This window comes from Lactuca sativa, chromosome 9 (assembly GCF_002870075.4).
Source record: "Lactuca sativa cultivar Salinas chromosome 9, Lsat_Salinas_v11, whole genome shotgun sequence".
NCBI lineage: Eukaryota > Viridiplantae > Streptophyta > Magnoliopsida > Asterales > Asteraceae > Lactuca > Lactuca sativa.
Genome location: NC_056631.2, coordinates 143,613,611 through 143,685,699, shown reverse-complemented (window position 1 = coordinate 143,685,699; position 72,089 = coordinate 143,613,611). Strand labels below are relative to the sequence as shown.

General features: G+C 38.5%; 1 protein-coding gene across 22 annotated transcripts; it reads right to left on the bottom strand.

Moving 5' to 3' along the window:
- Positions 1–37,157: 37,157 nt before the first annotated feature.
- Positions 37,158–53,256, bottom strand: LOC111891649 (22.0 kDa heat shock protein). Of its 22 annotated transcripts, none has more exons than XM_042897954.2 (12): positions 52,067–53,256; positions 51,823–51,928; positions 51,668–51,720; positions 50,763–50,870; positions 49,494–49,676; positions 49,369–49,414; positions 49,155–49,240; positions 48,936–49,019; positions 47,955–48,833; positions 45,727–45,836; positions 42,027–42,196; positions 37,158–39,819 (listed from the first exon to the last, which is right to left on the bottom strand). In XM_042897954.2, exon 12 carries the CDS (start codon positions 38,033–38,035, stop codon positions 37,457–37,459), a length of 579 nt encoding a protein of 192 aa, XP_042753888.1. In that variant the 5' UTR covers positions 38,036–39,819; positions 42,027–42,196; positions 45,727–45,836; positions 47,955–48,833; positions 48,936–49,019; positions 49,155–49,240; positions 49,369–49,414; positions 49,494–49,676; positions 50,763–50,870; positions 51,668–51,720; positions 51,823–51,928; positions 52,067–53,256; the 3' UTR covers positions 37,158–37,456. The 22 variants fall into 22 exon arrangements, with proteins under 22 accessions (XP_042753888.1, XP_042753897.1, XP_042753907.1 ...); XM_042897963.2 differs by having other exon boundaries at positions 48,936–48,988; XM_042897973.2 differs by having other exon boundaries at positions 49,369–49,408.
- Between the last annotated feature and the right edge of the window lie 18,833 nt (positions 53,257–72,089).

Sequence of the window (72,089 nt, the reverse complement as noted above, 5' to 3'; positions counted from 1 at the left end):
GAGTCAGTTCATACATGAGTCAATACATACTATGATGAGAAACAAACATAACATACTATAATGAGAAACAAACAGAGCATACTATGAAGAGAAACAAATAATAACATACAGAGAGAACATACATACATACTAGACAACGAGAAAACATACAATACATATAGAAGAACGTTACAACAGTTATTTGAGCCATGTAATGGGGCATGGCATCACCTGTCATGGCTCGTTTTGTATCCAGAATCTCCTTAAGTGGAGAGCGTTGATTTTGTGTATAGATCTATACTGGATTGACTATCCTACACCTTGCTGCTCGCTACAGTGGGACTTGCAAGTCTACGGGTGCCAAATGTCATTTCTTCCGACGTATTTCATTGTCGTTTTTTTAGTCAGTAGTATGGTACAGGCATATCACATGGTACTTTAAATAACAATTGGATTAAGGTAGTTAGTACAACAGTAGTTACCTAATACAACACTACAATACTATTTTATTTCCCCATTGCATTCACTTGTAAAAACTATATTTTTGGTTAATAATAGTTAGATGTAACGACCCAATTTTCACGACCAAAATTTTGTTTTAAAAACATTACTTTAGCAAATATTAATAACTACAAACATTGTCTGATCAAATCGTAACCCAAAATGAACCATGTCTAAAAGCCAATTCATACATTCAATCAAATTATCAGAGTACAAATCCCAGTGAAGCTCGTAAATGCGGAAACCGGAGAGTGTGTGTGTGACATGCTGCTACCGCGCCGGCTCCTTTCCCCTAGCTGAGGAGGTACCTGAAACCAAAACTGAAAACTGTAAGCACAAAGCTTAGTGAGTTCCCCCATTGTACCACATACCATACAAACACGTAACATACATACTGCCAGGCTATTCTGGGGTGCCTGACTACCCGGTACGGCCGTTCTGGGGTGCCGTCCTACCCGTGTCAAGCCATTATGCGGTGCTGACTACCCATGTCAAGCCATTCTGGGGTGCTGACTGCCCATGTCAAGCCATTCTGGGGTGCTGACTACCCGTCGGTCCTAACAACCGACCACAGGGACTGGTCCCCTCATACTACCTCTATCGCATTTAACATAACAAGCCAGCATGCAAACATATCATCATATACTGTCAGACGTATCTGGGGTGTCTGACTACCCTTCGGTCCTAACAACCGAACTCGGCTACTATCACATACAACATATCATGCTAGCATATAACATATCAGGTAGTAGTAAACCTAGATGATATCACAAAGACAATCATCTATCATACGTCTCCTACTGGTGGGTCGGCATTGTGGCCTTAGACCCACCGCTACTGGAAGGTAACTCACCTCGAAGTAGCTGCTGATTTGATCGGGAACTGACTGCCTACTGCTGCTGTTGCTGCTCCGGAAATCCTCCGGCTGCAATTCCCACAACACACTCAATCAAACACTGCTCACTGACCTTTGGGTAAAATGACCATTTTACCCCTGACCATGCCCTAAGTCAAAGTCAGAGTCAACTTTCAGTTGACCCGACTCGCCGAGTTGGCTTTCCAACTCGCCGAGTCCCTACCCAAACGACTGCCCTAAATCCCGATCCTACCCGTCGAGTTAGGCAACGACTCGACGGGTTCACCTTCTTAACCAATATTCAAGTCCTTCATCCTACTCGCCGAGTTGTATGAACAACTCGTCGAGTTCATCTTCATCCGATGAACACTTATGCTAAGACTCGCCGAGTTGTATGAACAACTCGTCGAGTCCATCTCCATCCGAAGAACACTTATGCTGCAACTCGCCGAGTTGTATGAACAACTCGCCGAGTCTGTTCTTGATCTAAGGAGATTGCCTTGAACTCGCCGAGTCAGGGAATTGACTCGCCGAGTACCTCCATAGATGAGTTAAGCTTCCGACTCACTGAGTCACACCCTGTGACTCACTGCTCACTCGACACTACGAAAAGGGGACAAACTCAGAGACTTGCGAACAGACTCGCCGAGTCATATGAACGACTCGCCGAGTCGTTGCCATGCACCCACTAAATACACAGATTTGCTCGATTCCAGTCCATGCCATTCACAGATCTGGACTTCTAGGACACGAATCACACGTAAAGTTTCCAACTTTACGTGTGGATATTCACCAATATGGATTTTAGGGCTCAAAATGCCTCAAAAGGGTAGATCTAGGGTGAACAAGCAACATGGGGCCATAAAGCTAACAGATCTGAGCTCCTGGAGCTCAATCTTGCCTAGATCTAAGGGCCAATCAGCCTATTACGACGTAATTTGCACATACAAACTTGGGGTTTGGCTCAAGAATGACTCACATGAAGTAATAAGCATAGAAATAGGGGAAAACGGATTATACCTCAAAGGAACTGCTGAAAGAGTGCAAAGATGCCTGGATTCCTTTCCTTCCTCTTGATCTACTTCCCCTTTTTCCTCAAAACCTTCAAGAACACACACAATAGCCTCAAACTCTCAAGGAACAAGCTTAGAATGAGGGTTAAGAGCTTCTGGGGAGAGAATGGGGGCTGGCCTGGGCAGATAAGTCCTTTAAATAGGGTGCAAACCCCTGAAACTTAGGGTTTCATCCAACAGCTGTGACTCGCCAAGTCCAGGATATGGACTCGCCAAGTCGCCAACTTAAACGTGTCCCGGGTCCCGCATCCACTCGGCGAGTCGGACCTATGACTCGCCGAGTCCAAGGCTAAAAGAAAGGAAATACTCAAATAACATTTACGTACCAGGAACCGGGCGCTACAAATCTCCCCCACTTATTTTAGACTTCGTCCTCGAACTCTGCTGCTCGATCCTGAAACAGCTCGGGATAATGCTCCATCATCTCGTCCACCGGCTCCCAAGTCCATTCCGAACCCTTGCGGTGCTGCCATTGCACCTTCACTAGCTCCACCTTCTTGTTCCTCAAATCCTTCGACTTCCTGTCGAGGATTGCGACTGGGCGCTCAATGTAATTCAGGCTGTCATCAACCTGAATATCCTCCAAAGGTACTACTGAAGAATCGTCCACTAGGCACTTTCGCAACTGAGAAACATGGAAAGTGTTGTGGATCTGGCTGAGCTCGGCAGGCAGATCCAACCTATATGCTACCTTGCCCACCCGGGCTACGACCCTGAACGGTCCGATGAATCGCGGGCCCAACTTGCCCCGCTTCCTGAATCGAATGACGCCTTTCCAGGGCGACACCTTCAGGAGAACCATATCCCCGACTTGGAACTCCAAATCGGATCGACGCTTGTCGGCATAACTTTTCTGCCGACTCTGAGCAGTCTAAAGCCTGCTCTGGACCTGCTGGATCCTCTCAGTCATCTCGAGCACCACTTCGGTGCTCCCCATGACCCTCTGGCCAACTTCACCCCAGCATATCGGGGTCCTACACCTCCGTCCGTACAACATCTCGAAGGGAGGGCGGTCGATACTCGCATGATAGCTGTTGTTGTAGGAGAACTCGGCCAGGGGAAGATAGGTATCCCAGCTACGACCGAAGTCTAGCACGCACGCCCGCAGCATATCCTCCAGAGTCTGGATGGTTCGCTCGCTCTGCCCATCCGTCTACGGGTGAAAGGCAGTGCTAAAATGCAGACGAGTGCCCAACTCGTCATGGAATCTCTTCCAAAATCTGGAAGTAAAACGCACATCCCTGTCCGAGATCACTGATACTGGCACCCCATGCCGTGCCACAATCTCCCTGATGTAGATGTCGGCCAATTTCTCAGCCGATATACTCTCCTGAATCGGGATAAAGTGAGCACTCTTGGTCAATCTATCCACGATGACCCAAATCGAATCCACTCCACGTGCGGTCCTGGGAAGCTTCGTGATAAAATCCATCGTGATATCTTCCCATTTCCACAGTGAAATATCCAACGGCTGCATCTTGCCATGCGGTCTCTGATGTTTGGCCTTGACCTTCCTGCAGGTCAAACATCGCTCGACATACCATGCCACATCCCGCTTCATGCAGGGCCACCAATAGTCTAGACGAAGATCCCTATACATCTTCGTCACCCCGGGATGAATAGAGAATCGGGACTTGTGCGCCTCCTCCATCAAAATCTGGCGCACGCCTCCGTGATACGGCACCCACACCCTACGGTGTAGTGTCAATAGTCCTTGACTATCATAATCAAAGGAGGAAACCTGACCCACCACACGCTCGCTCTTCCGATGCTCCTCCTTGATAGCCTCCTGTTGAGCCTCCCGAATCTGCTCCAACAGGGGAGCCACCACGGTCATCCTCATACAAATGTCTCTGATCGGCGCCGCCTTGCGGCTAAGCGCATCGGCCACCACATTGGCCTTCCCCGGGTGGTAAAGGATCTCACAATCATAATCCTTCACCACGTCCAACCATCGACGCTGCCTCATGTTCAGATTCGGTTGATCCATGAGGTACCTCAAACTCTTGTGGTCCGTGTAGATGGTACATCGAACCCCGTAGAGGTAATGCCGCCAAATCTTGAGGGCAAAGACCACCACCCCTAACTCCAAATCGTGCGTCGGGTAGTTCGCCTCGTGAGGCTTGAGCTGCCTCGAAGCGTAGGCAATGACATGCCCCCTCTGCATCAGTACCGCGCCCAACCCAGAAATGGACGCATCACAAAAAACCACAAAATCCTCTACGCCCTCTGGCAGGGCTAAGATCGGTGCCTCACACAATCTCCTTCTCAGCGTCTCAAATGCAGCCTGCTGCTCGGGTCCCCACCGAAAGACCACGACCTTCTTCGTCAGCCGCGTTAGGGGCACGGCTATTTTGGAGAAATCCTGGATAAATCTCCGATAGTAGCCTGCCAATCCCAGGAAACTCCGAATCTCAGATGGAAACTTCGGAACCTCCCATCTCATCACGGCCTCGACCTTGGCCGGATCGACCAGAATCCCGTTCTGGTTGACGAGGTGTCCAAGAAATTGCACCTCGCGCAACCAAAACTCACACTTGGAGAACTTGGCATACAAGCTCTCCCTCCTCAGGGTCTCCAACACCTCTCTCAGATGCTCCTCATGTTCCTCCCGAGTCTTGGAATAAACCAAGATATCATCGATAAAGACTATCACAGACCGGTCCAACATCAGTCTGCATACGCGGTTCATGAGGTCCATGAACGCGGCAGGAGCATTGGTGAGCCCAAACGGCATCACCACGAACTCATAATGGCCATAGCGCGTTCGAAACGCGGTCTTCTGCATATCCTCCTCCCTGACTCTCATCTGATGATAACCCGAACGCAAATCAATCTTAGAGAACCAAGATGCTCCCTGAAGCTGGTCAAAGAGGTCATCAATCCTCGGAAGCGGGTAACGGTTCTTCACCGTTATCTTGTTCAGCTCCCGATAATCTATACACATCCGATGCGAACCGTCCTTCTTCTTCACAAACAGAATCGGGGCTCCCCAGGGTGAACTGCTCGGACAAATAAATCCCTTGTCTAGCAGCTCCTACAGCTGCGTAGACAACTCCTGCATCTCGGGAGGAGCCAACCGATACGGTGCCTTGGCTATCGGAGCCGCACCAAGAACAAGGTCAATCCGGAACTCCACCTGTCGCTCCGGAGGTATCCCAGGAAGCTCCTCTGGGAAAACATCTGCAAAGTCTCGGACCACCGGAACCTCGCTCACTATCGCCTTACCCGCCTCCCGGGTATCCATCACATACGCGACATATCCTGCGTATCCCTGCTGAAGGTAGCGCCTAGCCCTCACTGCTGAACATACAGCGGGTCCATACTGGGGCCTCTCACCATGAATCACTAACTCTCCCCCGCTTGGGGTCCTGACCCGCACTAGCTGCTGCGCGCAATCTATCACCGCCCCATTAGGGCTCAGCCAATCCATGCCTATAATCACCTTGTTCCCACGCAACGGAATGGGAACCAAATCTACCAAATAGCGCTCCTCGAACAAACGCAACACGCAATCTCGAAATACCATCGATGCTCGCACCGATCGATCATCAGCAATCTCCACCTCCAAAGGGCAATCTAACTCGCCTGATGGCTCATGAAACTTCTTACTAAGCGCAAGGGAAACGAATGATCGAGATGCACCCGAATCAAATAACACCTGAACTGGGAGGCCGTTCACATGGAATGATCCTAATGCATACATATACATACAGAGCACATATCAATAACATAACATCATAAAATAAGATAGAGGGAAAGAATCATACCCGTTACCACATCGGGTGTGGCGCGTGCCTCCTCGGTAGTCAGCTGAAATGCTCAACTCCTCACCATTGGAGCCTATGACCTACCCTGCCGGCCATCCGTGATCCGCAGGGTCGCTGGAGCTGGCGCCTTCACCGGCGCTGAAACTATCAACTGGGGGAAATTGGCCTTCTTGTGGCCCCTCTGGTTGCAGTGAAAACACAGCAACTCTGATGTCTGAATAACTACTACCGAAGCAAGGCAATCCCTGCTAATGTGCCCAGACTTGCCGCACTTGTAGCAGCCTGATGATCCCATCCTACACGCCCCCTTGTGCGGCCTGCCGCATTTCCTGCAGCGGCTCGGTCCTGACTAGCCTTTCGGCCTACCATCTGATCCCTTGGGCTTCTTCCCCGAAGCCCCTCCTGCCTGACCCTCCTCTAATTTCCGTTTCCGGACGTGCTCCAAATCTATCTCCCTCTCCCTTGCTCTGGCAATCATAGAATCCAAGGTAGGGCAAGCCGAAAAACTAACATGCTTCCGGATGTCAGCTCGTAGCATATCATGATAACGAGTCCTCTTCATGTCCTCGTCACCAGCATACTAGGGCACCAATAAAGCCCTCTCCCGGAACTTGGCTGTGATCTCCGCCACAGTCTCCGTCGTCTGCCTCATGTCTAGAAACTCCCTGGCCAGCTGCTGAAGCTCGACAGCCGGCGCGAACTCTGCCCTGAACCTGGTCACAAAGTCCGACCAGGTCATCGCCTCGATAGCTGAGGCTCCCAATGAGTCACCCACTGACTCCCACCAATCCCAGGCTCGATCCTGTAAACATCCTGCTGCATACCTCACCTTCGACCCCTCGGGGCAGAAGCTAGTCAAGCGGGCAGACTCGATGTCTGCAATCCATCGCCTAGCAGCAATGGGGTCTTTCACCCCATGGAAATCCGGCGCACCACTGCCCCTGAAGTCCTTGAAGGACAGTGTGCAAGATCCTGACTGGCTAGATGCCATATCACTCCTGAATTCCCGAAGGCGATCCTCCATCAACTCGATGATCCCTTCCTTGATTGACCCGAAGATAATGGGAGTCGACTCAAGGATACCCCTGGTGATCTCTGACGCGATGAACTCGCGTAGTCCCTCATCCACCGGCTCGGAACCTGATCCCGAACCTGACCCCTCTCTTGAACCGCCATCTATCGGCCTCGATCGTAGTACCACCATTCTGCAATACATAAATGACAATAATTAGTGATACTGACACTCCTTGAGGGATCATATCTACCACAAGTTCCCTGGTCTCATCTTGGCCTCCCTTGGTTCGGGTATGGATCCTCTGCTTTCAGTAGTACGGGCCCATACTACCTTCCACATCTATCCGTACCTTCTTCAAGGAATGCCTCAACTCCACCAGATCCCTTTCACTACTGCTGATCACTATTATACTCATCCCAGGCTTGCCCTAGGGAAATCTCTAATTCCACTCTAACCAGTCCTCAGCTGCTGCAGGCCTCCTTATAATGCCAATCAGCCATTACCCGAATACCATCACATGTGATAGGGCTCAGATAATCCTTCGAGTACCCGACTCGTCCCTACAACAGTTGGACTCAAACAAGAGCTGCACAGTAGGATCAAATCCGGCACTCTAAGATTATTCAACCCTGATCACATGTGACGTGACGCATTCGCCTAATGGCTAACTCCCATTAATCAGAGTCCTACGTATCATGAAGCAAGCAGCATTCAGATAAGGGTAACAATCTCAATTAACTCTATCTACTTTCAGGACCTGAGCTAGCATTAAGTGCTAAGCTCATACTACCAGGCATAACCTAATCAGGTTATCCTACTCACTGTCTACTCAATAACTAGCATGCAATTTTTCATACAACTGAAACACATAAAGCAGGCACATAAGGCATCACTCCTAGATCCTTAGTCCTATTCTAGCATGCTGTTCTACAAGAGCTGATAAACATATCATAAACTTGTATGGGTGCTTTGGGGAATACTTACTTGAGCTCGGCCGGTTGCGCACATCACACACTTCGTTCTTTCTCAAAACTCTTTTCTTAATTTTAGAAAACATTTTCTTTTAGAAAATCATTTAATCCGTCGATTTGAGTTCAGACACTCCCGAGGGTGTGTCCGAATCCCTCAAACCTGGGCTCTGATACCAACTTGTAACGACCCAATTTTCATGACCAAAATTTTGTTTTAAAAACATTACTTTAGCAAATATTAATAACTAAAAACATTGTCTGATCAAATCGTAACCCAAAATGAACCATGTCTAAAAGCCAATTCATACATTCAATCAAATTATCAGAGTACAAATCCCAGTGAAGCTCGTAAATACGGAAACCAGAGAGTGTGTGTGTGACATGCTGCTACCGCGTCGGCTCCTTTCCCCTAGCTGAGGAGGTACCTGAAACCAAAACTGAAAACTGTAAGCACAAAGCTTAGTGAGTTCCCCCATCGTACCACATACCATACAAACACGTAACATACATACTACCAGGCTATTCTGGGGTGCCTGACTACCCGGTACGGCCGTTCTGGGGTGCCGTCCAACTCGTGTCAAGCCATTCTGGGGTGCTGACTACCCATGTCAAGCCATTCTGGGGTGTTGACTACCCATTTCAAGCCATTCTGGGGTGCTGACTACCCATGTCAAGCCATTCTAGGGTGCTGACTACCCGTCGGTCCTAACAACCGACCACAGGGACTGGTCCCCTCATACTACCTCTATCGCATATAACATAACAAGCCAGCATGCAAACATATCATCATATACTGTTAGACGTATCTGGGGTGTCTGACTACCCTTCGGTCCTAACAACCGAACTCGACTACTATCACATACAACATATCATGCTAGCATATAACATATCAGGTAGTAGTAAACCTAGATGATATCACAAAGACAATCATCTATCATACGTCTCCTATTGGTGGGTCGGCGTTGTGGCCTTAGACCCACCGCTACTGGAAGTTAACTCACCTCGAAGTAGTTGCTGATCTGATCGGGAACTGACTGCCTACTGCTGCTGCTGCTGCTCCGGAAATCCTCCGGCTGCAATTCCCACGACACTCAATCAAACACTGCTCACTGACCTTTGGGTAAAATGACCATTTTACCCCTGACCATGCCCTAAGTCAAAGTCAGAGTCAACTTTCAGTTGACCCGACTCGCCGAGTTGGCTTTCCAACTCGCCGAGTCCCTACCCAAACAACTGCCCTGAATACCGATCCTACCCGTCGAGTTAGGCGACGACTCGACGGGTTCACCTTCTTAACCAATATTCAAGTCCTTCATCCTACTCGCCGAGTTGTATGAACAACTCGTCGAGTTCATCTTCATCCGATGAACACTTATGCTAAGACTCGCCGAGTTGTATGAACAACTCATCGAGTCCATCTTCATCCGAAGAACACTTATGCTGCGACTCGCCGAGTTGTATGAACAACGCGCCGAGTCTGTTCTTGATCTAAGGAGATCGCCTTGAACTCGCCGAGTCAGGGCATTGACTCGCCGAGTACCTCCATAGATGAGTTAAGATTCCGACTCACTGAGTCACACCCCGTGACTCACTGCTCACTCGACACTACGAAAAGGGGACAAACTCGGAGACTCGCGAACAGATTCGCCGAGTCATATGAACGACTCACCGAGTCGTTGCCATGCACCCACTAAATACACAGATTTGCTCGATTCCAGTCCATGCCATTCACAGATCTGGACTTCTAGGACACGAATCACACGTAAAGTTTCCAACTTTACGTGTGGATATTCACCAATATGGATTTTAGGGCTCAAAATGCCTCAAAAGGGTAGATCTAGGGTGAACAAGCAACATGGGGCCATAAAGCTAACAGATCTGAGCTCCTGGAGCTTAATCTTGCCTAGATCTAAGGGCCAATCAGCCTATTACGACGTAATTTGCACATACAAACTTGGGGTTTGGCTCAAGAATGACTCACATGAAGTAATAAGCATAGAAACAGGGGAAAAACGGATTATACCTCAAAGGAACTGCTGAAAGAGTGCAAAGATGCCTGGATTCCTTTCCTTCCTCTTGATCTACTTCCCCTTTTTCCTCAAAACCTTCAAGAACACATTCACAATAGCCTCAAACTCTCAAGGAACAAGCTTAGAACGAGGGTTAAGAGCTTCTGGGGAGAGAATGGGGGCTGGCCTGGGCGGATAAGTCCTTTAAATAGGGTGCAAACCCCTGAAACTTAGGGTTTCATCCAACAGCTGTGACTCGCCGAGTCCAGGATATGGACTCGCCGAGTCGCCAACTTAAACGTGTCCCGGGTCCCGCATCCACTCGGCGAGTCGGACCTATGACTCGCCGAGTCCAAGGCTAAAAGAAAGGAAATACTCAAATAACATTTACGTACCAGGAATCGGGTGCTACATTAGAATTGGGAAAATGCATACTCTTACAATAGATATACATACAAACATTTGATGCCTTGGTAGAAGGCTACTTTTAGTAGAAAATATAGGATTTTCTAGGAGATACAAACCTTTACAAACATTTACAAACTTATACATCAAGTAGATACAAATACTTTCATACAAACAATGACACTAAAATACTTATGAACTCACCAGCTTTACAGCTGGTCAACTCTTTCAAAATAACTTGTATTCTCAGGTCATCAGTAAAGAGGTACCGATGCTAGGCTTTTGAGAAGATGGAGCACTTTCAAGACTCATCTCATATTTAGATTTACTTTTTGGTGTCTTATAACTTTGCAGAACACACTTGTATGAAATTATATTATTAATGCAATGGATGATGTTGTTGCTTGTTTACTACTATGCATTGTTGTGATACTGAACATGACGTCCTCCACCCCTGAACATTTCCGCCGTTCCGGTTGGGGTGTGACATAGGGTTGCATGTACACCATAGGAGTGTTAGAATGCTCAAAACTCATCAGTGGTATCAGAGCCGAGGCTTGTTTTCTTGATATTGAAAGCAAACTGCTTAAAAAATTCGAAATTTCTATTCACTGTTCAGTTGACTCGCCAAGTCCATGAGGGGACTCGATGAGTCCAAGTGAAAATGCATCCTACCTGGCGAGTAGGAGCCCCTGTGTGCAGATTTTCGAGTTTTGCTGCTGGAAATGGACTAAAATCATTAACCTAAACTGTTTTGGACTTATAAAACCTATTTCTGATGGTCTAATGATTATGTTAATCCATTTTCAATGGTTATTATCAAATTTTCAAGTTTTATATATGTTTATATGATTCTGGAAATAGTTGATATGAATGTTCATGCTTATGAGTTTTAGTAAGATCATAGGAATTATTTGCAAATTGTTTGATGATGTAATTCTTGATCTAAATGTTATTGATGGAGTCCATAATTTGTCCTCAAGTTATGGATTACCAAAAGTCATTTCTTTAAAGAGTCATTAAAGAACCATAGGTTACATAAAATTAAGAGTCTTCATTTTAATAAACCATTAAACTCATAAGTTATGAAGTTGAAAAGTTTTGAAGAGTTTCAAAACTTTCCCTCAAGTTTTGGAAATTTTAAAGTCACTTTAGAAAAATTTAATTCCAAACCCTAGAGTTTTAAAATTTAAAATTCAACCCTTATCCTTTATAGTGTTATAAGTTAATAATATATATATATATATATATATATATATAAGAGCAAGTCAGTTTTACCGTTAGTAGGCCTCATTCACAAAGCCGGTCTATAGGGGGGTATAAGGTTGTTGCCTATAAAATGGCAGCTTAATGGGTGTCCACTCTCACCCACCGCTTCCTTGACTGTTGGAGGGTCGTTAGCCGAACGGTTAAGACAAGGAGTATAATTCTCATTAAAAGTATAATGATAAATATAAAGTAACTAAACCTTTTTATAAATTCCTATTTTTAGTTAAACCTTTTTATAAATTCCTATTTTTAGTTGCTATAGGAAAATGTGAAATTGGTGATAACCCATGAAATTACACTTTGTACCTTACCAAGTCGTTCGTGGAGCGTGTGTGGGTAACCGGCACACTAACAAGGACTAGTAAGAATGGAAAAGGGTGACTAAATGTTTATCATAGATCGGTGGAGCGCGTTTGGGTAACCGACATATTGATTAGGTGATAAAGATTAAGGGTACCAAGTTAATTTGGAAGGTTATTCACACCTTGTTTGTGATCCTCGTCATCTCAGTCACAAACTTGAGAGGGCACAATCAAGATTTAAACATGTCATTGAAAAGTTGAATGAATCTTAAAAGATCTAGGAGTTTCAATTCAATTAAAACGTAATAATTTATTTCGTTTTTCATGGTGGAAATTGGTGAATCGTCATTCACCTACCTTCAAATATTTTATAGTTTGGATTACGACATCCCTCTTCCAAGTTATAAAGTATTGTGTTGGGTCCTAGACTTAATATTACATTTGGGTGTCTTCTTAAGGATCATATATCTAATCTAAACTTGTCTTTCTTCTTTTCAGATGTCTTCCAACAATGTTGCTTCTGGCTCAAACCCTACCGAATCCTTCTCTCTCATGAACCTTTGTGAGAGAGTCATCTTTGATGGTTCAAACTTTAATGATTGGATCAGGAACATCAGGATGGTCACACGTTATGAGGAAAATGAATACGTCCTCGACAAGGAGCTGAAAGAAATTGATGAGTCTACTGCTACTCCAGAGGAGATCGCTGACTTTAGGGCACATGAGAGAGATGCTACCAAAGTGGCATGTATCATGTTGGCCACAATGACAGATGAACTCCAGATGTCCTATGCGGACTTTTACCCTTTTGAGATGCACATGGACTAGATGGAGCGCTACCATCAGAGTGCTCGTCAAGAGAGGTATGAAATCATCTCTTTCATGATAACAACCCAAATGAAGGATGGTGAACCCATCATGGGCCACATGCAGAAAATGGAAAGGTTTGTGGACCGTTTGCTGAAATTGAATATGAACTACTCGAAGGAGTTAGCTATTGATAACACACTATACTCCTAACCTACTTTTTATGATCAGTTCTGAATGACCTATAATATGAACGATGAGGAGGTCACACTCAACAAGCTTCAAGGACTTTTGAAGACAGTCGAAACTGGTCTCAAAGGTAAATCGGTTGTTAGTGCTCCTACTCCTAACACCGGCCCTGTTCTGGCAATCGGGAAAAGTATGTTGCTTCCGTGGCATTTATTTAGAAGTTTTCGAGAGGGACTCGGCGAGTCTATGGCCCGACTCGTCGAGTAGGGACGAGATTTCGAGCACGTGTTAGTCGGCAACTCGGCGAGTCCATATTCGGGACTCAGCGAGTCTGCCTGCCAGGTAGAAACCCTAAATCCCCGGGTTTGCACCCTATTTAAACCACCTTATGAGCCCCAAACTCGTTCCCTTCACCCTCAGAGCATCATTTAGCAAACCCTAATCATTCCCTTGAGTAATTGAGCATTTCTTGTGTGAATCTTGAAGTTTTGTAGAGAAGAAGGAGGCTAGATCCAAAGGAGAAGAAGAAGATCCAAGGTCTTGCACCCATTTCAGAGTTTATTGAGGTATCAGCCGATTCCCTTCTGTTTCTATGATTTATTTCTCTTTCACAAGCATATTTAGCCTCTTTTAGCCATTTCTTAGCTTGTTCTTAGTAAAGAGATCACATTAGATTGATTAGCCTTCGGATCTAGCCATGCTTCAGTTCCAAATCGTAGATCTATCACCTTTATAGAGCCATTTTGCATGATAGCCCTAGATCTACTCTTCTAAGTGCCTTTTTAGCCTTTATATCCCTTTTCATGCGTATGTACACGTAAAGTTGGAAACTTTACGTGGTAAATCAGCCTTAGAAACTCAGATCTATAAATTGTATGCGGTGGTTTTGATCAGAATCGAGTTTTTAGGATCTGCATGCAGGTGACTTGGCGAGTCGTTCTTCGGAATCGGCGAGTCAGGTCGCGAGTCCCCGATCTTTACCCTTTGAGTGATTCCGAGTAGAAGCCAGTGAGCAGTAGGATGGACTCAGTGAGTCGGAGGTTAGACTCAGTAATGGAGGGACTCGACGAGTTGTTCATACAACTCGGCGAGTCCAAGACAATCTTCTTAGATCGAAGAACAACTCGTCGAGTTGTTCATATGACTCGACGAGTCGGATGCAGATTGCCTGAGCTTTTGAATCAAGAGGGTACTCGTCGAGCCGATGCCATGCTCGACGAGTAGCCACAAGTAGGGTTGAGAAGTGAGACTAGGGACTCGGCGAGTTGGCGGCCCAACTCGGCGAGTCAGGTCAACTGTAGGTTGACTTTGACCGGGAGAGTTGACTTTGACCAGGGGTAAAAGAGTCATTTACCCAATGCAGTGATTAGCATCTGATTGAGTGTGTTTATGGATTTGTAGCCGGGGAGATACCGGAGCTGCAGTAGTTAGCTTCCAGAGCCATACACACAGCAGCCAGTTCACGAGGTGAGTTTCCTTCCAGTAGGAACGGGTCTAAGGCCACAACGCCGGCCCGTTCAGTCAATAGTAGTTTCTGGACTTCGTTCCAATGCAGTAGTTAGTATGTTTGACGCCTTCGTGGCTCAGACAGGATTTATGTGTTTATGCTAGTTGATATGTTATGCTATGCTGTGTTCAGTTAGTCCGGACTTCGGTCCGATGCAGGGGACGGGGTCCCAGTCAGTTTCGGACTTCGGTCCGATGTAGGGGACGGGGTCCCAGTCAGTTTCGGACTTCGGTCCGATGTAGGGGACGGGGTCCCAGTCAGTTTTCGGACTTCGGTCCGATGTAGGGGACGGGGTCCCAGATAGTTAGTCCGGACTTCGGTCCGATGCAGGGGACGGGGTCCCAGTCAGTGGGCAAAGCCCAGTATGTGCTTTATATGTATTGTATGGTATGTGGTAGTTTGGGGGAGCTCACTAAGCTTCGTGCTTACAGTTTCAGTTTTGGTTTCAGGTACTTCCGCAAGCAAAGGGAAGAGCTCGGGATGATGGCATCGCACACACCACAGCTTCAGTTTTTGTCCTGGGAGTTGATTCAGTTTCTTGATATGTTTGGATACAGTTGTGATACAGTTCTTCTCACAGTATTTTATTATGGTTTTCGAATCACGCAACGTATGGTTTTATTATGCGATATTCAGTTTCATGGTTTTTTGTTATAATAAAAATTGAAATTTTTGGGTCGTATTTTTGGTTTGTTTCAAGTTGGTATCAGAGCCTTGGTTTGAGGGATTCGGGCGCACTCCCGAGTGTGTCTGAACTCAAACTAAGGAAGTGGTAAAAAGTTTTTTTTTAAAAATAAAAGGATTTTGAAAAGCACTTAGAAAGAAAAGAATTTTTAAACAAGATAAGGGTGTGGTGCATGCGATCAGCCGAGCTCAAGTAAGTACTGCCAAATTACCCATACAAGTTTTATTATGATTAATTGTTCCAGTTTCAGTAGAATAGCATGCTAGTATAGGACTAAGGATCTAGGAGGATGCCTTATGTGCCTGCTATATTTGTTTCAGCTTTATGAGAATTGCATGCTAGTATTGAGTAGACAGCAGTAGGATAGCCTGTTTAGGTTATGCCTGGTAGCACGAGCTTAGCATTGTATGCTAGTACAGTTCCTCGTTATGAGAGTAGATTTGCTTGAGTAGTTTCCGGTGTCCGAATGCTGCTTGCTTCGTGCTTTGTAGAACTCTTGGTGATGAGAGTTAACCGTTAGGTGAATACGTCACGTCACATGTGATCAGGGTTGAATAATCTCAGAGTGTTGGATTTGGCCCTATTGCGCAGCTCTTGTTTGAGTCCAACCGTTGTAGGGACGAGCCTTTTACTCGAAGGATTATTCAAGCCTCATCACATGTGATGGTATTCAGGTGATGGCTAATTAGCATTACAAGGAGGCCTTCAGCAGCTGAGGACTGGTTTGAGTGGAGTTAGAGATTTCCCTAGGGCAAGCCTAGGATGAGAGTAGTAGAGATCAGTAGTAGTAGAAGTTACTTGGTGGAGTCAAGGAAGTTCTTGAGGAAACTACGGATAGATGTGGAAGGTAGTATGGGCCCGTACTACTGAAAGCAGAGGATCCGTACTCGAATCAAGGAAGGCCGAGACAAGACCAGGAAGCTAGTAGTAGTATCAAAGATCCCCTGAGATATTTCAGTTTTCTGATGTTGCTATGATGTGTTTCAGAATGGTGGTTTTGCGTTCGAGGCCAGCAGCCGGCAGTGGAGGTGCCGGGGAGAGATCAGGATCAGGCTCGGGGGACGAGCGCATGGATGAGCAGACCAGAGAGTTTCTTTCTTCAGAGATTACTCGTATCATACTGGAGCAGACTCCTGTGATCTTCGGTTCGATCAAGGAGGGTATCCTAGAGCTGATGGATGAAAGGTTGGGTACCTTCCGTGCCGAGGTGGCGGCCATGATGGGGTCGCGCACACTTATGTTCAGGGAGTTCAGGGCATGTGGAGCTCCAGATTATCACGAGGCGCGGGACCCCATAGCGAGTACTAGATGGTTGGCGGATGTGGCCAACGCGTTCCGCACGAGCAGGTGTCCCGAGGGGGACAAGGTTAGATTGGTGTCCTGTCTTCTGAAGGACAGGGCACGAGATTGGTGGGAAGAGGTCGGACATACCATTGGAGATTATGCAGCGTTAGATGCCATGACCTGGGCTAATTTCTCTACCAGGTTCAGGGCGGAGTTTGCACCGATTATCGAGGTGCAGCAGTTAGCCAGAGAGTTTCAGGACCTCACCCAGACTACAGAGACCGTGGCGGAGATCACCGCCAAGTTCAGGGAGAGGGCTCTTCTTGTTCCTCAGTATGCAGCCGATGAGGAGATGAAGAAGGCCCGTTATCATGAGATGTTGCGGAGCGATATCCGCCAGTTTGTGAGCCGGTCCAGCTGTAAAACGTTGGATGACATGATTGCTAGGGCTCGAGAGAGGGAGATTGATCTCGAGATGGAGAAGAAGAGGAAACCGAAGGCGGTTTCGGGTTCGGGAGGTTCGGGAAAAAAGCCCAAGGTTTCAGATCACAGATGCAGGATTCAGTCGAGCCACGGTCGATGTGGCAAGTGTGGGAGGATGCATGATGGGGTGTGCAAGGCAGGGAGTTCCGGCTGCTTCAAGTGCGGTCGGACTGGGCATTTGAGCAGGGATTGTACGACCCCTGCTACTGCCATCGCAGCATCATATCTGATTTGCTTTCAGTGCAATCAGAGGGGACATAAAAAGTCCTAGTGCCCGAGTTTAGCCGCAGTAGGGAAGGTGGCTGCACCTGCCCCTGCTACTTTGAGGATTACAGATGGCCGGCAGGGCCGAGCCGAGGCGCCAGTGGCGAAGAGTAGGGTTTTTCGGATGACAGCAGAGGAGGCGCGAGCGACTCCTGATGTGGTGACGGGTATGTATTTTCCCTTCATCTCTTTATTATTATTGATTGATTATTGCTTATGATTATATGTTTTTATATAGGGTTGTTCTCTGTGAACGGCATTTCTGCTATGGTATTATTTGATTCGGGGGCTACCCGATCGTTTGTATCGCTAGCGCCTAGCAAGAGATTTAGTAAAGCTCCAGGGGAGCTGGATTGTCCACTAGAGGTTGAGATAGCAGATGACAGGACCGCAAGGGTCGCCAGAGTGCATAGAGGGTGTTCTCTTTAGTTGTTTGACGAGCAGTTTTCGGTGGACCTGGTTCCTATTCCCCTGCGGGGGAATAAGGTTATAGTAGGCATGGATTGGCTGAGTCCCAATGGGGCGGTGATTGATTGTGAGCTGCAGCTAGTGAGGGTTCGCACTCCCAGTGGGGGAGAGTTAGTGATTCAGGGCGAGAGGCCACAGCGCGGACCAACCTTTTGTTCTGCCGCGAGAGCGAGACGCTATTTTCAGCAAGGTTGCGTTGGTTATGTAGCTTATGTCTTGGATGCCCGGGAGAAGGGCAAGACGACAGTTGATGATGTTCCGGTTGTGCGAGACTTCCCGGATGTATTTCCCGAGGATTTATCGGGAATACCTCCTGAGAGACAGGTTGAGTTTTGGATCGACTTCATTCCTGGTGCGGCTCCGATAGCCAAGGCACTGTACCATCTAGCTCCCCCTGAGATGCAGGAGTTGTCTACGCAGCTGCAGGAGCTGCTAGACAAGGGTTTCATTCGGCCGAGTAGTTCGCCTTGGGGAGCGCCGATCCTGTTTGTGAGGAAGAAGGATGGGTCGCACCGTATGTGTATAGATTACCGGGAGTTGAATAAGATAACGGTGAAGAACCGTTACCCACTTCCGAGGATAGATGATTTGTTTGACCAGCTTCAGGGAGCGTCTTGGTTCTCCAAGATCGATCTACGCTCCGGATATCATCAGATGCGGGTTAGGGATGAGGATGTGCAGAAGACTGCTTTCAGGACCAGGTATGGTCATTATGAGTTTGTGGTGATGCCATTTGGGCTCACCAATGCTCCAGCCGCGTTCATGGATCTCATGGATCGCGTGTGTAGACCGATGTTGGATCGGTCAGTGATAGTATTCATAGATGATATCTTGGTGTATTCCAAGACGCAGGAGCAGCACGAGGAGCACCTGAGGGAGGTGCTGGAAGTTTTGAGGAGGGAGAGACTTTTCGCAAAGTTCTACAAGTGTGAGTTCTGGTTGCGCGAGGTGCAGTTCCTTGGTCACCTCGTCAACCAGAAGGGTATTTTGGTGGATCCGGCCAAGATAGAGGCCGTGATGCAGTGGGAGGTCCCGAAGTCTCCATCCGAGATTCAAAGCTTCCTAGGGTTGGCAGGGTATTACCAGAGGTTCATTCAGGATTTCTCCAAGATAGCAGTGCCGCTCACCCGACTGACCAAGAAGTCGGTGATATTTCGTTGGGGGCCTGAGCAGTAGGCAGCGTTCGAGACCCTCAGGCAGAGATTGTGCGAGGCTCCGATCCTTACCTTGCCAGAGGGGGTAGAGGACTTTGTAGTCTACTGTGATGCCTCAATCACAGGTATGGGAGCAGTGTTGATGCAGCGAGGCCATGTGATAGCTTACGCCTCGAGGCAGTTGAAGCCTCATGAGGCTAACTATCCTACCCATGATTTAGAGCTAGGGGCGGTTGTGTTTGCCCTCAAGATTTGGAGACATTATCTTTATGGGGTCCGTTGTACTATCTACACGGATCACAAGAGTTTGAGGTACCATATGGATCAGCCGAGTCTGAACATGAGGCAGAGGAGGTGGTTGGATGTGCTGAAAGATTATGATTGTGAGATCCTTTACCATCCAGGGAAGGCCAACGTGGTGGCCGACGCCCTAAGCCGCAAGGTGTCGGCAGCCCCTATCAGAGATTTGTGTTTGAGGATGACAGTGATTACTCCGTTGTTGGAACAGATTAGGGAGGCTCAGGTTGAGGGCCTCAAGGAGGAGAGGCAAAAGTGTGAGAGGATAGTGGGCCGAGTAGCTTCGTTTGATTATGACAGTCGGGGATTGCTGACACTTCATGGGAGAGTGTGGGTACCGTACTGGGGTAGGGTACGGCAGGTGTTGATGGACGAGGCTCATAAGTCACGATTTTCTATCCACCCAGGGGCGACGAAGATGTATAGAGATCTTCGACCCGATTATTGGTGGCCCTGCATGAAGCGGGATGTCGCTTGGTATGTTGAGAGATGCCTGACTTGCAGGAAGGTCAAGGCGGAGCACCAGAGGCCTCATGGGAAGATGCAGACGTTAGACATTCCCGTGTGGAAATGGGAGGACATTACCATGGATTTTATCACCAAGCTTCCCAGGACCGCACGAGGGGTAGATTCGATATGGGTAGTAGTGGATCGGTTGACGAAGAGTGCTCATTTTATCCCGATCCAGTAGAGCATATCGGCAGAAAAGTTAGCCGATATCTATGTGCGTGAGGTAGTGGCACGTCATGGAGTGCCTGTATCGGTGGTGTCAGACCGAGACGTCCGTTTTACATCCAGATTCTAGAAGCGGTTTCACGACGAGATGGGTACTCGTCTCCATTTCAGCACCGCTTTCCACCCTCATACGAACGGGTAGAGCGAGAGAACGATTCAGACTCTCGAGGACATGCTCAGGGCATGTGTTCTAGACTTCGGTGGCAGTTGGGATACGTATCTTTCATTAGCGGAATTTTCGTATAACAACAGTTATCATGCGAGCATTGATCGACCTCCCTTTGAGATGCTTTATGGGAGGAAGTGTAGGACCCCGATTTGTTGGGGCGAGGTCGGTCAGCGGGTCATTGGGAGCACAGAGGTGGTGCTCAAGACGACCGAGTTGATTCAGCAGGTCCGTAGTAGACTGCAGACTGCGCAGAGTCGGCAGAAGAGCTACGCCGACAGGAGGCGTTCAGACTTGGAGTTCCAGGTGGGCGATATGGTCCTTCTGAAGGTCTCACCCTGGAAGGGTGTCATCAGGTTTCGGAAGAGGGGCAAGCTGGGCCCTAGATTCATTGGTCCTTTCAGGGTTTTGACCCGAGTGGGTCGGGTTGCTTATCGGTTGGATCTTCCAGTAGAGCTTAGCCAGATACACAACACTTTCCATGTGTCTCAGTTGAGGAAGTGTTTGGTGGATGAGTCAGCAGTGGTTCCCTTAGAAGATATTCAGGTTGATAGCAGCCTGAATTATATTGAGAGGCCGGTCGCGATTCTGGACCGGAAGACAAAGACCTTGAGAAACAAGGCAATTCAGTTAGTGAAGGTGCAGTGGCAGCACCGGAAGGGGTCTGAGTGGACGTGGGAGGCTGAGGAAGAAATGAGAGAGCACTACCCCGAGTTATTTGTAGATTCATCCGTAGCAGACTTCGAGGGCGAAGTCTAAGACAAGTGGGGGAGAATTGTAACGCCCCATTCCTGGTATGTTGCTTCCGTGGCATTTATTTAGAAGTTTTCGAGAGGGACTCGGCGAGTCTATGGCCCGACTCGTCGAGTAGGGACGAGATTTCGAGCACGTGTTAGTCGGCAACTCGGCGAGTCCATATTCGGGACTCAGCGAGTCTGCCTGCCAGGTAGAAACCCTAAATCCCCGGGTTTGCACCCTATTTAAACCACCTTATGAGCCCCAAACTCGTTCCCTTCACCCTCAGAGCATCATTTAGCAAACCCTAATCATTCCCTTGAGTAATTGAGCATTTCTTGTGTGAATCTTGAAGTTTTGTAGAGAAGAAGGAGGCTAGATCCAAAGGAGAAGAAGAAGATCCAAGGTCTTGCACCCATTTCAGAGTTTATTGAGGTATCAGCCGATTCCCTTCTGTTTCTATGATTTATTTCTCTTTCACAAGCATATTTAGCCTCTTTTAGCCATTTCTTAGCTTGTTCTTAGTAAAGAGATCACATTAGATTGATTAGCCTTCGGATCTAGCCATGCTTCAGTTCCAAATCGTAGATCTATCACCTTTATAGAGCCATTTTGCATGATAGCCCTAGATCTACTCTTCTAAGTGCCTTTTTAGCCTTTATATCCCTTTTCATGCGTATGTACACGTAAAGTTGGAAACTTTACGTGGTAAATCAGCCTTAGAAACTCAGATCTATAAATTGTATGCGGTGGTTTTGATCAGAATCGAGTTTTTAGGATCTGCATGCAGGTGACTTGGCGAGTCGTTCTTCGGAATCGGCGAGTCAGGTCACGAGTCCCCGATCTTTACCCTTTGAGTGATTCCGAGTAGAAGCCAGTGAGCAGTAGGATGGACTCAGTGAGTCGGAGGTTAGACTCAGTAATGGAGGGACTCGACGAGTTGTTCATACAACTCGGCGAGTCCAAGACAATCTTCTTAGATCGAAGAACAACTCGTCGAGTTGTTCATATGACTCGACGAGTCGGATGCAGATTGCCTGAGCTTTTGAATCAATAGGGTACTCGTCGAGCCGATGCCATGCTCGACGAGTAGCCACAAGTAGGGTTGAGAAGTGAGACTAGGGACTCGGCGAGTTGGCGGCCCAACTCGGCGAGTCAGGTCAACTGTAGGTTGACTTTGACCGGGAGAGTTGACTTTGACCAGGGGTAAAAGAGTCATTTACCCAATGCAGTGATTAGCATCTGATTGAGTGTGTTTATGGATTTGTAGCCGGGGAGATACCGGAGCTGCAGTAGTTAGCTTCCAGAGCCATACACACAGCAGCCAGTTCACGAGGTGAGTTTCCTTCCAGTAGGAACGGGTCTAAGGCCACAACGCCGGCCCGTTCAGTCAATAGTAGTTTCTGGACTTCGGTCCAATGCAGTAGTTAGTATGTTTGACGCCTTCGTGGCTCAGACAGGATTTATGTGTTTATGCTAGTTGATATGTTATGCTATGCTGTGTTCAGTTAGTCCGGACTTCGGTCTGATGCAGGGGACGGGGTCCCAGTCAGTTTCGGACTTCGGTCCGATGTAGGGGACGGGGTCCCAGTCAGTTTTTGGACTTCGGTCCGATGCAGGGGACGGGGTCCCAGATAGTTAGTCCGGACTTTGGTCCGATGCAGGAGACGGGGTCCCAGTCAGTGGGCAAGGCCCAGTATGTGCTTTATATGTATTGTATGGTATGTGGTAGTTTTGGGGAGCTCACTCAGCTTCGTGCTAACAGTTTCAGTCTTGGTTTCAGGTACTTCCGCAAGCAAAGGGAAGAGCTCGGGATGATGGCATCGCACACACCACAACTTCAGTTTTTGTCCTAGGAGTTGATTCAGTTTCTTGATATGTTTGGATACAGTTGTGATACAGTTCTTCTCACAGTATTTTATTATGGTTTTCGAAACACGCAACGTATGGTTTTATTATGCGATACTCAGTTTCATGGTTTTTTGTTATAATAAAAATTGAAATTTTTGGGTCGTATTTTTGGGTTGTTTCAAATCAACCTGAGGAGGAAACTCCTGTTGATGAGTTCGTACCTCTGTGGCGTTCCACAAGAGTTAGGAATCCACCTAAGCATTACTATGGTTTCTATATTACTGCGGAAAGTGATGCATTTATCAGTGATAGTACACTAGTAAATTTGGATGAACCTAAGAACTTTAAGGAAGCCATGGCAAATGGAAGGAGGCCAGTGACAGCGAGATTCAGTCCATGTATGACAATCAAGTTTGGAACTTGGTTGACAACGTACCGGGTCGTAAGACAATTGGGTGCAAATTGATCTTCAAGAAGAAGACTGACATGGATGGGAATGTATACACTTATAAAGCGCGACCGGTTGCGAAGGGATATACTCAAACTCTGGGAGTTCACTATGATGAGACCTTTTAACCAGTAGTGAAAATTAAGTCTATTAGGATTATGCTAGCCATAGTTGTATTTCATGATTATGAAATATGGAAAATGGATGTCAAAACTGTTTTTCTAAATGGAAAGTTGGTTGAGTATGTTTACATGAGTCAACCATAGGGTTTTGTCGATTCAAAACACCCTAATAGAGTGTGTAAGCTTAAGAAATCCATCTATGGAATGAAACAAGCATCTCGCAGATGGAATCTTTGTTTCGATAAGAAAGTCAAAGAGTTTGGTTTTTCAAGGAGCGAAGATGAGTCATGTGTATATGTTAAGGCTACTGGGAGTGTAGTTAGCTTTTTGGTATTGTATGTGGATGACATACTACTCATAGGAAATGACATCGCAACCTTGTAGGAGGTTAAATCCTAGCTTGGGAAGTGTTTCGCTATGAAGGACCATGGAGAAGCTGTATATGTCCTAGGGATAAGGATATTGAGAGACGGGAGTAAGAAACTAATTGGACTTAGTCAAAATACCTACTTGGACAAGGTGCTGTAAAGGTACAGCATGTAGGTTTCCAAGAAAGGTGACTTACCAATCCAGAGTAACGACAAAATGAGTATGACTCAGATCCCGAGTACATAGGCTGAGATAGTTAAGATAAGTCGAGTACCATATGCTTCCACTGTAGGCTCAATCATGTATGCTATGACTTGAACTCGCCCTGATGTGGCCTTTTCTTTGAGCATGGTCAACAAATATCAAGGGAATCCGAGCAAGGCTCAGTGGACAGCGGTGAAGAATATTCTCAAGTACCTACGGAGGACTAGGGACTGGGTCCTTACCCTTAGTGGGAGTGATGACTTGAGAGTTGTGGGGTATAGTGATGGTAGCTTCCAGACTAATAGGGACAATTTCTACTCTCATTCGGGTTGGGTCTTTACCTTAAACGAAGGAGCGATTACGTGGAAAAGTTCCAAGAAGGAAACTGTAGCTGATTAAACTTACGGATTAGAGTACATAGCATCAAGCAAGGTGGAAAAGGAGGCAATATGGCTATAGAACTTCATTGGAGACCTTGGAGTTGTACCAGCTATTAAGGAGCCTATGGAGATTTTATGTGATAATGAGCATGCAGTTGACTTAGCTAAGGAACCAAGGGATCACGGCAGATCCAGGCACATCGACAACAAATACCATTTCATTAGACATCGGATAGAAGGACTCCTCATGGTAAAGAGGGTATCATCGGATGAGAACCCAGCAGATCACCTCACGAAGGGACTGTGTAGGGTTAAGCATTTGCAGCATCCGAGGTGCATCGGGCTGAAGGATGATATTAGTTTTACCGATTAGATAGCTATTTCTGAAACTTGTAAAATGTAATTGACATTTGATGATTAAATAAAAGTTGTTTATTTATAAGTAAAGTGTTGCTATCCTGTGTCAATTGGTTACTATTGTTTCAATTTTGCATGTTTTAACTTCTAGAATAATTACTTTATTCAAACTCTCCACTGTCAGTCATATGTTGGAAGTAGATTTGAATCAAGACTATCATGAATTCGGCTTGTAGATGTCTAAGGTGTTAGACATAGGAAAAGTTGCTACAACATTCATGAGTGCTCATAAATTTTGAGTATTGGATTCAACCCACGCTCACTTGTATCACTTCATGGAATTTATCTTGAGTGATCGTGAGACGGTAATATCATATGACTTCAAACCTAGAGATATGAGTTGTTGACTATGATTTGGTTGTGTATTGATTGTACTAAAACGCATCAGTAACTCGATGTTATAAAACATGCTTTTGTGTATGATTCAACAAGTAGTTAGTACAAACATATGAGTCGAAGTTTATTTGTTCCTTCTAGTCCTTGGAGGATTACGTGCAATTATATGGGCCCCTCGATCATTTTGTTTTGACCGATGTAGCGGTCCTGGTCAGAACCAAATTGATGTGTTTAGTTTAGTTCTATGTCAAACAAATCGGAAATCGGGAAACAAACTGCTGGAGAATAAGTACGACATTGTTCCATGTATTTGTCCGACTGATATATAGAAAAGAGGATTATATGACCACTTATCTTAAATGGCGCATCATCATCTTAGTTCTGCAAGACCTTGAAAGAGCTACAATTGCTGGTCGATTCTTGAAATCATACCTGTAACTATAGTTATTAGACTTATCCAAGTAGGAGATTGTTGGATGAGGTGTCTAAGTCCATAGCTATATTTAGTATGTACTTGACCCGATTTGGCATGGTCCATTTAGGTTGCATGACATCATAACAATTGGATAGACAAAATGAGAAAAGGGACACTTATGGTTTGTTAATATATTATAAGTTCTAATATATTAGTCATATTATTTAATTAGTATTGATCAAGAATTAATTTGGAATTAATTTTGTGATAAAAAAGAGGCTAATTAAATATATGGGAATTGATTTGTAAATCATTCATTCTTATATAGTGGGCTTATGGTCCGTGATTCACTAGATTGGGCTAGGACCCATTGGGTGCACCATGGATGCTCCATGGAGGTTAAAACCCATGGATCATGGGGGAAATGAAAACCCATGCACATTAGAGTTTACATTGTGTAACCATACATTTAACACACTATAAAAAGAAACTCATGGTAAGCAAAATGGTGCACTAAGACAAGAACAAAGAGGGCTAGTCGATTTTGAGTGAAAATGTTCTTTTTTCAAGCTATTCCAAGAGTTGTGGTGTTGTGTGAAACATTTGAGGCATCACATTTGGGGTGCTAGGCTCACAAGGTCTTATAGAATCCAAGATACAAGAAAGGTATGTCCTTCTACTAATTTTTAGATTACAAGTATCCCATGCCATGCTAGTTAGGATGAGAACCTTGGAAAAATCAAATTTGCATGAATATTAGAGAAAACATAAATCCAAGGTTTCTAGGGTTGTATGTATCATAGGAGTGTTAGAATGCTCAAAACCCATCACATCCACCGACCAGTCAACCTATAAATACCACTCATTCGTCATTCATTAAACACTTTTGTAGCGAAATTTGTAAGCGAATGCGTAGTGACGTGCAATTATATAAGTACATATTAACGTCAGTTTACATATAGAAGTACTTCTACAAATGATTATTTCACTATTTAGTTATTTGATTCTTTATTTACGATACCATGAGTATAAAATGAGGGTCAATACCTAAATTGAATTGTCGATTTATAATATGGTGCTATTATAAACTCAACGACACCTACTTTTATTGTTGAATTCCTCGGCAGGATTCTTAATCCGGTCAACGAGGCTTATAAACTCTAATTTATGGAATAACTAAAGGATATCAATCGAACGAACGATTTACAAGGTTAATCCATTTAGTAGTTGTATTATGATACTCGATGAATCGGGTAAGAAAGAGTTACATGATTCGGTTAATGGTTGAATAAAGCACCGACATTGCGGATGTTATAATAAGTCCATATAAATTCAAAGGAACTTTCTATATTGTCTGAATAGGTTGGTACGTGTGGTAGGTTGGAGAGTATCGTGGGACGTGAACCAAATTAATAGTTAGTAATCACTAACTAACTAGGAGAGTAAATGCGAATTTTCTCGGTACAATGATGAATATAATGTTTATGCGATGTGTTTTATGTGAATCAGCAAGTCTTTGAAAGGAAAAGGTGTTGAACATGATTGGATAAGTTCCCAACATTTTACAGTTCTTTTTAAAAGGGAACACCAATAATCTAAACAATAGCTTGCCAAGTGTTAAACAATATCAAATAAATTTTTAAAGAAACGAATGGTATTGCTACTTATTTGTTTTTATTTGCTTTGAGTTAAGTGGTTACTCTTGGTGAGTTCTAGAGATTTTAGTGATAAAGGAAATTTGGATATTTTAATTAAGATTTGGTTTGGTTTTGAAAGCTCATGATGAGTTTTCATGGTTGATGATTTATGATATTTGATTTAGAACCGATTTTAGTCACTAGTGTGTTATTTGATAAGGTTTGGTTTCTCCTGATGACCTTTGATGTATTGAAATGATTGCATTCATTGCTTTCAGCATATAGGTCCGGAGACAGTTGGGAAAACACTACTAGGATGGTACCTCCCATCTTGAAGTAGTGATAGTAAGGAAGGCGTGTTATAAACAGAGCCTGAAAATGTGTTTGAAATATTTTACCAAGTCAAAACCCATGTAAGTATGTAACTCATTAGTCTTTTGATTTACGTAAATTGTGTTATCTACTAAAGTAGAGAAGAGTACGGACAATGAAGATGACGAAAGCAAAAAAGAAGGTTTTAGAATCATTTTCTCTTTTAACTGCCCCTTTTGTTTAATCACTTTATTGTTTCAAAAGTTTTTTTCTATTTAAATTTAAATGAACTTCATTGCAGTATGTTGAGCGTGTACCAATTGCAGTGGATAAAGTGATCCATATAGTTACTCCCGAGGTTGAGAAATGATTTTAAAGAAAATGGTATCATTTACATAATACGGTCACTATTGCAGTTAGAGACTTTACTATATAATACCAATGTTAGAAAGATATAAGGGTTCCCTAGTCCCTATTATAAGCGACAAACAAAAAGTCGTATTTTTTAGCAATCTCTTTCGGTTAGAACAATTTCTTTTTCTTTTTTTCTTTCTTGCATGCAGGGCGTTCTTGAATTATTTAACTCAAATTTTGTGGTAAAGGGTGAGCGAGTGATTACACGAATATACCTAAATTTCTAGTCCCATCTCACGAAAATCCTTGTGTTTTCAGTTTTGTGGAATCTGTGATTAATTAATGTGGTACGTAGAAAGTGTTCTACGGTCTCTAATACAATATATATATCTTTGTAGAACTAATGGAGTATGTTTATAGGTACATTAGAGTAGCACATAAAATTTATGTAATATAACTTTTCGATGTTATTACTGTCACAAGTCCGGATCACGTACAAGTTACTAGTAAAGTGTCGAGCTCAGGTTTATAAAGAACTATCCATATCAACTTGTAGAAGTGATGTTTAACATAGAAATGGACCATCGATTCAAAAAGATATTATGCAAGAAGGATCCTCACATTTTGGTGCATCCACATTGTTCAACCCAATAAGGCTTGTAAACTTGTTTCTAGTTGTGAAGAAAAGTGGACTCTAAGTGAATCAATGTTCATAGAGATTTTATTTCATCGTTTACATATTCATGTTGAAGGGATTCTACTTATATATATATATATATATATATATATATATATATATATATATATATATATATTAAATATTCATTCCACTTCAACATATCATTTTTCTGGTTGCTTACATTTTTTGTTAGTATTGAGTACTACCGAGTGAGTGAGCTTAAAGTTTGTGCAGACTTTCAAAAGGCAAGCGCCATTGTTGTTTATATTTTGGTTTTACTTGATAGTATACACTCTACTATGTCTTATAATCATTCCTTTTCCAATAGCTAAAGAGTATCGATGGCCTCAAAAAGGTCTACTTATAAAGCCTGTGAAACATTTCAAACTGATTTATACACTCTACTGTCAACTTTCACTAGGGTGATCTTGGGAGTTATCAATCCGAAAAATGCAACTTGATTTATACTAGAATATTGAATTATTATTGTACATGTTTTTTCTCCCAACTGAATTCTTTTGTCGCTTCGCCCAAAACTGCTATTTATAGTAATACATGTTCCTTGTAAAGAGTTTGTTTGCAAGCCCGTAATGGAATCACTGTCTTATATTCGGTTCAGCTTCCTGGTCGAATTAAAGAATAAGAAAAAGATGTGTACTCAAAACCTTTATTAAGATCTATGCCCATGTTATATATTTTTTATGATTGATATATAGATATGAGGTTTCTGTATTTTCGGTGGCAACAAACTATCATAACTTGGTAATCCTTGTGGAGAAATTAGCATAAACTTCTGTTGTCATGATCCATGTTTAGTGGTAGTACTAATGTGTGTCACTACAATTATTAATTAATATTCCTCAAACGTCAGGCTAAAGTTGATAGCCAGTGATCCAAAGGTGTTAACAAAATATATATATATATATATATATATATATATATATATATATATATATATATATATATATATATATATATATATATATATATATATAAATTGTCCACCCTTAGGAACAGGTCCTAAGGGAATAGGTCCACATATTTGTTGAATATCTAAATTGGTCACATTGTTTATTGAAATTGCAATTTGGTTCTTACTCTATTCCTATTGATTGAACTTTTTAACTTTTTGATTTTTTTTTTCAAAATCTATCACCGCTACCTGTTATGTTCTGGCCTACTCCAATTCTTTTTCTTCCACGTTCCCTTCACCGATTTCGTCACCCACTAATTTCTTTTGATTCTCTCCACCGCCTCATATACTACTCATTTATCTCTTCTGATCGATTTCATTGTTTCATCATAGAAGGTCACCATCGGTTGCTTCCCTCTCCTTGTACAACTTCGCTGCATCTCATTCTTCCATTGTTCTGCTTTCCGTATTCCATTCAACCTCCATCAGCTGATGTTTTATACATAAGTAGCCCACTTCCCTCCTTCGCTTCCTCACCATCTTCTCTATCACTCAGTCAATATTATTTTGTTGCTATTCGAGTTCGTTTCTCATTACACTGTGGTTTTTGATCCAACACAGTTTTACTCGATTGAGTTCCTCAAGCGACAAGGGGTTGATTTTCAGATGGATTACCACTGTGGGATAAACTACTTCAAGGATTGCGTATCTTACCTGTGTATTGTCTGTATCAGGACAACCAGAAGAAGCAAAAGAAACGACATGGCGACTTCTGTGACCTGTTACCCAATCAGGTATATTAGCATTTGAGTTTATTTTTTTGACATAGAACACCATCTTTTTTTCCTGTGTTCTGTCAATTTCTTTTGATATTGAATTAGGAGACAACTATTCATGTAACTGGGGTGATTTTTAGGAAACTTTCATTATGCATTCCGACTGCTCGATAGAATGCTTGAACCAGGTCTCTAAATTTTTTTGTCTAAATCTTTTTATCCAAGTTTAGATTTTTTTTAATTGACATGTAACTCTACAAGAATCAAATAGCCAATCACCAATCTATTGGCTTAAAACCATGAGCCCATGTGAAGTATAAGAATCAGATAACCAATCACCAGTCTATAATAATTTTCTTTTTTCGAAGTATAAGAATAAGGAAAATGTGGTGTTAATTTTTTTAGCCTCTCACAGATGGTTCAACTAATGGAAATGACAAAATTGGGCCAATGTTAAGGAAAAGATTGATGCCTATCTGGTTTTCATTCCACGTATTCTTGGTATTTCCGTTATTCACTTAACGATTCCAACATTTCAGATTCCATGTAGTTACCTGATATTTCTTAATTTTAAATTTTCTCTCGACTTACTTGCTTCCTTTTATAAGCATTTTGTGTTCCGTTTCTTTCAACTATACTTGGGGTTTGTTGCCTCTAAAGAATTCACTTACAACCTGTGATTGATGGGTTTTGTAAAGTGAGAGCTTTGGATGATGGTAATGTGATTTATAAAGAAATGGAGGAGAAAATGGTAATCTCGATAAGTTTACATTTACTATTTCAATAATTGGACATTGTATGAAGTATAGAAAGTTCCTTTGGGGGTACCCTTCACAAAAAAAGATGCTTTAAACAGTAAAATTGTGGCGGTGTTTTACATATAGTATCATTTATTTTTTATAGTTTGCTTCTTGAAAGTGGTTGTTATGGGTTTAAGTCAGTTAAAAATTGTATCTAGAATGCAGGGGTATAATGGGTTGTTTCAAAAATTAGGTCTTCTGTTTATCTCCTACCATTATATTCATGTAGTTTGAATTCTTGCCTTAATTTCTTTTTATTGGAACTCATATATGCATAAAGCTTAATTTATTTACTTACCAAGCAGGTAAAAACATTTAATGTTTCTAATTTTTAGTGATTAGTTTAGTGTTATCTTGCCCATGTGTTTCTTTAGCTGTTGTGCTAGAAATTAACACAAATCTAGCAAAGGTTCATGAGATTTTTACACTTTTTTTATTGGTTGATGCTTTTTAATGTATTGATGCAGGGGTTTTCAAGATCTGACTTCGATATTCTTGTAGATATGTATGATTTTTAATTCAATTAAGATTTATTTTCTACTAAGTCTATTTTTTGGGGATTTAAATTGTTTAGCTTTATACAAATAAATGTTAATTTCTAATTTGTATTTAAAAATGTAAATCAATCAATTATGTGAAATATATTACATATTCACTGGCAGTTGAATTTGGTAAACTTTCTTGGTAATTACATATTATTTATTTTAGGCATTTATAAAGAGCTTCATGGGAAAGTAAAACTGGAGGGGTAAAAGAGGGAAAAGAGTTGTATGCTAAGATGATTGAAGTTTTGAAAATAGGTGTAAATGATGTCGGCTTCAGTTTTACTGCAAGGATGCCAAAAAAATTCAGGTAATTCTACATTAACTTCATTCATGTGATTCTAATCCCTTTAGAAAATAGAATTGTACTTACATTTTCTTACCAATAATAATAATATATGACAGCTAAGTTACAATGCCCTTTAACAACACGTTGTTTTTTTTTTCTCAAGAGGACTGTAAATTCAAGGAAAATAGAATGATCATGTGATGTATAATAAAAATGATTTGCTCTTTGTTACTAAAGTTAGTAAATTACTTACAAGGTATGTCTCATTTTTCCATTTTCTGGTCACAAACTCGAACACCTCACGATTTTTTTTTCAAAGGTTGAATGTTGAGGTTGGATGTGTTTACTTGTAAAAGGTTTTATAACAGAGGGGGTAATCTCGGTTTTTTTTGTAGTGCTGTGGAAAAAAACAAATGCAGATTTCATATGGCATCATGTATGGTGATGGGGAGTCAACTAAGCCTGCTAAAAAAATACTTTGAAGCTACCACCTATAAGTATCTTCTTTTATTATATCAAGATAGTTGATGGTGTCCATCTCTAATTGCATAAAACTGCGAAGCCTAAATGTTTAAGGTCGGTAGATCCAATGGGAAGAGGAGACGGGCTTTGGAATGTGATAACTTAACCCCCAGTATCACCCCGATGATGGAATTGGATGATGATGCCCCCTACCTCATACAATTCCTCTGCCAGAATCCCCTCCTGCACCATTTGAAGAAAACCAAACTGACATTAATACCCCTCCTCTGCACCAAAACATGAATACAGAAGGGAGTCCCCAAAACCTCCAGACGTCGGAACTAGTTAAAACAGCTGAAATAGGAAAGGAATTGGGATTTGACATTAGCCCCGATGATCCTATCCTTCATGAAGCCATTGGAGAAGAAGGTGAGAGCTTTATACCTCAATGAATTGTGTCGGTCTGAATGTGAGGGGAATCGGTGAGACACACAAATTCAGTTGGGTGAAGCGACTTAAGGTGCGTAATAAAATATCATTCCTGGGACTCCAAGAAACTCAATTGACAAACACTGATGCTATCGATGTACATGGGTGCTGGGATTCAGACGATTTTGGTTTCTCTTCAATTAAATCATCTGGCAGATCAGGTGGACTGTTGAGCATATGGGACGTGAACATTTTTGAGGTAAAGGAAATAATCAAATCAAACCATTTCCTGATAACAATCGGTGATTGGGAATGGATCCCAGGGGATACGATAGTTGTCAACGTATATGGTCCTCACGACCTAGTTGAAAACAAAAAATTATGGGAAGAATTGCTACAGTCGAAGAAGGAGAGACAAGGAACATGGGTCTTATTTGGGGATTTTAACACATTTAAAAGACTTGATGAACGAATTAACTCTCAATTCTTTCACTCCTCAGCATTCTATTTCAACAGATTCATCTCTGAAGCAGGCCTTCAAGACATTAGAATGGGGGGGGGGGGGGGGGGGGGGGGAGAGCAGATATACTTTTTTTGCCATACTGACATGAAGCTTAGTAAACTCAACAGGTTCCTGGTATATAGCAACTTTTACCAATGTTTTTCCGTCTACCTCAGTCACTGCCCTTCCAAGAGAACTATCAGATCATAGCCCGATAATCCTCCAGACATCCTTTCCGGATTTTCGGAAACCCCCATTCCGGTTATTTAATTCTTGGCTCAATCGAGAAGGTTTCAATGAGGTTGTAAAAAAGACCTATGTTCGGTGCTCCAAATATGTATATGATGGTGAAATTGAAGTATCTAAAAAATGGGATAAAGAAATGGCGAGCTACAGATCATCCTAAGGAAGTGAAAGAATTGCAGGAAACAAAAAGAAGAGTTCATGAGATTGAACTAATAGCAAAAGAACGAATGCTTTCGGAAGGTGAGATAAGTGAAAGGAGGGAAGGCTTCCAAAAAATAGCGAAAATGGAGAGGTTCATGGTCTATGACATCAAACAAAGGGAAAAGATTAAGTGGGTAATTGATAGAGATGAGAATTCATCCTTCTTCCATGGTTTTGTCAATAACAAAAAGAAAAAGAATAGGATTGCAGGTTTGCTTATCGATAACCAATGAATTACAGACCCAGAAACAATAAAATCGGAGACTTTCTGTGTTTATCACGAGAAATTTCGAGAAAGGTGGCCATCCAGACCAAAGTTCTTTAGCTCCCGTTTCTCTACCTTAGACCTGCTGGCAAGCTCAAGTATTGAAGCCCCGTTCACAATTGAAGAAATAAAAGAGGCAATATGGGCATGTGGGAATGAAAAAATCCCAGGCCCTGACGGCTTCTCATTCAAACTTATAAAACGAGATTGGGAGATAATGAAGCACGACATAGTGAATGTGGTCAAGCACTTTGAAAGATACGGAGACATCAACAGGGGATGTAATGCCTCATTTATTACCCTTGTCCTGAAGATGAAGGACCCGCTCACAGTTGGGGATTACCAACCGATAAGCCTCATTGGTAGCATGTACAAGATCATTGCAAAACTGCTATCTAGTAGGCTAAAAAGCGTCATTGGTGGGTGTATTGGAGATGTACAATTGGCCTTCCTTGAAGGTCGGAATATTCTGGAAGGACTATTAATAATCAATGAAATGTGCTCATGGGCAAAAAAAATCGAAAGAAAAGATGCTACTGTTTAAGGTAGACTTTAATAAAGCCTTCGACTCGGTCAATTGGGAATTTGGAATGGGCCGTGGAAAATGGAGGGGATGGATACAAAGCTGTTTAAAAATCCCAACACTGTCGGTCTTACTTAACGGGTCCCCGACTAAGGAATTTGGAATGGGCCGTGGAATAAGGCAAGGGGATCCTCTATATCCACTCCTCTTTCTAATAGCGATAGAAGGGTTGCATATTGTAATGGAAGAGGCTTGTGCGAAAGGTATCTTCAGAGGGATGCGAATCCCTAATAGTGATCTATGCATCTCACATCTGCTATATGCAGATGATGCCCTATTCGTAGGAGAATGGAGCGATGATAATATAAAAAACCTTACAAGAATACTCCGGTGCTTCCATGTATCTTCGGGACTAAAAGTAAACTTCAATAAGTCAAGGATATTTGGAATTAGTGTGGATCGGCAGGAAGTAACAAGCTTGGTGGAACCGCTAGGATGTAAACAGTCTGATCTTCCATTCACTTACCTTGGTGTACCTATAGGGGAAAACATGAAATAGAAAAGACATTGGATGCCGGTGAAAGAAAGATTCTAATCCCGATTGAATCTATGGAAGTCTAAGACCTTATCCCTCTGGGGTCGTCTAACATTAGCGAAGGTTGTTCTTGGCATCCTTCCTACCTTTTATTTTTCGTTGTTTGTTGCTCCTACAGGTGTTATCAAGAAATTGGAAAGCATAAGACGAAGATTCCTTTGGGGAGGTACGAACGAGCATAAAAAGATCAATTGGGTGTCATGGCAATCAGTGACTGCTCCTAAGGAGATTGGCGGCTTAGGAATGGGCTCACTCAGGGCTCTCAACCTGTCACTAATTACGAAGTGGATATGGAGGCTCAAAGTGGATAATTCAGGTCTATGGAGCAAGGTTATTAAAGGAATTCATAATCTTCATAACAAACCTGCACAACTTATCTGCTAGAAGACACTACCTGGAGTATGGAACCGAGTGGCCAGAGTGCAAGAGGAATTGAAAAAGTTTGGAATTGACATTGATAATGTAATAATGAAAAAAATTGGATCCGGAGATGATACCATGTTTTGGCCACTGAAGAATTCCTTCCCAGAGGCATACAAACTAGAATGTCACAAGCACTGTAAAATCAGTGACCGTCTTCAGCATGGTGTCGTTAACTGGGAATGGAAATCAATACCAAGAATTGTGGATTAGATTAGTGAGATTAACATGCTCACTACCACAGTCCGTGATTTTCAACTTATGAATGGAAGAGATAAGTGGATGTGCACACTATCTAGTGATGGTGTTTTCTATGTCGATGCTCTTAGATTAAAAATTGATTGCTGGAACATGCCATTGGTGGAGACTCCCTTAAGATGGATTCATGAGATCACATTGAAGGTGACTTGCTTTATGTGGAGGGCAAACCTAGACAGAATACCAACCGCATGCGCTCTACTCAAACGAGGTATTCAACTAGAATCCCCCCTATGCACCTATTGCGAAAATGAAGAAGAGGATGCATCCCATGTGATTCTACGATGCCCAATGGTTGTGCAGGTTTGGGAATGGGTGTTCCGTTGGTGTGACATCTCAAATGTTCAATTTGGATCTGTGGAGGAATTATTGAAATTTTCAACGCAATGGGGGACGTGTGCAAAGAAGAGAAAAAGCTTAATTAGTATTTGTTACGGGACGGCATGGCTTATTTGGAAAGCAAGGTGTGATTGGTTCTTCAAAAAATCTAGAATATCTCCGGTTAAGGTGGCAGACTTGGTGAAATCCACAGTGTTTTCATAGATCAAATATAGGAGAGAACATTGTAATTTTCAGTGGATTGAATGGTGCATCAATCCTTTTTTGTGTTTGTAATTTCTTCTTGTACTCTTTGCCCTCCCTAGCATCTTGCTAAGGTATGGCCTTTTTTATGATATTTGCCGTTTCCAAAAAAACTAAAGAATTGATGATTACATATATTTTATTATTATTTTTTTTTCTTCTTTTAACATTGAGATGCATATAACACAACTTTACGTGTATATCTGTTGTATGTTGAAGCTTCTAAATATAATTGTTCTTTTACTTTTTTCAACCTCATTTTTTATATTTTTCGTAAATTATTGCATATTACCTTATTAACAGTTTAGTAGATAATAATGGAAATAAAAAGGTAAAGTTTATAATAGCATTTTTTTTAAACCACGTTTTTTAAAAAATACAGTGTTAAAGGTAGGTAAACAGTTTTTTTTAGATTATTGTATGACCTCTATTTAATCGTTCCATTCCCTCGTTAATATGTCATTACATTCACATTTTTCATGTCATTTTTCAATGGGTTATTAGCTCGTCTAGTTATGCATTTTTGTTTACTATGCTCAAGAGATTTGAAGTATGTCAAAATTTGGTCTATTTTTCGTTTATGACTGTGGTTAAAAATGAAAAAAAAAATAAATGAAAAATATTGGCTGCCATTGTTGACTGTTAGATTTCTCTACATACACGATTTGCTATCTATGGAAGGATAAAATTAATTTCATTCTCTTTGTTTCATGTTATAGAAAAGCTCTGTGGATTCAAAATTATGTATCAGTCTCTGTACCACAAGAGAGAGATATTTCCCCAGCTGATTTTTTTTTTTTTTTTTAATTTATTGTAATACACTTCTATGTTTAAAGTGAACAAACAATTCATCAGTTTTTTAATTTGAAAGGTGATCGGAGTTACTTTGTTATCATTGCTAAAGTGTTTTCCCAAATCTATTTGTTATTTATCTTTGTATGTTTTCCCAAATACAATGCTATAATAAAAAGAATTTGAAGGAGTGAATCATGTGAAACATTGACACATTTCAGAATGACACACGTAAAAAAACACACACACCGACCCGGGCGAAGCCCGGGATACCCTGCTAGTTTATTATTAACAATGCATGATCTTGCTAGTTTATTACTGTATTAACAATGCATTATCTGTTACCAGTTTACCAACGTCGTCCTTCAATACAACATGAAAGCCAAACCAGAATCTTGAATGCATGATAAAATTCACGCAGCAGTCTTTGTTGCCTTAATGTCCCCACCAGAGCTCTCCTGGCCCATGATATCAATAACCCTAGATTGTTTCTTCTCGTGAGCCAACTTCGGCACCTTGATCTTCAACACACCGTCTTCAAGATGTGCCATTATCTTCTCCATGTCCACATTCCCCGGCAACCGGAACTGCCTCCAGAACTTACCACTCGTCCTTTCCGCCCTATGCCACTTATCACCGTCGACTTCCTCCTCAGCCTTCCTCTCTCCGCTCACCTTCAAGACTCTGCTCTCTTCCACCTCGATCTTTATGTCCTCCCTCTTCAACCCTGGTACATCCAAGGATATCTCGTGATGTCCGGATGTCTCCTTCCAGTCGGCTCGTGCCAGGTTGATCGTTTCAAGGTTTTTCGGAAGATGAAGTGGGTTATGTTCCAGAATCTTGAATGGGTCTTCGGCGGGGATCATCATGTCCCAAAGAGGTCTGTTGTAGGGGATTAGAGCCTCCGTTTGTGTAGGTAAGCTTATCGTAATCAAAGCCATTAATGCTGTCAAAGCAAATAATGTGGTCGTATGCATTTTCGACATCGGCATTTTTTGTGGTTTTAACTTTCTAGAAGTAGGCTTTGTTGATTGAATCGAATAACAGATAGTGAATTGAAGTATGTTTGATATGCTACAACCTTTATTTGATTGTCGAGTTCTGTGTTGAATCAGGAATGTTGGGTTTATATAGGCGATGGGAAAAGGATCTCTGGAGTCTTCCAACAGGAAGAGAAGGATCTGTGTTTTTCGAGAGACTGCAAGTAAGAAGAGTGTATCTAGAAGTCTCCAGACAGGTATGGAATTAGCTTTTATGTAAAAATAAGTTTCTTTTTATTTATAAAATAAAATAAAGATACAATAAAAATCCATTAAACTTTTTTAATCTTATTTTTTTATTTGACACAGATTAGTAGGAACATACACTCGAGACTAATTCCCATTTTTGTGTGGGAAATATTGTGTGTTTGTTTCCATCTTTTGATATTTCAATTCTCTGATAGATTGCGAAGTATTTTTTTTTTTCTTTTTTTTTTTCATTTTTTGTTTTCTACAATTTTATTAAATTGAAACTTATATTCTATAAAACATTTTAAAATGTAAAGTTTAATCAATTACCATAATACCATATTATTATTAGTCTATTTTTGTTCTTATCTTTTTATACTTTTATAAATAAATATTTACCACGTGTTAACTAACATTAGTTAAAAATGACAAATTACCCTAATTAAAAAAATATGAAATCTAAAATACCAACCTTAAAATACATTAATTTAGAAATGATAAATTCTACAAAAATTTTATAAAAATTTGATTTTGCATTTTTTTTTTCAAACTGAACACTTATTTTACGAATTTGTTATAATATCAAAGCAGTCAAGCTCAACAAAGTAAACCCATATATAAATGGCGTGTTCAGCACGCAACGTTTGGAAGGTTCTGGCTTCTAGCTTTTAATAAAACGCTAGTAAAAAAGAAAAAACATTGTTTGGTGACCGGAAAAGCTACATGGAGTAGTTTTCAACAAAACACTCCAAAATCAAATGCTACCTGCTATCCGCTACTAGGCACCTACTAACCGCTACACGCTAGTTTTGCCGAACACGCCTAAAAACGATACGACAATATTAAAGCATGTCGGCTTAACACGATACGCTCATACCTTACTAAGCGGTTCTCCTTATTGAATGCAAACCGACTGTGAAAAACGAAGAAAGCAATATATTATAGCAAAAAAATCATCCGTACATATCCTTACACAAAATCTTACGAAATACAAAAAAATATAATATTATTATATTGAAGGATACTACCCTTTCAACCTATGGAGAACTTCATAAAACGGTTAAAAAAGCAAGTACTTAGACTCTCTTGTCTGTATATAAGAACCTCGATATAAATTAGTAAGGCTAAAAAAATTTCACCCTAAGCAATTTAAAAGTACTCCTAATTGACATCCAACTTAGGGAAATGAGAGCAATACTAGTGTCCATCCATCGGTATCGTTTTTTAACCTAACATTTGTCTACCTTTTTCCGGTGTCCCTTCATATTTGTGCATTAGAAGAGGACACTACCAATCTACTATCATGCATCTAAGAGGCTATGTAGCAACATTGACACCGTATGTATTAAACATGCAAGAAAAACAAAAAATCTCACGTCCCCTATTAGACTCACCATTTAACCCAATTAGCTTAATCCTAACATTCACTCCATTTACAACCGACAACACAAACACTACACCTCCATCGGTAACCCCATCACAACCAACAATACACAACTTTTATTGGGCGAATGTGCATGCTAAAGGGGAGCCAAACAGACAATCACCTGCAAAAGGAAAAAGGCTACATAAGCAATATTTGTCATGATAGAAACAACAAGAAACTCCATTACTGAAGAGGCAAACACGTCCTAAAAACTCCTTAAATCTTCAGCATATTTAAAACTCATTATTCTTGTGCATTCATACCGCTATCTGTAATAGAAATAAACCGAATAGGTCAGGCTTGGGAGCCTCGTGAGCACATATGGTTTTGAACCTACAATAATTGAATTCTATAATTATACATTTCCCATCAAACCATTACCCGATTACCTATTCCTTTTATTTTCACTCCCTGATCCTAAAATGATGATCTCAATGGACCTATCCTAAAGGATCACTGTAAGTACCAAGTAGATGATACTGCTTTGGGGATTCCATATCAATATATGTCAATAAGGCAACCATTGGTGGATAGAGTACACCGAATGAACGCATAGTTCATTAACACCTACATGTTGTGAACCTACCAATGTTCCACAAGAATGTCTAGAATAGTCAGTTGTCATCATCTATATTCTGTTAGATGACTACTCACCCTTGGTATAATAGTACCTTAATGATTACGACCTCACCTTATTGTTTCATCTTTAACAACCTTTTTCTGCCCAATATATTAAAAGTATGATAAAATACAGACAAGACTAAATCAAGTAGAATGATTTCATATTATTTAATCTAAAACATATATCTTAAACAGTAATAATAATCACACATAGAATTTAATCATTTAAATACTTTATATTTATGTGTAAGATGAAAGTAACTAAAGGGCCGTATTTACAGCAACTTATAAGAATTTGATCCTTGATAAATAAATATAATTCGTGTAATTAATTTGAAATTATTTATTTCATGGAAATATTAATTTTAAATGTTAAATATCAATACATGTCATAATATATATCATAAGGTATGATTTATTATGTCATGTACATCTTTTTTGACCAAAAAGGGTTGTTGTCTTATATTAATTTATATGTGTTATAAGTTATAAAAGTTAGAAGAGTTTTTATAAAAAAAGTAGCTTCTTATTTTTATAAAATATTCAAGGAGACCATAAAGAAGACTTGTTTTTGATTAATTTATTCAAACATCATGCTCTTAGAAAGAATACCTAGTTGATTTGATAAAACATGGGTCTTAAAGTGCTAAGACCTATGGGATAAATGCTTAAAATAAGTAATTTTCTCCCTTCTTTCATAGGCTAAAAACTAGGGATGATCAAAAACCGAACCGCAGACAGAAAAAACCTCATTAACTGCAACTGAAACGAAAACTGAAGGTGCGGTTTTTAGTTTTGCAAAAACCGTAAGAAACCGAACCGTACCACACACATGCGCACACACACACACACACACACACACACACATATATATATATATATATATATATATATATATATATATATATATATATATATATATATATATATATATATATATATATATATATATATATTCATTTGAGACCATGCTAATTTTATGAGACCGTAAAACCAAATCTAAAAATAATTTTAAAATACAAAATAAAAGGAAAAATTCAAAAATTCTTTTTTTAATTATTATTTTCGGAACTTTATTTAACTATAAAAAATAAATTATCGTTTTTTTTAAATACGTGAAATATACTAATAGAATATTATACTTTACATATTCTAATATGATTTTTAGAATGTTTAGAATATTCTACTACATTTACCACATATGTAAATATTCTACTAAAGTATGTTAAAAAAAATATTTTTTTTGTATTTATTTTTTATTTATTTTGTTATTTTTTTTATTTATTTTTTGGAAAATATATATTTCGAAAATAATATTGGAAAAAAAATTTCAAAAATTTTCAATTATTTTGCATTTTAAAAATGTTTTTGTTTTATCTAATAAGTGAGTGGCTAGGATTGCGTCTCACGGTCTCACAAAATTAGGTCGTCTCACATGAACCTATATATATATATATATATATATATATATATATATATATATATATATATATATATATATATATATATAGAGAGAGAGAGAGAGAGAGTTAGGTTCAAATGTTTTTAGCAAGTATTGTGTGCCTAAATGCACCAATGAGAATTCAAGAAATAATAAACAATTAAATAAATCATTTAAGGGTATTCTGGACATTTGTACTTTTTAATTAAGGAATCATTCAATAGAAATCCTGCAATTAAGGAAATAAAATCAATATTTTTTTTTACCTAGTCTCTCTTGCATCGTGTATTATATTCAAGGAATCAATATTTCTCTGGTCCGGTAATCCACATACCCTTGTCCTCGGTTAGGGTTCTTTCCCTTTCCATCTTCAATTCTCAGTCGTCCTTCAAGCTCTCTGATTCTGATTTCAAGTTCAGGTATCTGATTTTGGATTCTGATTTCCAGAAACAAAACAACAATCAACACAACAGAAATGGTACATACACACACTCGATCGTCAATCGTTAATTAATATTTTCAAAGCTCGAAGATAAGTTCTTTAATGTCTTATTTCTCTTTCTGTTTTGATTTCTCAGGAATCGGTAAGTTGTGAAGAGAAATTCTGCATTAATTGCAAAACCTCCAAAACACTGTTGTGGAGAAGTGGTCGTGCTAGTCGAAAGGTCCGATTAATTGATTCAATCGTTGATTTCATTTTTCCTTTATTCTTCAAATCACAATCTAATCAAGTTGCATAAACAATTTTGTTTTTGTTTCTGTTTTTGTTACACAGTCGCTAACCTGCATGATATGCTTAATCTGATCACAGGTAATTTCTTGAAACAACATTCTGTCATGGCCTCCATGTGTTCGATAAAATGCCTCAATGAAAAAATAGTTAAAAATCTTTAATATTTTTACTTCACTTTGTTCCTTATTCTTTTCAGAACTACATAACTCAATTTAGATTGGGTTGGATGTCATTTTTATAACAATAGGTTGATGCTAGTTCCTTATTCTGTTAGAATTTGCATTTAAATACATTGAGCGTATCGAGAAGAAACACAGGGAACCCGAAGAATGTTAGTTCCTTATTCTGTCAGAATAGGTTGATGCTAGTTCCTTATTTTGTTTGTTGGGTATATTCTTGATAATACAAATTCTTAAAGAATATTCATGCAGAATAGTTTATTTTGTAAGAATATTATTTGTTGTATTCTGATAGAATTGTAGTTAAATATTTGTATGTTTAATGTGCAGGTTTTACAAGTGTATCACTACAAATTACTTAGCAATGAATTTCTGGTAGAAATGGCTTCAAGAATGGCTTGAAGACCTGATGGGAAAGGGTTGAAGAATGAATTAAGAAATAATCACACTCATTTTTTAAGAATGTTGTTATTTTTTAAGAATTATACTTGTTATTCTTTCAGAATGTTTGTTATTATTCAATGAATCACAATCATACAATGTAAATTTTTGATATATTATTAGTTCAAGAATCGATTTTGTGTAGTCTTTCAAAATGTATTTACTAGTTTAGGGTTGACATTCTGTCATTTTGACAGAATAAAATCGAAAAATATATTTACTAGTTTATGGTTGACATTCTATCATTCTGACAGAATAAAATCGGATTTTTAAATTGAATTAATTTAAAATATTCAGATTTTAAAAAAATAAATAACTTAATCATCCCTAAAAATCTGAAAATTTCCTTTTTTAATATAGGTTAATTGACTAAAATGCCCTTATGTTGAAATTTGTGTGATTATATGGTACATGTTATCATATTCTACTATCATAGACCCTCAGATCATGACTTTTGATTATATTCCATCCGATGGTCCAGATCTATGCATTCTGGCACACAGTAGTTAGTAAAAACAAAATAACCTAACCCTATATATATATATATATATATATATATATATATATATATATATATATATATACACACTGAAAAATCATGAATTATGTTTGAAAAGATTAAAAAAATATTTTTTTTGTATTTATTTTTTATTTATTTTGTTATTTTTTTTATTTATTTTTTGGAAAATATATATTTCGAAAATAATATTGGAAAAAAAAATTCAAAAATTTTCAATTATTTTGCATTTTAAAAATGTTTTTGTTTTATCTAATAAGTGAGTGGCTAGGATTGCGTCTCACGGTCTCACAAAATTAGGTCGTCTCACATGAACCTATATATATATATATATATATATATATATATATATATATATATATATATATATATATATATATATATATATATATATATATATATATATATATATATATTGAAAAATCATGAATTATGTTTGAAAAGATTAAAATTTTATAAATGTATAATCAAAATTGGATGACGGTAATAAATAAAATTGAAGAATTTGAACAACTGTATACATATTACCCTCAGATTCTTAGTTAACCACTTTTTTCTTTAATATCTTTGTAATTCATTTATTTAATTATCATTATTACATTATATATATATATATATATATATATATATATATATATATATATATATATATATATATATATATATATATTCAACTTTAGATATGTATAGCTTCAATCTCACTGTTTACTTCCATATTTATTTTTTGTTATAGATGCAATTTTCTTCAACCTCTTATTTTGATTAAAATTTCATATTGTTCGCAGCGCCTTGTTTTTGTGGGAACTTAGACCCAGTTTGATACTCGTCTGACCGAGTTGGCTCAGACCTTTTTGGCTGACTCGGTCAGCTATATTTATTTGATAAACATTTTTTGTGCGTCTGAATCGGAAAGAAAAAGCTGATTGGGAAAGAAGTTGAAAATCAGCTGACTTAGAAAAAATAGAAAGATTTCCACCGGTACCCTTGCTTAACGTATCTTCCAGCGACTCCCCTTCTTATCCTCTTTCAGCGGCTGCTTTCTTCTCTAGCACCAACCAAGCAAAGTCGACTCCATTCTTTTTCTTCAACCCACCGATTGAAGCTCCTTCCCCCATCTCATTTGGTACGTTTCTGTTTTCATGTTTCGATTTTATCTCTAAAAGTTCCGATTTTTGCCATCTTGGATCCACTCTTTCTCTACAAGTTTTGATTTTTAAGTTTCAATTTTTGGTGTTGTTACGCTCCTTTGCTGAGTTTGCTAATGAAAGTTTCGATTTTTCAAGTGATTTTTGCTGTTGAATGTTCATTTGCTGATTTTATCATTGAATTTATTCATACATGAACACAATACATATCTGATCACACATACATGAACACATGAATTTATTCAGGCCTGATTTTTTTGATTTTTGTTGATAAGTTCATATTTTTGTTGATTTTTGCTGATAAAGGTAGGTGTAGTATTGCTAAGGTTATGATTTAGGAGAGTTTGAGGTAGAAAGTGGAGAAGAATTGAGATGAAATTAGGATTTCAATGGCATCAAATAGGGACTGAAGGCGGAAATGGATTGTTTGTTGGAAGGAGATGAAATCAGGTGAAAAAGATAATAAAAGGATGATTGATAGTGAGAAAGGAAGAGTTAAAAGGGATGCAATTTTGAAGTGATTATAGCTATGGAAGAATGTGTAGATTCATTTTCTGATGATTTTGATCAAGGTTGTTCTCCCCAATGAAATTAAAGACATCTCCAGAATTGGTGATTCCAGGGTATATTGATGTGGGGGTTTGTATTTGAAGTGTGAATTTATGGTATAAAATGTAGATGAAAAGTATTTTAGTTATTGTTTTTGCATTCATTATATTTAAGATAAGTGGTTTTTTGTACAGGTTTGCTAGTGTTTGGACTTCAGTGTAATTGAGGATTTGGATTTTTAAAGGATTTTTGTATAATTAACATTTTGTATGAGAATTTGTATGTTTTTATAAATCTTCGGTACAGAGAAATAGGGTAAAATGGTCATTTTCCATGATTCAGCACATTCAATCAGATGTACAATCAAACAATATGGTTTCTTACCCGGTCATAATTTCTTACCAAGACAGAGTTTTCCCAGTTAGCACTTTCTCTATCAGCAACTATCAAACGGGACCTTAGAGTTTACTTCATTTCTTGATGCTTGATTTTTTGGTGCTGAGCTAGATCGACTTCTTGGCAAAAAAAAAAAAGTTTAGTTTATTTTATGACCGGTTCATTTTAAATTGCTCATTAAGTTTGATAAGGAACTTGTTTTGAGTAAGTTTTATTAATTTTCAAAAGCCAAATAACAAAACAGAAAAACCATACAATTTTAACCGTATAACCAGACAAAATTATTTTTCGGTTAAAAACTGAACCACACCAAAATAACCGAAAAAACCGCATGCAAAACCGCACGTATCAATTTTTTCCCTATAAAAAACCGCAACTTGCGGTTTACGGTTTGGTTTGGTCCAAAAACCGCACCGAACAACACTGTGTTCACCCCTAACCATACCCACGTAAGAAATATGATATCAAATCTAACACCACCAGTGGCGGAGCTTCGATTTTTTTTAGGGGGGGCGAAAATATAATTTGTATATAAATTGCTGAACAAAGGGGTCATAGTCAAAGTTTTATATTTTTAGACCTACTATGTATAAAATTAAAGTATAAGGGCTACTTCTACCAAAAAAATGGAGGGGGGGGGGGGGGGGGGGGGGGGGGGGGGGGGTGTGCACAGCCCTCCTAACCGTATAAAAGATCCGTCCATGAACACCACTACCTCCTACTTTTGCCATAGACGACCACCGTCAACAATCCACCTATATTGAAACTTAAATTTACCAAAAAAAAAAACAAAAAAAAAAACAAAAATCCAGATCTAAAAGCTCAAATTCCCACAATCGCAAGATTTAAATTAATTTTCTTGTCAACCTCCTTTAGCGTAGAAAGCCCCAGGTTTTTTATTTTATATTATTATTATTATTATTATTATTATTATTATTATTATTACCGCCTAACGCACGGCAAATAAAATCTTAGTTTATACTAAAAGTTAACATAGAACAAGTTGTTGAAATCGTCCATTTGCTTTGGTTAAAATTATGAATTTGGTCCCTAACTTTTATTTTACACTCGGATCGTTTCTATTGTGTCATTTTCTCGCGTTTTTTGTCACTCACAAACATAAAAAGACTATATTACCCTTTATATTTTCTTTTTCAAAAATTTTATTGGGTTATTATTTATAATAAAAAAAATATTTAATTGAATTATAGACATATAGACTCACTCTCACTTCCATTATGAGACACCCATCCGACACCAACGGCCACTGTCAACCACCACCGGACACTACTAACCTACAATTAACTATAAAATAATCTATCGAAACCTAAAAGCCACCACCAAACCCTAGTAAGAAATATGAAATCAAATCTAACACCAATATCACGTACTTCTACCATAGACGAACACCGTCAACAATCCATCCATATTAAAAGCTTAAATTTACAAAATAAATAAATAAAAACAAAAATAAAAATAAAAAAAACAAAAATCCAGATCTAGAAGCTCACATTCCTACCATAGCGAGACTTAAATTATTTTTCTTGTGAGTCTCCTTTAGCGTAGAAAGCCTTGATTTATTATTATTATTATTATTATTATTATTATTATTATTATTATTATTACGGCCTAACCTACCGCGAGTAAAATCTTAGTTTATACTAAAAGTTAACATCGAACAAGTTGTTGAAATCGTCTATGTGGTTTGGTTAAAATTATGCATTTGGTTCCTAACTTTTATTTTGCACTCGGACGTCCATATTGTTTTATTTTCTCACGTTTTTCGTCCCTCACAGACATAAAAAGACTATATTACATTTTATATTTTTTTTTTCAAAATTTTTATTGGGTTATTATTTATAATTAAAAAAATGTTTAATTAGAATTATAGACACATAGACCCACTCTCACTCCCATTACCATACACCCATCCGACACCACCAGCCAGGCAGCCACCGGACATCGACGAAATCCTATTCGAAAATACACCGATTTCTGGATGATGGTGGTGGTTCTGATTCATGTTTAACATATGTAACCATAGATGGAGGGCGTCATCAGTTTCAATGGAGGGTATCATAGGTTTCTGACTAGAGAGAAGTCGAATCTAGATGGAGGGTAGTCAGAATTTGGATGGTTTCTGAAGAAAAACCCATATCTAAGCTTTGTTACAGCAAGAAATTGAAGGCTTGCTCTTGAATATTAGAGGGTGTTGTAGGTTTCACCAAACTCACCTACTACTTGTGTTGTTGTTGTGGGCTTCATCATCGGTCCAATTGCAGAAGTGGTCTCCGATGAGAAGAGAGAAGACAAGATAGAGAGTATTGTGAGGCATAGGAGAGTGTTCAGCAGATTAATGAAAGAGATTATGAAGGGACCTATATTTTTTATTTTTAATAATATTCTTTATTAGGTTAATATTAAACAAATATGAAATAAAATAGAAAATGGAAATGTTCAAGGGTAAGAATCTTTTCATGTTTGCAAGGTATGAAAACAAAATCAAAACCTAAGGAAATAAAATCTTTTTATATTATTAGGTTAATATTAAACAAATATGAAATAAAATAGAAAATGGAAATGGTTAAGGGTAAAAATCTTTTCATGTTTGCAAGGTATGAAAACAAATTCAAAACCTAAGGAACAGAACGAATGCATATATATATATTAGGAAATTGATGAGGACCGTGATAATCACGGCCCTAGAGAATCGATTCCGAAGCAAAGTTCGATCACGGTTAAGCGAAAATGGTAACTTAAATAGTACAATGTAAAAAGTCTAAGATCTTGTAAAAAAGTTAAAATAAGGCACAATAAAAAGTACATATCGAGAATTGGATAATTTTTGAAGATTTGCAGTAAAAATATATATTTCAAGATGGCATATAGTTAAAAACTAATTTGTAATTTCGATTAAATTAGAGTGGTTACGATTAACTTTGATTACATGAAAAAAAAAATGATTGTACTTATTGTGAAGTGTATGGTCAATAAGGTACTAAAAAGGGGGTATATTATGGTGGGACTATTTTGTTGTCAAACTACCAAAAGAAAAGAGTAAAAGAAGTGAAGGGCAGTTTCGTCTTTTTCTGGATAACTGCCAAAGTCCTAGCCTGCATAAGGCAAGATTCACATAATCCTCAAGCCAAAATAAAAAGATAAAAAAAAAAATTCAGGAAATAAGTGTGTAACATGTTTAGAAATGATAAATGTACCCGTAAGTATTTGTTGACTGTAAATGCGTAAGGGATAATAGGTTGAAGTTGAACTGAAGCAGAAGTGTATGCATTGTTGAAAGACTTAACAAAAAATAGAAAGATAAATATATGCCATCAAATTATTAATAAGTAAAGTAAAAAGAATTTAGCAGCTTTATTAATGACTATTAAGATTGATCCTCTATCTAAAAAAGACATCTCATGAATAGTGATTACCACAGCTGAGAGATTATGCATCGACATATGAAGATAAGGAAGATGAATGCTGGCATGAATGGAAAGAACTTTCACACTTTGTTCCCCTGTTCACCAGCATAATCAGATTGTTAGGAAACTAATTGACATTGATTTGATAGAGAAAGAACAAATGTGAAATTTATATGTAAAAAGTCAAAAGGCAGCCAAAACACATAAAATAACAAAATATTACCCTTGTTTTTCATCCCAATTAATAGCCATAGTCTCGTCCCCTGCTACTACGAATGAAGAAACAAAAAGATAAAACCACAAGATTAATGATTGTGTGTAATAAGTAAATAAGCCAAGTGAACTTACATTTTGAAAGGTTCTTGGGGTTGGGGAACACACAGACCGTCTCCACAGCTGAAGCTGGACTAAAATTTCAACCTTTAAAGTACTGAAAATCATCACCAATAGCCCCAAATATCTCTTCCTTCCAAAATAGTTTCAGCAACAAAATCAGAATCAATGTCTACTTCAGAGTCTGACTCACTACACCTAGAAATTGGGAACAACACCATTAATGGCAAGCACAACCTGAATAATCATATCATGAAATAAAATTAGCAAACAAACAACATCCACAAACCAAATGCCGCTCATTCAGAGCCATGGCTAGAAATTAGGTTTCAAGTTTAGGATTTTCTTTTATATAATTAGCAGGTTGGTAGCCAGTAGAAACTCAACCCATGCGGTAGAAATCGATAAATGGCATCAAAATCTAGGATTAAAAAACATCAAGGGTAATACAACATAAACAGATCTCAGTTGAACTTCATAGATTACATGAAACGAATACTCACTTACAACAATTGAGTGTACAGATATTACAGTATATAGCCCACAATGGCAACATACTTACATTTTGCTACCAACATATGCAATACACTTGATTTGTTATATTTTGCTATAATCAGTAAAGTAATGTAAGTTGCTATTATGAGTAAATTAAAAAAAAACCCCTCAAAAGTTTATTACTATAATTGGTTGGTTAAAAAAAAAGAAAAAGAAAAAAAAAAACTGAAAGAGCAATGATCCGAGTGGTTAGTTTTCCAAAAAAAATCCCAAAGTTCTATGCTATATTTGGTTGGTTTTAAGAAAAAATAAACGTGTAATGCTATAACCGGTTAGTTATTAAAAAAAACACAAAGTATATTGCTATATTTGGTTTGTTTAAAAAAACTCAAAGTGATATGCAATAATTGGTTGATTTAAAAAAGTTAATGTGCAATGTTATAGTTGGTTAGTTTTTCAAAAAAAAAAAAATTACAATGCTATAATTTGTTAGTTTTTGACAAAGAAATTAAAAGTGCAATTTTATAGTTGGTTATCTTTCAAAAGAACTCGAAGTCAAATGCTATAATTGGCTAGTTTTATTAATTAAAAAAAACTCAAAGTACAAAGCTCTAATAGGTTTGTTTTATAAAAAACTAAAAGTGATATGTTTTCCAAAAAAAAAAAAAAAATTCAAAATAGTATGCTATAATTGGTTAAGTTTTTGCATTTAACCCATAAGAGCTAAATCCAAGAAATAGAAACATATATGTATCTTCCTTGTGGAATTTCGTTTCCATGTAAGCTTACCTCTATAAAGATGCCATCTGCAAGAATATGCAGGTTTGGATTATCTGGTCTGAAGCGGCCACAAGGTGGACTCATCACATCATTTTATCTCAGCTCCCACTTAAGAGGCTGCAAAATGAAATTACATGTCAAAAGGAACACCACCGTCCTTTAGGCTGATTAAAGGATGAAAATAAATAGGACTTCTCGCTCTTATGGTAACATTAACAAGTAATCACATCATATGCTTCTGTTTGAGCTATAATAGGTGTTAAGAGATAGCCTCCTTCCATCGACTTCTGATAGAAATAATTCGAAGCAAAATGGTATAATACACACAAAACGAATGAAAGTAAGTTGTTATTTCTGAAATTTTGCCCTACAAACAAAACCAAAACCGCACCCTGTAATAGGAAGAAATGAAACTATATGCTTCTATAATAAACAGGTCAATGAAAGCATATTGTTATTAATAGCATTTATTATTTTTTATGGAAAAAGCCAACAAATGCAAAAGCAACAACTAATTTTGTGTATTATAGAATCCAAACCAATGGATGTATACTGGTATTGCTTGCATTCAAATGCAAAAAAGGGTATCAAAATTGTTACTTTGACAACATCCAAATTATATGTACAAAGAAGAGGACCCAACTTTAACTTCATGTAATTTTAGTTAATAATGGAAAAGAATCCTCTCCAAAATCTTACTTGATACATGGATAAAATTATAATTTTGAGCTCTTATAAGCCTTTGAATTATCTAAGGAGATTTAAGATAAAAATCAATTCAAAGTACAAAAATAATCCCACTATTTGTTATCCTTACAATCATCGGAAGAAAATGAACCAATTAGCAACAAAAATAATTTATCTATAACAACTATCAAGTAAGGGACTTAACAGAATTTGTCCACAGAACATACCTTCAAACTAATGTATACCTCCGAGCTCTGTTTTCATGTTGTGTGTCATTTCCCTGTCATCAAATTATTAGAATTACATGACATACTCGAATCAAAATAAATTTTTACAAAATTGATATATTAAAATCAATAGAACTACAAGCAAATCTAAATACTTTTTTTTGAATGGGTTAATAGCTCCCAGACTTGTTGTCTCAAGCAAAGTGTTTCCAAATCATTCCCTATTTTTATGTTTTGCAGGCTGTTCATCATCCAACCTTCCTGAAAATGATGAGCAAGATGTAACAAATAGTTGATTAATAGCTGAAAATTAAGAATTTGAGTAGAAAATTAATTGCTGAAAATTAAGATATTAAGAATTTAAGTAGAAATACTATCACCAAAGAAACTTTTTCCCACCAGAAACAATAAATGGCAAACTGGATTCTAACACCATCAAGTTAGAAGTCGTTGAAAATCTGGCACCCAAATGCAAATGATGAGAGACAGAGAGGGAGCAGTGGCAAGCACTGATAGATGTTCGTCGATTTTAGGGTGAAAGTGATACGAAATAGGGGTAGCAATGGTGGGTTTAGGGCTAAGAAAGATTTAAAAAATCGAAATAACTCACACACGCTTCTAAATAAACCGCAACAAAGAAGGGAGAGAAAGAACCTAAACATGGGAAGCGGAGGCGGAAAAAGGAATTACTCTTTATCATCCTATCTTGTAAACGTCTTTAACCATGTGAACGAGAGGGGAGCTATGGTATACCGGCAGTGGGAGGCAGTTGTTACCAAAATTAGGATAGAGATAAAAGAAGCAGGAGGCGGCAAGTTGAACCCACAAAACTAAGCAAGAGGTAGCTGTAAAAGAGAAGAAGGATTGTGACTAAGCAGGCAATTAAATTAGGGATTTTTCATAAAAGAGGATGTCAGTTAATAAGCAACGAATCATCAGTCATATAAGCAGGAGGCGGAGAGCTGGAGATATGGGCACTTCAAACAAAGCAGCAGGTGGCGAGTTGTATGATTGACGAAGCAAAGAAGAGCAATACGACAAACAGGAGACGAAGGATTGGAAAGAATAAACATGGGAAAGAGATTGGTTTCTTATTGGCTTAAAATAGTTGGTGACTTGTAGTTGGAGATTGCACAGCTCGATCTAGATTCTAGGGATTCAATATACATGCAGATGGATAACTTTGATTAAACACTTCACAAATCGATTTAGGGATTCATAAATCGATGGTGAAATAAAACCTAGGGCTTCAAATTAATCAACTTATTGGTCGAAATTAAAATTTATATTTGGTAAAACCAATAGCGGCGTGTAAAGCCAGGTAGGAGGGAAGCAATTACGTGAAGAGATAGATGAATAGGAGATACAAACACGTCTCATCAAGGAAAGCTGGAGTGGCAGAAGACGTCAATGAAGCATCTCGGTGGCGAGAAGCTTACGTCCCAGGAGTTTGCAAGGCGGTGACCGACTTCCAATTGGATAAGACTGGTTATGATAATAAGCAAGCAAGCATTTTGGTGAAACAGGCAAGCACCTCCGTGAAGCAGGCAGCCAAGGTGCTCACCACCATATTCGTTAAAAGACACCGCTCAGTAGACTCCAATATATATATATATATATATATATATATATATATATATATATATATATATATATATATATATATATATATATATATATATTACTGACCAAACATGTAATTTTGATCGATTGATAAAAACAATTTCAATAATTTAGTCCTTAAAATAATTAAACATTTCCTAAAATTGATGGATCTCTCATTTTGAATTACTCCAACGTAACTTTGACCCCATTTGGTTTTTGAAGAAGCTATTGGAATAAAAGATACGGAAAATATCATTATGACCCAACAAACTAACATCTTTTGTTTTAAAAGGTCCCTGCTCTTTTTTTTTTTGCCTCTTAGGGGTGTAAACTTGATTTTATCCTTTTAATTTAGGTAACTTACCTCCTACTACCGGTTTCCCATTCCATATATAAATAATATCAAATGATGTGGCTTACTTATTTCCACTGCGGATTCCTTTTTCTTGCAGACATTAGGATCCACATTTTAAATCACTTCAAAATTCAACCATCACCTATGTTTACTGGACTCCTCTATTCACCTTCATCTCTGGAACTCTCCTTAACCATCCAATCGCCACCACATGTAATATGCTTCTGCCCCCAACCAGCTTATCAACCACTGACAAATCGATACCTTTGATTATGCATCTATTACACATAATCATTTATGATTCGGGGAAGACTTCAATTATAGCCCTAGTTTGACCATATCTGAAGGACGGAAATGATGGCGCCAGTGCTTATTGATTAGTCACAGACGACGGTCATGGTTGTTGATTCGCTACAAAACAAAGACGACGATGGTTGTGATCCACCAGAGACGAAAACGATAGCGAAGTTGGTTGTTGATTCGCCACAGACAGTAGCGATGATTTTTGATCTGCTACAAACGACAGTGGCGATGGTTGTTAATCCGCCACATATGGTGGTCGCTAAGAACCTAGTCATGATCATGGGACAAGTACTGAAAGGATGCCCTTCACTTCCAAACAACAGGATTATTGGTTTGATTTTTATTAGATACGGTGTTGGTTTGGATTAATGTTTGATTGCAGATGATCTGAAAAAAAAATGGGCTTTTTAGTGTTCTGGGTTTATTAGATTTTCAATATGTGTTCACGGTGATTAGTGGACAGTGGTGGGAGAGGTAGGTGTCTGATGGTGGATAGGTAGGTGTCTGATGGTGGTGGTGGTGGTGGTGATCTGAAATCTTTCATGTAGGTGTAGATTGATCCCGCTACAAATCTTTAATGTCCTTCACATAGAATCATTTATGATTCAGGATTTTGCTGCATATTGATTAGGATTTTGCTGTTGATTGATTCTGGATAGTTGGAATTACCAAGTTGCAATGTCTCTACTACCATTAATGTTTTCTTCATCGTTGTTAGCTTCGGGTGGTTGTATATGGTGGCTTTAGTGGCCATGGACAGTGATGGAGAAATCATTTAATGAAATGGATACTATACTTGTTGACGGGACTTCTTAGCGGTAACAAGTTAAGAAATTCAAAAATAAGGACCTTTTAAAACTTAAGAATCAAGTATACACCATTAGGATGCAAATAATAATAATAATAATAATAATAATAATAATAATAATAAAGATACGAGACCTTTTACAACAGAATGTGTTAGTTCATTGGGTCATAGTCAGATTTTCCCATAAAAGATATATAAAGGTCTGCCTTTAAAATAAACAAAGAAAGATATAAGGGTCTACCTTTTAAATAAACAAAGACATGTTTGTCTTTATATTTTTTGTTTGTTAACTTGTTTGATCTACCTGGTAGATCTAGATATCAGGTTTCTTTATTTTCGGTGGCAACAAACATAAGAAGTTGGCAATCCTTGTGGAGACATTAACATAAACTTTTGTTATCATTAATGTTTAGCGGTAGTACTAGTATGTGTTTTGACATATTCTTCTTTATAAAAGGTAGTTCATTACAACCATTAATATTCCTTAGGCGTCAGGCTAAGTCGACATGTTTACAATATACTATTATCTATTATTAACAATAGATAATCTATTACTAGTTTACCAACATGGTCCTTCAATACAAAATTAAAAGCCAAAAACGGACACACATTACCAAAACAAACGCACATTAACCAATATTATATGACAAATTTGCAAAAATATCCATGTGGTTGTCAAAATTATATGGTTTTGGTCCAAAAATGTTTTGAGATGCAAAAGTGGTCTAATTTCGGATCTTTTTAGTGATTTTGGTCCCTGCACACTTAAAATAACATTTATGCCCTTATAGTACTTTTTGTTTCAATTTTTATAATTGCTATGATATTTGATTTATTAATAAAAAGTTGGATCCCACCCCTCACCCTTTTATCTCCAAACCCTTCATCCCTAGATCCCCTTCGACTTTTCTTTACAATCACCACCTCCTTCCGCCCTACTCTTCCACCTGCCGAAACATGTCCCTCCGATGAAAAGGTATGGCCTACCAAAGAAAAGCCACTCACTAGAACCTCTGGTTTCTACAGTCTTCTCCGACCACTGTCCAACACTACCTTTTCTGCCACTGGCACAACCTTCATCTGCCTGGCGGTGATCATTCTTGCCGAAAAACGTATTTGACAGACTTCATCTGGTTCCCGACCATTAACATCGTCCATGTAATCGTCATATCCCTTTTTTATTATTCTTTCTCTTCTCCATTTCTATTTCTCTTTTATTTTTGAAAACCCCAGATTCTGGGGACAAACACCATAGTTAGATTGACCATCATCGCCCACCATAACCGGAATGCCATCTTCGTTACACCGTCTTCGTCAGATAGACTGTTGATTTCATGAACTTATGTAGTCCTCGTCAACTACCTATTGTGTTTACATATGAAAACAAAGGGTTTATATAAATAACTTACTAAATGTAAGTTAATAAACCTTAACCAATCATGTCATGTTGTTAATTAAGTGATATATAGTTTAATTTATGGTATTGACACTTATCGTTTTAAGTCACAAACTATCCCACTAGAAAAAGTCTCATCCAACTAGTATAACTGAACAAAGACCGCGCATAAACTTAATGCAAATTTTATACGGTAACAAAACAAATATGAGATCTAAGATGAGCCTTTAACCGACACTATAGGCGTTCTTGTCCCGTAAGAGCACAATACATTGGAGGTATCTGGATCACTACTAACATTTTGAATAGTCGTGTAGTAACAAAGAAAGAAACACTTGACACCTATTTAGTCTCATCAAACAAAGTTGTAGCTGACAACCACAAACAAGGAATATCGACCCGCATAAATCGTTACCATATAGATGTACACCAAAGTTCTTTATTATAAATCTATGTCGTGTGTACAGATTTACAGTATGAGACCCCTCATGTATTAACAGTTATAACTCATAGTATTTTGATCCAAAATAATGAAAAACACCCCATCATAAAACTCCCTCTTTCACCCCTTTTAGAAATTTTCTCACACACGCACACATGAGATCTAACCCCCAAACACTAAGACCCATAGCTTAGGAAATGATCCTAGCTCATAAGGCTTTTAGAAACAACATAGCTCACATAGAGCGTCCCGTAGGAGTGATGGAACCTAACAATATGCCTAGGAATCACAATCCTAAACTCTCCGATATAAGACATTAGAATACTTATAATTCTTTCGTCCTTAGGAATGATTTTGATTTAAGACTTTTAGTATTTGAGATTCGTAATACTTAATATATTTTCAAATTCTATTGTCTGTCATGACGAAATTTGGGCAGCCTAACAACTATTTTTATAACATTTTCCAGTTTTCAACTAACACGAAAACCAACGATTTCCACAATATGCGATAAGTTGCATAATTGATATGATGTATAATTTATTAGGTAACAATTCTTAGAATCCGAGAATCAATTATGTTATCATATATGACGAATTTCGTATTACGACTAAAATGATTTATATTTTTATGTTAATTATAAAAATAATATATATCGTTTATTTAAAAATCATTTCTACATGATGATCAAGAGTATAATAATACTAATTGATTTTTGGTATATTTTCAATTAATTATTATGTATTTGCCAAATCTTCGTTTATCAACCGTTTAAGGCAATTACATTCTTTTTGTATATAATTATGTTGAATTGCATATTTGGTCATATGTGTGATGTCTTTTCCTGTTTTCTCACATTTTCATGCATATATATACAACGAGTATTACAATTCATGATTCGTCAAAATAACTTATATCTTTATAGTAATCTATTTAAAATTTTATGATTTTATTAATATTAATTAATATATCACAACAATGTGTACTTACATCATTTATAGCATTCTGTTATAATTGATATGATTTATTGATGATTTATACATTTTAGATTGCTATTTTATAAAATTTGACCAATAACAAAGTATGATGCTAATTTGAGTATAAAACGTAGAAATCATCAAAACTTAAATCAACGCTCGTGTATTCTCCCCCACATGTTAAAACTGTAAAAAAGGGGTCATAGAAACTCATATTCAACGCGTGATCTCGATCTAGTATTAGTTTTGGTGAAGCTTCACGTGAAAAACCGCATCTTGATGTCTTTTTGAGTTAAAACAAAGTCCATGACTATTTTTAGTAATATTTTAGCCCAGGGGACTTGTTTTGAAATATTTTACATTTAAAAAGTGTTGTTTTCTAATTTATCTAACACAATGATTGTTTTTGTGATAAACTAACAATTTTGATCTTTTAAAATAGTTTAAGGACCATTTTTGTAATAACTAAGTCAAACAAGACCCGACTTGTTAAGATTTATGTCAAAGGGCTGATTTATCGGAGATTCGGATGATGGCACACTTATCGGAGATTCAGAGGAGGTGGCCAAAGCATTGGACATCATTATGGTGACTGGCCCAAAATTGGGCCTTCAGCTGAATATCAAGAAAATCGAGCTCTTTTGGCCCTCGTGTGATGGTAGGAAGTTACGGGAGGGGCTATTTCCGGCAGACATTGGGAGGCCGCCTTTGGGGGTGAAACTTCTTGGGGGAGCTGTTAGTAGAGATGCTAGTTTCATTCGCAGTCTAGCCATAAAGAGAGCCAAAAACGCTGTGAATTTGATGCGCCTTCTTCCACAATTGTCTGACCCCCAGAGTGAGCTCCTTCTTCTTCGGTCTTGTATGGGTATTGCTAAGCTTTTCTTTGGGTTGATGGCGTGCCAACCCGTTCACATGGAAGAAGCGGCAATATTCTTTGACAATGGATTGCGCGGGGCGATTGAGGACATTGTGGTTTGTGGGGGTCCTTTCTTTGGTGACATACAATGGCGAATTGCTTCCTTACCCATTAGGTTTGGGGGTTTGGGTTTATACTCGGCAGTAGAGGCTACCTCCTATGCTTTTGTTGGCTCACGGGCCCAATCTTGGGTATTGCAAGACCATATCTTACGGGATAGCGGTACACATAGTATGGATTCTGATTATGATTGTGCCTTGGCATCCCTTCGCAACAAGCTTCCAGATTTTGACCTTAACAATTTTACTACTAAAGACACCGCCCCCCCCCCCCCCCTAAATCCCAGAATACACTGGCGAGTGCCCTTTTTTATAAAATTATCCAAGATATGGAAATGTATTTCGACATGACGACTCGGCAAAAAGCGGTTTTTAAGTGCTTACGTGCACCACATGCTCAAGATTTTCTTCTGGCTATCCCTATAGATGGGCTTGGCCAACACATGTCTCCCATGGAGTATCATACTATTCTCAAATATCGACTCATGATTCCCATTTTCCCAGCTGACGAGTTATGTCCTGTGTGTCGCAAGGCATGTTTGAACTCTTTTGGAGAGCATGCAGTTCACTGTAAAGAACTCCCAGGGTTCAAATACATGCACGATATGGTTAGGGATGTTTTGTTTGACATATTTAAGCGTGTCGGGGTTTCTGCTAAGAAAGAGACACATATTAATTTCTTGACTGATCCGACAGAAGGAAGGTCAACCCTCAGACCGACTGACATTTTGATTTTTGGATGGGTCGGAGGGAAACATGCATGTGTCAATCTTACAGGGTATCCCCTTTCGTGGGCTTGAGGGCTGGGAGTTTCACAGCGAGACATGCTGCTTTAAAAGCAGCCACAAGCAAAGTCACCAAACATGAGAGATCGTGCATGGAAAATCAACACATGTTCATACCATTTGCATTTGATACGTTTGGTTTCCTCGCACCAGATGCGGTAGAGCTTTTTAAAAGAGTACAACGAATCATGCATAGTAATGTTATATCCCCTAGATCTTCGGATATAGTCTTTAAAAATATTAGCTTTACCATTCAAAAAGGCTTAGCGATACAGCTTGTTGCCCGTTTGTCATCTCACTCATTGTACGATGACAAGAAATTTAATTTATGTTGAAAAAAAATAATAAAAAAACAAAAAAAAAACTGGAGGGACTAATCTTGTCAAGTAGGTCAAATAAGGGGAAAGGGGTCGCGTCTTCGCCTCTTCAACTGATCGGGTACGGAATGGGTGAAAGCTGAGGATGAACGAAGGCAAAAATCAAGGGGGCCTGGCAGTGGTTGATCAAATCACGAGGAGGGGCGGAGACATCGATCTCCGACGAGCCTCTATGGGTTTAATCTGCATAGCCGGCGGCAGCAAGGGTAGAGGAACGAAACAATAGCAACAGTCGACGTTTAGGGGTGTTGGGTAGCTCCGACTGACTGAAAATAAGGATGACGAGGATTTTTCCGATGGCGATTTGCGAAGGTAACCAGGAGGCGGAAACAGAGGCGGCAGTCGTCGGTGGTGGTGAAGGAGGTTGTTCCAGTATCTCTTTTGTTGTTTATTCCTTTCCTGATCCGATGGCAACACATGAAGGAGGAAGAAGGAGTGGGTTTTCCGGTTCCCATTCGATCGGAGAAGAAGACGATGTAGAGGAGAGGGGATGGAACGGAGGCAACAACCCCCCTCCCTTTGGATCAGTTTTCTGACAATCAAGTCTCCAATCGGGGCTGTGGAGATTTAGAAGGGTAGCAACAGTCGTAGGGTATGTTTGTAATGGTGTTACTCGGAAGGAGGAGCAAGGAAATCAGTGATCTCGCTGGTTCTTTCTTCCTCTTCACCGCCGGAGGTCAAAAACGAGAGGGAGAGAATAGAGAGATGGAAAAGTTAGAGAGGTTGCTTCAAGTTAAAGCAAAACTTTTGCTGCACGTTTGAACTCAATGATCGACTTTTGAAAGATATTTTTGCCAATAATCAAACGCTATTTATTTTAATTTATTTTTTTATTATTGTATTATTTTTATATGAAACCTCGTTTCTCCATTCTCATGCCATCATACTCAATCATGAAAATTTTCGAGAAGTGCTTGTTTATTGTATATATTGTTGTAATTTCAGAAATGCAGACGAAATTCAATTCCGATATACTCTAATAAACTTCGTGGATCAACGTTGAAAATTTCACGATTAATAGGATCGGATTTGATAAAATTTAAGAAGTTGATTTTTGGTCGAGATTAAAAATGTTATAAAAATATAATAACATAATAGATCGTAGTCTGAAGTTAAAAACATGCTAAGAAATAATTTATAAGACTCGTAGCTATTCCAAACGAAGCAATGTAAAGTCCGTTTCAGGAAAACCAAATAAATATTGATTTTTATAACTTTAAAGATGCGTAACTTCCTCATACGATTTTCGTTTTGGAAGCTCTTTATATCCACGGAATCAAAAGAATGCAATATATTCAAATTTCTTATTCATTACTCCCAAATATACTTAATGCAAAAAATTTATTTTTTAACGTTCCAAATAAATTTAATTTTTGAAAATTTTCAATTCTATTTTCGACGATAGGTGTTTTGAGCAATTTGAGGTATTTTAAAGGTAATCATGAACATAATATCTTTAATATATAGTATAAACATAAATTTTACATATAATTGATCCTTAACACATAACTATTTGCAGTAGTTTGACCGCCAACTTTGACCAATTTTTACCAATTGTTACATTTACTCCTTCTACTTATTAAATTGTATATATTTAGTCCTTATGACTGGCTATTTCAGGTTAGTCAGAAAAAATAACTTAATATAATAATATTATTCCACTTTTTACACATTTAGTCTTCAATATTTTTTTTGCACATTTAGTCATTTATAATGTTTTGTTGCAAAATAAGTTTTTGTTTTTTATACATATTCAGTACTTATGACTGGTTTCTTAGATTTCTCACACAACATCTTAAGCGGGATAATCATTAATGAGGTGTTTGAGGCTATGGATTCTTATGTTCATCGTGACCTAGACTGATTAGTTTTTTTTAGGTCTTGTGGTTTGACTTAGGTCTTTTATTCTTAATGTCGTAACTTTTTATACAATCTTAAATTTTAACAATATTTATATACACGTGTTCGTTTTTTAGTCTACTACAACTTTCGTTAAGATTACTCCCGTTAAAATATAATATATTTTTATTTACGATTAAAAAACATTCATATATAGATTCATAAAAAATGTACAGATATAAAGATCCTAAATAAAAATATATTACTTTTTAATATGAGTAATCTAAATGAATTTGTAGTAGACTCAAATATAAATGCATAGATATAAAGATCGTTAATATCCAATATCGAATGAAGAAGTTATGATGTTCATAATATAAGACCTAAGCCAAAACCATAAGACCTAAGCAACCAAACAGTCAAGGCCACTATGGACATAAAAATCAACAACCACAAACACCTCATTAATGATTGTACTACTAAAATGTCATGAGGAAAACCTAAAGAAATCGGTTATAAGCATTGAATGTGTACAAAAACGACAATGACTTATTTTGCAACAAAAAATATTAAGTACTGAATGTGTACAAAAACGACAAAGACTTATTTTGCAACAAAAAAAATATTAAGGACTAAATGTGCAAAAATATATTAAAGAATAAATGTGTACAAAATGATAAATATATTACCCTATTAAGTTATTTTTTCAGGCTAACCTGGAGTAGTCGGTCATAATGACTAAATGTGTACAGTTTAACAATTTAAAAAGGTAAATATAAACCGAAAAAAACTTTGTAACCGAATATATATACATTGAAAAATATATTATCCTTTGAATTCCTAAAGTCCCTAATATCATCCTTCGTTATATATTTTGTATGTGACTGTTTTTTATTGTTTTTTTTTCTTTCCTTTTGGCGTGATTTTTTTTTAATTTTATTTGGTCTTAAGTTTAGTTACATTTTCAAAAGGCAAAAAAAATTATTATATTACTATATGATTAAGGATCAAAGTTTGCGTATGAAAATTAAACTTATGAATCACTCTTAATGAAGTCTGTATTTATTAATAAACTGTCTTATGTTATAAAATGTGATCAAATAACAAAATAAATTATAAAGTAAAGAAAGACAAGAAAGTGGATAGAACTTTTATTCCAATACTTATGATAAAATCATCAATTTTCTAATATATATAACTAACTATTTATACAACCCAAATAAGATGAAAAATGAATGTACATTACGATGGTGCATTATTACACTCAGAAAACACATTGAAATGGTTGTACTAATGCTAAATAATAATAGAGAGTTATGGTAGAAATGGGGAATCCAATGGTCATTCACAAACTAATATTTCATAACACTCCCCCTTGTATGACGATTGTAACATGCCTCGTTAAAACCTTAATAGTAAAACCTCATGGGAAAAACCCTTTATTAAGGAAAAAGAGTACATGATTAATAATAGATATTGAAAACAATTGCCTCGTTAAAAACCTTGCTAAGAAAACCCAGTGGGAAAAACATAACTAAGGAAAAAAGTACAATATGTTTCCAACTCCCCTTATCAGCACATCACTTGATTTCATTAAAGCGCCACATAACAATGTTTCGTACCATCTTTTCAAAATTGGATGTAGGAAGTGCTTTAGTGAATAAATCGGGAAAGTTGTTACTTAATTTCCTTCATAAACTTCAATGCCTCCATAGTGCCTTCACAGAATTGTATTCACGGAAACCCTGAGCAATCTCTGGTGACAAAGCCATAGTAAGTGTAGCAAGTGCTTTTTCTTGCTGTTCAACTTTATCAAATTCTTCATCGGTATATTCTTCAACATCCTTGTCAACAATCGTTTTATCCAGGAGTGTTGTGGTGATTCTGATAGGTCCTTTCAAAACGCATTTCCAAATCTTGAAATCTTTCATCTTGATATATTTTTCCATACGATACTTCCATTCCGGGAAACCCTCAGCAAATAACAAACGTGGGATGCGTGTGGTTGGACCCATAACGGAATCAAGTTCTTGGTAAGAGTTTTGTGAATCCACTTTTTTAAAATTTTTCTTGATTAACTGAAAGTACCAAAAAAAATTAGAACAATAATAGAGTTTACGGCCAGAAACAGTTTACGGCCGGAAATAGTTTACGGTCGTACACTCTTTCATGGTTGAACTGAATACGCTCAAAATGTGTTTACGGTCAACACTTGATGAGTGGTTCACGGTCAAACAATTGAATGCGGCTAGAAACAGTTTACGGTTCTCGGTCCATGATCTCTACTGGTTCTTCAACGAAGTATAGGCTCTCATTGATCTTGATCTCATCAAGTGGGATAACAAGAGTCTATTTATTCCCTGCACCACTCGTACCAATCCTGAAAGACAATGCATGTATGCGTATGTGCACTGTCCGAGTAGAGAACGCAACGCACCGGGAGCAATGATTACAGGTGAGAGTTGTGCCTTACTTAGTGCATTGGTTCATGCCTGTCACGTTAGTAGCAAACAAGGTCTTACTTTGGGGGTTTTTATAATGAATAAATATACTCTAACTAGGAGGTAATACTTTAGTATTACAGTGGTGAGCTGTGAGTAATTATTAATCTAAAGCGGAGAAAAAAATATTGTATATTAATATTTAAGCGGTGAATCGATAAAAAAATAGTTACAGTGGCGTTGAAGAGAGTAACTAATAAAAGAAGCACTAAAAGAATAACTAAAATAAATTGCGCTAAACCTATGCATGTTATGTAGTGTGATGTTGTATGTCTTGCCATTGATTCTTTGACTGTGTATGGCTGTTTGGTGTGAATTCATCAGTGATGTGTGTGTTCTCATAACATTGTACCATATTGATTCATTTAGCTTATGCTAACACTTGTGGTTTGCTTGTTGCTATTTTGTCCATTGGAACAGGTAGCTTGACATGATACCTTGGTAAGGATGGGAACCATTGGGTAGTTTAATTTAGTATCTTTAGTTATGATACCATTTGGGAATTTTGGGTTTTCATTAATATTTATGTGAACTTTAAATTGTGATGAGTTTGTTTTGACATGAAAGTAACATTGGTAAAGCTTTTTTGAAATAATCATAATATGTCTTCCGCAAGGTATTCTGTTAAATAAATGTTTCAATTTTTTTTATTTGGTGAATATTCACAGTGTTACAAGTTGTTGTTAGAGCCATCCATTAAGTGAACCGAATACAGAGGTTGGTGTTCAGACTCACAGTTTAGATTGGCTTAATTAGGTGCTCTAGGTTTCTTAAGGAGGGAAGGGTGTGTGATGAGTGTTTTATGTGCTTAATTGCTTAGTCACCATTAGAACATTTATACCTCCTTATCTTATTAGAATCATTCCTTTTGTTATCTAGTAAAATTTAAATACTTTCTTCGTTCAGAGGGGTGTCTTTGCCACAAGAGAACATTGATAATAGAGATGGTCAAAGTGACCAAAGCTATCTAGGAGAACATGTGTCTCGAACGCTCCAGCTAGATCCGGAACCCTAGGTGTGACCACCCCTTGGACTTCAGAATCCATCCATAGTTGCATATCTTGAGACACCAGAAGAACAGAAGAAGCTTCAAAGGGCTCAGATAATGGAGATGCAATAGGTCCTACGAGATTCAAGGCTAATGTTTGATGAAGTTGGAACTACCAAGGACAACATTAAACTTGAAGCAAAAAATTCAGGGTGGATCTCTTAGCTCAAAACCATGACGTCATGCATGGTGTGGGGAAACGAAAGGCGTAGGTAGGGCCGACCCGAGTCCTCAAAAAAGAAGAAGGGTCATCAAGTTGTACAAAGTGACAAGGTTAGTTTTTGAGTGAAATGTCACTCCTTATATAGAGGGTCATGCACTAGCGACACCTTGAGTTGTAGAAGATGTGGAAAGTTAGGCTACAAGCAAGAAGAGTGCAAAAATGAGCCGCTCTGCTATAATTGTAGGCAGACTAGTCATATGAGTGGTTAGTGTCCAAATTCGAAGGTTCAGGTTTGTGGTAGTGGTAAGAAGAATGATGCACTAAAAGTACCGGCGAGAGCGTTTCAGACGACTGCCAAGGAGTTCAGACACTATGATGAGGTATTCTTAGAAGTTTTTCATCTAAGTATTTTGTTGGTATGTATAATTGTGTTGATGTTAGTGTTGGTAGACGATTCGTATTTGCTGATTTACAAGTTTGTTGTATGTTAGTTTAGAGTTTTTCTGAATTTTTGTGTGTTAGACATGATGATAGCGGTAGGGAATCTTATTTTCATCTTTTGTGAAATGTACGAGGAGTGTTGTAATATGATGGTTGGACATAATTTTTCCCTTTTGACTTGGACACCGATTAGGATCAAGTCATGCAATATCGTTATTGATGCGTTTTGGCTGTCTGCCAGACAAGCTAAGATTTTCTACGCTAAAAGAGTGTGTGAGTTCTTCATTTCGTGTGAGTGTACATTTGTTTTGTGAGATGAGAACTCAAGGATTCGCTTTCATCATGAGTGATTGAGGTGAGCAAGTGTCCAATGACGAGGAGTGAAGTTCCCTGAATCATGCGGTAGGGAGTTCAAGGAATTCAGTGGACACTTCCATGTTGAAGTGGTCAAGGAGTTTTGTGAAGATAATTTTCCATTTCGATGATCTAGGAAAGTTGGGCGGTGAGTCTCTTTCTGTGAGACAAGCTACAAGGCAAGGGATTAATACTCAAGTTGAGAGAGCTGGAAGTTATGTTGGTTAGAGAAACACTAAGCAACCGTGGATGAGATGATTCAAGCTCATTAAGTTCGGATAGGAGGGCTTGAATAGGTGAAAAATGACCTAGGTGGTTGAATACATGAAGGTTTTTTTACCCTAAGTTGTTCGTATCGGTATCTGATTTTGAGGACGTAATCATTTGAAGGAGGGGAGAATTGTAATGATCCGAAAATCATACCTTAAATGACGTTAGTTTCTCTGTTATTCGAAGGACTATTTATGCAAAATATTTTAGCTTTATGAGGTTATAATGGAATAAATCAACTAAAAATAGTATTATTTAATATCTAAAAGAAATAATCGAAATTAAACGGTGCAAATTTAATGAAATTGATTTATAGAATTATTAGGGTAAAAATAATTCATTTAAGGGTCTATTATAAGTTGAGGGGCTAAGGAGTCATTTATAGAAATCTAATTTGTCAGAATACAAGGGTTAGTGTAAAAATGAGCATTATGGAGAATTAAGGGGCTAGATGGCAAAAGTTTGGAGTAACCCGCAAGGAGAAGGATCGATCCTTCTCCTGGTGTGCGTCCATTCACGTGTGTTCATAAGGGAAGAAAAAAATAATCGGCATCTACTACCTCATGGTCTACTTCGATCGATCCTAAGCCAAGAAAAAAATGAAACTGAACCCTCTCTTGAGAGGGTGAGTGTGCGACGCAAGCATCAAGGAGGAAAGAAAAAAAAACAATCATGTATTTGGAGGAAGAGGTAGTGAAGAATCTTGAAGAGAGGGGGGTAGAGAGCTGCAATTTTGGAGCAATTCATGGTCTAGGAATCAGCCTTGGTAAGCCTCTAATTTCCTTCATGTGAAATTCATTAACCGGTTGATGATAATTAGTTAATTTTATTGTCAATTTTTCTCTCTTTGATGTTATGGTCCATTCTTTCTTCCTCCTTGAAATCATTCAATGTTCTATTGGCTAATTCCATTCTCATGGAGTGTGTTTTGATGATTTGTTGATTCCCAAATCATGTCATGAACGCACTCAAGAAGGATTTTGATATGTCCTTGAATTACTCTTTTGTTGATGGTAAAAAATTCACGATTTTGTTATCTCATAATCATGAAGGAATTTTTTGTGAATGGTTATGTGTTGGAATCTTCATAAGACCATCAAACAAGTTTTCAAGTATATTCAAATATGTGAATTAGTGGGAAAAGTTCAAACCCAAGTTGGTTTTCTATTTTTAACATCATATGTTGTATTTCCTTTAAAGACGATGTACTTTGGACCATTGTTGGAGGGTGAAACTATCTTTTTATATTGATGACATATTTCTACTGATATAGACTAGTTTTTCATGCATGTGGTCTATTTGAATGATGACTTAATGGGTTAAGTGGGCAAAAAGTCCTTGAAATCCAAAGCTAGAAAATTAAGCAAAAATTACCAATCTGTCCCTGTATGTGACAACCCCAAAGTTCCATTTTGTATGAACATTATCTATTCAATAGAAGCTAGTCCAGTTTCAACGAATTTCAGACTTTTCCGAATAAGTTTGTGTACATTAGGGTTTATGTTTAAGGAGTTATCAGGAGAGTGGATGCTCATGGGTTTGTGAAACTTGAGTATTTCAAAACTTCTTAATGTTAGAGTTCAGTTTCGGAATAAAAATATTTTCTGCCAAAATATTTCAGGACTATAAATAGATTTCTGAACTAAATTCATTCATTATTCACATTTCCAACTAGAGAAAAGCCATTTTCTCTCTCACGGATCTTCGGGTTTTCATCCCAAATCGTGAGTCCACTTCCCTAGTTGTGTTTTAATGCTTGTTTTATGCTTAATAACATAGATTGCATGTCAAATATATGTGATTCGGGAGTTTACCGCCCAAGAACGTTCTTGGGGAGTAAACTCCAAAATGAAGCTTAAAGGCCATCTAGTCCCATTTCCTTGTTAGCTAACTAGTTTAGGATAATATGTATGATCATTTAAGGCTAGAAAACAACCAAAAACACCAAGCTTTAGGAGTTTACGGCCCAAGAGTTTCTTGGACCGTAAACACCAAATTCAAGGGCTTAAATGTGCCCTAATCACTCCTAAAAGCCTTAGACTTTAATCCTCAAATACTTCTAACTAATTTGGAGACATTAAAGCATCAAGAACACCCCTTAAAAGGAGTTTACGGCCAAGGAATTACTCTTGGGACGTAAACACCAAGTAAGGGCACCAAAGTGTGCCTAGGGTCCTCTTTAGCCTTAAACAAAAGCCTAGAAATTATCCTTTGTGTGCAAGAGACTTGAAAGAATTAGAACACCCATCCCATGAGAGTTTACGGCCGTAAACTCTAATGGATATGGTCTTTTGGCCGTAAACTCCTCAAAGGAGTATTTTAAGGCCCTAAACTAGCCAAAGGATTAAACCACCAAGCAAGGCTTATTCTAGAAATCATTTAGCACCTCAAAACACACATTACAACCAAGATTGGAGTTCAGGGCCGTAAAATCAAGGGTTTACGACCGTAAACTCCTTGTGTGGAGTTTATTGAGTAGTAAACACTTATACAAGGTCCTTGGAGGCTTTAAACCCCTTTAGCCTTTTCCCATAACAACCTAGAAGCAACCCTTAGGACCTATAACACTTATACAAAGTGTTTACATGTTCCTGAGAGTCCCAACTTATTTTATTAAGTTATTATTTGGCTAATTAGTTATATATATGCTCATTATTTGATAACTAGGCTTGTGCGTGTGAACAAGTCTCCGTTTGCCACCTAGCACGGTATCCGATACTTCAATCCAATCCACTCACCACAAGTGAGTTCATACCCCTTTAATTAACCTTTGAAATAATTTTAAATGTTTTAAATAATTTAGGGGGGGATACAAGTTAAATGCTTATAGTTATTGCATCAATCACATGTGATTACATAAATCACATGCGATTAATAACTAGAAAACCAATGATTTTATCGCTGTTCAATCTGTTTATCAAATTGTTTTACTTCAAACTGTTTTACAAACTCTTTTACTTATCAAATGCTTTTATTTAAACTTTGTTATATTTCTTATAAATTGCATGCCCATATATGTATAGATATATAAGTAATGTTTAAATGGCTTAGGAAGGCCATCCGCCCTATTTCCTTTTCATGCTTGAGATGTGGTCTGGTGGGATTTCGGGTAGTCGTCCGAAGGTCGTTTCAATATTAGTTATATATCAAATATACATATATAGACATAAAAGTACTTCCATATTCATACTTATCAGTACATCATCAGTAAGTTATCATCGGGGTAACATAGGATCATACTACTACAATTTCTAGATCAACGAGTCAGTTCATTCATGAGTCAATACTTACTACTAGAAGAACATATACAACTATACTAGAAAGAGAACATATACAACGATACTAGAACAAGTAACATTACATTACATATACCTGAATACGATAACAATTGTGATCCACTGTATGGGAGCATGCCTTAATTGTCATGACCCGAGTTGTAGCCAGAGTCTCTTGAAGGGAGAGCGTGAGTTTGCGTATAGATCTATACTGGATTGACTATCCTACACCTCGCTGCTAGCTACAGCGGGACCGACAGGTCTGCGGGTGCCAAACGTCATACCTTATTTTTTCGACTATACGTTGTCGTTGTTACCAGTCTATAGTATGGTGCAATTTATCACATGATACCTTAATATAAATCCGGTTTAAGGTAGTTAGTACAACAGTAGTTCCTATAGTACAACACTACAGTACTATAATAATTTACCCATTACATACTTTTAGTGATTGTTTCACTTAAACTTTAATGTACAAAATATATTTTGTTAAATGATAGTTACACTTGGGAAATTACACACTTTTACAACAAACGAGCATACAAAACAGTTAAGCCTTGGTAGAAGGCTACTTTAATAGAAAATATAGGTTTTTATGAGAGATTCAAACTTGTACAAACACTTACAAACAATTACTTACATTTTACAAACTTACAATTGAGACATGTTCAAACGTTTTGATAGCAAACATCGATACTAAAACACTTATGAACTCACCAGCTTAATGCTGATAAACTCTTTCAAAATAACTTGTATTCTCAGGTCATCAGTAGACAGGTACCGAGGCCAGCTTTTGAGAAGATGGAGCGCATCCAAGACTCATCTTATTATTCTGATTTACATTATTTTTGGTGTCTATAACTGTACAGAACACGCTTGTATTAAAATTATATATTTAATGCAATGGATGATGTTGTTTGCTTATTTACATTTACTGTGTTGTGATACTTTACATGACGTCCTCCGCCCCAGAACGTTTCCGCCGTTCTTGGTTTTGGGGTGTGACAGATTGGTATCAGAGCATTGTTTATAGTGAATCAAGTATATCAACCCATAAAAGATATACTAAACTATAAACCCATTAGGGATTAAAGCACTCTGACCAAGAGTCTATACTTTAAATATTAAAATATTTAATTAAGTATACTAGTCTGCATTCATACTAAAATCAGTGTCACAATGACAAGAACAAAAGTATTACGATTGTTAAATATCACAAGTGAGCTCGGGGTTGTTTGGTTAGTCCTGGGAATGGCATAGCCTGATCAACTATGCTGGTCCTAGGAGTGATTAGCATATGCCCTAGAATGGTTGTGATGTGTTAACAAGTCTAAAAACTTACCAACAATACCACAAGAAGATCAATAAAACTTAAACTTAAAATACTATAGGTGTATTTTGTACTACTAGTTACCTGTATACTATATTCTTATACCTCTCTTCTCGCGTAGATTTAAATGGCTGGATTCCATCACGGCGACCCGTACTTTCCAAATGAAGGCAATGCCGGGTGGATCGAAGAAGAGCCCGAAGATGAGAATCCAATCCCTTTGGATGATCACCTCGCAGAAGGCTTTTCTGATGGATCTGCCTCCCGAGCTGAAGTCTTGGAACTTCGAGCCCGTCAGAGGGCTCAGGAGCGACACCTTCAAGAGGTGTTTCGTCAAGTGTCAGACCTCAGGGCTCGCCTGAGGAATTCCCATCGCCGTTAGATGATGTCTAGTACATCTCTGTCTTTTGATTAAGGAATAACCTTTAACATCTGTGCTCTAAGTAGCACTTGTCTGTAAAATATTCCTAACTTTCAGTACTCTATTTAGGAATCTAAGAACTATCAAACTTTCTGTATGGTATGATGTAAGACCTACTGTTAGGTCGATTTTCCCTGAACCTATTACATCAGTAATACTAGTATTATTGACATCTATCTATCTGTGGGAAAATCTATACACTTGTGTTTTCCTACTAATATTCCTTGTTGTGATCTCAAACACTCATTCAACTGTTGGGCTATGGTTAATTAGTCCATGTGTCACTCTCACGTTGCTTACAAATTGATTCTTACCACTTTTTCTTATCCTTATAAACTTATAGCTGAAAGATGCCTCCTCGCATATCTCCCAGGAATAACCCTACACCTCCACCGCCTCCTCCGCCTCCGGTCATAGATACTGCAGCCCTGAATGCTGCCGTAGCCGCAGCAGTGGCAACTGCCATGGCTCAGTATCACTCATCTGATGCCAGCAGAGGTGGAACCCCTGTTGAATCAATTCTGGTTGAAACCCCTGTGTGCTCGAGAGAGTGCTCCTACAAGGATTTCACCAACTGCAAGTTGAAGTCCTTTCATGGAACCGGCGGAGTCATTGCCCTCTCGCAATGGTTCGAGAAGACTGAAGCGGTCTTCGAAATCTGTTCATGCCCTGCTGCGAGCAAAGTAAAATATGCCGCTTGCAGCTTTGAAGGAAAGGCCCTGACATGGTGGAACGGCCATGTTAAGGCACTAACTCT

What these genes read in the sequence shown, in the direction of transcription:
- LOC111891649 (XM_042897955.2), bottom strand. Translation starts at nt 38,035, where the DNA reads ATGCCGATGTCGAAAATGCATACGACCACATTATTTGCTTTGACAGCA.